The sequence below is a fragment of the Phocoena phocoena genome, chromosome 8, assembly GCF_963924675.1.
Source record: "Phocoena phocoena chromosome 8, mPhoPho1.1, whole genome shotgun sequence".
Classification (NCBI taxonomy): Eukaryota; Metazoa; Chordata; class Mammalia; order Artiodactyla; family Phocoenidae; genus Phocoena; species Phocoena phocoena.
The window spans coordinates 108725470-108792926 of record NC_089226.1 but is presented as its reverse complement, the minus strand read 5'-3'; the positions used below and the strand labels follow the sequence as shown (position 1 = coordinate 108792926).

The 67457-nt window shown below is 62.3% G+C and overlaps 3 protein-coding genes across 8 annotated transcripts; 2 read left to right on the top strand and 1 right to left on the bottom strand.

Annotated features, from left to right (window-relative positions):
- Nucleotides 1–27020: 27020 nt before the first annotated feature.
- LSP1 (lymphocyte specific protein 1) lies at nt 27021–34353 on the top strand. The gene is made up of 10 exons (XM_065882489.1): nt 27021–27061; nt 28633–28755; nt 29783–29950; nt 31652–31842; nt 32191–32285; nt 32534–32577; nt 32746–32827; nt 33563–33697; nt 34036–34113; nt 34264–34353. The coding sequence occupies exons 1-10, from the start codon at nt 27021–27023 to the stop codon at nt 34351–34353; spliced, it is 1047 nt and encodes a 348-aa protein (XP_065738561.1).
- Nucleotides 34354–35915: 1562 nt separating this feature from the next.
- Nucleotides 35916–37271, bottom strand: PRR33 (proline rich 33). Its single transcript, XM_065882280.1, has one exon. The coding sequence runs from the start codon at nt 37269–37271 to the stop codon at nt 35916–35918; it is 1356 nt and encodes a 451-aa protein (XP_065738352.1).
- Nucleotides 37272–43408: 6137 nt separating this feature from the next.
- TNNT3 (troponin T3, fast skeletal type) lies at nt 43409–59891 on the top strand. Of its 6 annotated transcripts, XM_065881293.1 has the most exons (15): nt 43409–43469; nt 46606–46638; nt 46753–46766; nt 47231–47247; nt 48494–48511; nt 49902–49916; nt 52606–52624; nt 55282–55327; nt 55585–55701; nt 55779–55856; nt 56093–56206; nt 56290–56399; nt 56490–56580; nt 58242–58282; nt 59693–59891. In XM_065881293.1, the coding sequence occupies exons 9-15, from the start codon at nt 55618–55620 to the stop codon at nt 59745–59747; spliced, it is 573 nt and encodes a 190-aa protein (XP_065737365.1). In that variant the 5' UTR covers nt 43409–43469; nt 46606–46638; nt 46753–46766; nt 47231–47247; nt 48494–48511; nt 49902–49916; nt 52606–52624; nt 55282–55327; nt 55585–55617; the 3' UTR covers nt 59748–59891. The 6 variants fall into 6 exon arrangements, with proteins under 6 accessions (XP_065737365.1, XP_065737364.1, XP_065737363.1 ...); XM_065881292.1 differs by lacking the exons at nt 43409–43469; nt 47231–47247; nt 49902–49916; nt 58242–58282 and adding exons at nt 48661–48702; nt 49662–49682; nt 57587–57627 and having other exon boundaries at nt 46622–46638; XM_065881291.1 differs by lacking the exons at nt 43409–43469; nt 47231–47247; nt 49902–49916 and adding exons at nt 48661–48702; nt 49662–49682 and having other exon boundaries at nt 46622–46638; nt 59693–59747.
- Nucleotides 59892–67457: the final 7566 nt, after the last annotated feature.

Genomic DNA, 67457 nt, shown 5'->3' with positions numbered 1-67457 from the left:
GGCGTGTAGACGGCCGGCTTCTCCCTGTGTCCCGTGTCTGTGTCCTGACCTCGTCTTCCTATAAGGACCCCAGTCCTATGGGACTAGGGCCCCACCCTGGTGACCTCGTGTAACCTGATCATCTGAAAAGACCTCATTTTGTAATAAGCCCACGGGTCCTGGGGGTCAGGACGGGAACATGTGAAATTTTAGGGGCCACAATTCAGCTCATAGACCTCCCAGGCCCCCTCTCTCTCCAGCCGCACCCCCCACCCTGTTGTCTTCAGCCCCAACATTTCTCTCCTGGATCAAGACGCCCTTCTCCTCATCCATCCTGCTTCTCCCACTGTCCCCCCTCCAACCCACGGAGCCCCCAGTGGGCTCCTAAACGGTGCTCCTGTGGTCTCTGCCACCCCTCGGCCCTGGAAGGCCGCCTTCCGACCCTCGGCGACATGCCCTCCTCCCACTGGCAGTCGGCCTCAGACCCGTGCTGGCGGACTTGTGCCCTCAGCACTCCAGATAGACCAGACTGACCACTTCTCCCATCCCCTCCCCAGCATCTAGTCACTCAGTGTCACTTTGTCACTTGAGCGTGTGGTCCTGACACTGGTCTCCCTGGGGACCCGTCCCACCTGGGCCTTGGAGGCCACCTGGTCCATGGACCCAGCCGCCCCTGGACGTTCCTCCTTGATGTCCCACAGGCAAGGCAGAGTCAGTGCGTCCCGTGTCTCTCTGCCCCCATCTGCCTCGCCCAGACCTCCTTGGGGTCTGGGCTCAGCATCTCCAGGGCCAGAAGCCTGCCTGGCGCCCACCCCACCCTCCTGCAGAGCCTGTTGCGTCCGGGCTTCGGACTAGCTCGTTGTTTGCCTCGGTCATTCACTGTGTCGCTGGACACTGCACCGGGCTTGGGAGTGAGAGGGGGGACTACAAGGGGTCTCTGCCCTCCCAACAACCCCTCTAGTTTGAGTGAACGATGCCAATGGAACAGATGATGGCGTGTCTGCTTCTTGGGTGGACTCTTAGTTCTTCCGAGGAAGTCCGGCTCTGCTTAATCTGCCAGCAGGGCACAAAGGCCCCCAAACCTGGACACTGGGTCCCCAGGAACGCCTCTTGTTGACCTTGGAGGGAGGAGTGAGAAGGGCGGGTCCAGGGCGCTTTTGTTTGAAGGTGAGAGAGCTTCTAGATACACACACAAAAATGGGATCAGTGGGGGCGCAGAGGCTGGAGGGATGGGAAGAGGCCCTGGGATCTGGAGAGGAGCTGAGTGCTGGGGAGAGCAGAGTCTCAGAGCAGGAGCTGGAGCTTGAGAGGGGAGGGGGACGGGGGCCAGATGGCAAGATGGGAGATGAGGGCAAGGGGGGGAGGCCTGGATGACCATGGAGGGCGCTGCATCTGGGGGCCCACAGCACCCTGTGGGCCCCCAGATCCCCAGAGCATCCTCGGGCACGGCCACCATGCACTCCCACCTCCCACGTGTGGAGAACGGGGTGTCTCCCACTCTTAGGCCCCAGGAAGTGTCGGATGGGGCGGTTCCAACGTCTCCCAGTCTTGGAGGTGCCACGGGAGCTCCTCCTGAGCTCTGAGGGAGAACCTGTTCTGGGCCCCTCCCCCAGCCTCTGGTGGTTTCCTGGGGACCTTTGGTTTGTAGACGCACCACCCCCATCTCGCTTTCGTCTTCACATGGCGTCTCCTGGTGGGCAAGTCTGCCTGCAAATTTCCCCTTTTTATAAGGACGCCAGTCATGTTGAATGAGGACCCACCCTAACGACCTCATCCTAACAGATTATATCTGCAATGACCCTATTTCCAAATAAAGTCCCATTCTGAGGTGCTGGCCATTAGGACTCGAACCTATGAATTTGGCGGACACAGTTCAGCCCTTAACAGGAGGGATCAGTTGTTTCTGGGCCTTCGAGGGTGGAGATGGACAGAGGGGAGAGAGGGCATGCTTTGGAGGGCCCCGGGGTCTGGTGAATTCTTGGCAGGTGAGGGCCAGTTCCGAGCCCCCTGAGCGCAGGAGGTGGCAGAGTCCAGGGGCAGCAGAGAGACTGGGGACCCCAACAGTTCAGGAAAGTAAAGAAAACGGCAAGAGAAGACGTGGGGCCTGCAGACAGGGCAGCTCATGCTGGGCCCCAGAAATCGCCTGGAGAGCACAGACAAGTGAGGGGTGAGCCAGGCGATGGCCCGAGGCTCTGGGGTAAGTGTCCGAGCCCTGGGCACATATCCAGAGCATCTCCCTCCAGAGAGGTCACCATGCCTAACGTGGAGGCTCGGGGACCAGGACGGCGCCCTGTGCTTGGGGCCACCAGCCACGCACAGGTGGGAGTCCCAGCCCCTGCACCCCTGCACCCACGTCTGCCTCCACCCGGTCCCTCTCTGCCCTCCAGGCCCCTGCAACTTGCTGAACGTTTCCTGATGGCTGTTTTTTTTTTTTCTCTCCTCTTGCAGCAACAGATTAAAAAACAACACCCCAACCCAAGCTCCGATATGCTCCAAACCTCAACCTGCCGCCAGAAGGGGGAAGTGAAACCCGGCTGGGGGTGAGGGGAGGCTCCGGGGCAGCCGCCCCAGGAAGCGCTGAGAGCTTCAGCACACACGCACAGCAGGGACCAGCAGGACCAGCCGGACGCCAGCCCCAGCCCATGGCCATGGCAAAAGCTCCCAGCCACCCTGGCTCCGAGGAGCTGCTGGTGGAGGAAGGCACAGGGTAAGGCCCGGGCCGGGCCGCGTGAGCGCTGTGGTCCCAAGAAACCTTGGCATGTACTCGTTGTTGGTGGGGGGGGGGGGGGAGGGGGGAGGGGGCGATGCTTAACTCGGAGGTCGATGGCACCCTTGGGGCTCAGGGGAGGCACACAGGCTGCAGGGGACCCCATCTCACCCAGGGCAGGTAGACGCCTCTTCTGTCTGCCTCTGCAGCTGGGCCTCACTGGGAGAGTCCGGGTTCCCCACCAGCCAGTGGGATGCTGACCCAGGACCAGGAAGCCCGGACGCCTGGTACAGGTCCAGGATGCGGCCTGGACACCTGGGGAAGAAACCAGGCCGTGGGCAGGCAGTGCCGAAGCTGTGTGGGCAGGAGGTGGGGAGGGCCCCAGGCCAGGAAGCCTGGCCGAGAGGGAGGCTCGGCCTCGGGATCCTCAAAGCCTGTGCTGGAGGCCTGGCCGGGCCCCCTCCCCCAGGCTGCCCCCTCCCGGTGCTGTTGGAGGCCGAGGTTGCCGCAGGTTCTGAGTGCCAGGCAGGCGCCGTTGGTCGGCGGTGGGATGTGAGGGGACACAAGCCGAGGCTGTGCGGCTTGCCAGCAAGAAGGCCCAGCCGTGTGGCCGCAGCCAGAGCTAGGCAGAGGAGCGATGTGACCCAGGCTCCCTCAGGAGGCAGCTGTGCTCCATGGAGCACTCCCCGCGGCCCCCACCCCCACCCGGGCCTGGGCAGGGGCAGAGGAGGAGGGTCCCTGGCTGGGGGAGGGCTGCTGAGGACAGGCATCCACGCTGAGCCACACCGTGGGGGTCCGACTGCCCCAGGGGGCAGGTGCCAGAGAGATGGGAGTGGTCAGGGCTTCGGGAGGGACACGTGTTCTGACAGTCAGGGGTGGGAGCTGTGTGGAGAGAGACCACCAGCCCAGGAGGAAGGGGGCAGGGGCTGCGGCTTCTGCCCCTGCGAGCCGAAGGGAAGGAGCAGGGGCTCCGGGGGGGGGACGTGAGACGCGTACAGCCACAGCACGGGGCTGGAGCCGCCCAGGGCCGGCCCCCACTTGCCCCAGAGCTGCTGCTGGCGGAGGGGGAGAAGGGAGCAGAAGGGAGGGGAGGGGGTCCCACTAGGACCCCCGCTGAGCCCCCGAAGGCAGGGCTCCCCACAGCCTCAGGGTTGACTTGCAAAGTGGATCCAAGCCCAGCTCTTCTGCCTGATTCTGCGATGCTGCTTCTGTTGACAATGAGAGGACAGAAATGTGTGCAGGGCGTGTGTGTGCGTGTGTGTGTGCAGGGCGTGTGTGTGTGCAGGGCGTGTGTGTGCGTGCGCGTGTGTGTGCGTGTGTGTGTGCAGGGCGTGTGTGTGCGTGCGCGCGTGTGTGTGCGTGTGTGTGCAGGGCGTGTGTGTGTGCGCGTGTGTGTGTGCAGGGCGTGTGCGTGTGTGTGTGCGTGTGTGTGCAGGGCGTGTGTGTGTGCGGGGCGTGTGTGTGTGCGTGTGTGTGCAGGGCGTGTGTGTGTGCGTGTGTGTGCAGGGCGTGTGTGTGTGTGCGCGCGTGTGTGTGCAGGGCGTGTGTGTGCGCAGGGCGTGTGTGCGTGTGCGTGCGTGTGCGTGTGTGTGTGCAGGGCGTGTGTGTGTGTGCGCGTGTGTGTGTGCAGGGCGTGTGTGTGCGCAGGGCGTGTGTGCGTGTGCGTGCGTGTGCGTGTGCAGGGCGTGTGTGCGTGTGTGCGTCGTGTGCGTGTGTGTGTGCAGGGCGTGTGTGTGTGCGTGTGTGTATGTGGAGGAAGATTGTCTTCTCCATGCTGAATACCACGGGGGCCTGGTGCGGGGGCTTCAGGGGGCCGAGCCCTGGGGGAGTGGAGAGGCTGGGCAGCTGGGATCCGGCGAGGGGCTGTTGTTGTGGGGGAAGGGCATGCTAGCAGGGACCCATTGCTCGCTTGCCACCAAGGAGGGGAGGGGGGCATGGCCCAGGCTCTGTGCCCTGAGGAGACAGCCCCGTTCTTCTAGGGAGGCAGGTCGCTCCACACACAGCAGGTGACTGGGGAACAGCTGTGTCCCCGCTCAGAAACGGCTCCGCACGTCAGCGCTGTCCGGCCCTGGGCGCCTCCGGCCACCTCATGCCCATAGAAGGGCACGGCTTGAGCGGCCTGGCAGGGCCTGCCCGCTCCTTGGCCCCCTCCTTGACCCCCTTCCCAGCTGTCGTGCATGCCGAGGAGAGGGAGGCGGCGGTGGAGGCCACGGCCGCCAGCCCAGGTCCCGGCGGCTCGCTGGTGCCTGTCCCAGGGCCTCGGGCCGCACCTGTGCGGGGTCCATCGGGGGCTCGGTTGGAGAATCGGCTGGATGCACCCCCCGGCCCCTGGAGCCTGGGCACCCCAGCGACATCACCCCCACGGGGGGGGTGTGACGCTGACATTTCAGAGTGAAACTGAGACCCAGGGTGGGTGGGGTTCTCGTTTCACAAGTTGACTAAGGGAAGCGGGGATTTTCCTGTCCAGGGTGAGGGAGAAAGTCCCCGACGCCTAGGCAGGGGACTGAGGCTGGGAAGCCCCACCCAGGGGCCCCCAGGACAGCCAGGGTCTGCTGGGGTCGGAGCCGAGCAGGTGAGACCTGCCCCCCTGCCCCCCTGCCCCCCATGTGCTGCCCATGGGGGCTTTCAGGTCTGTGGATCCAGGGCAGGCCGTGCCCCTCCAACTGGCCAACTTGGGTCATCCCCTCAGACTGCCCCAGACCCCTCGGGGACCCCATGTGCACCCCAATCCTCCCCAAGGCCAGACGGAACCACGCTGGGCCCTTCCCCTGTCTGCACCCAGGCAGGACTCCTGCTGCCGCCGGGAGATAGGCTTGTCAGCCCCCTGGGCCTCCCCCTGCCGCAGCCCAGCCCTTCCCTGGTTGGCCCGGATGACAGGGTGGTCTCCAGGCCCCTGCCCCTGCCATGTGCTCTTTCTCTGAAAAGCCATCAGGCCACGTCTTCCCATGTGTGGAACCACTCACCATGGAGCGGTGAAAATCCGTGCCCCAGGGCGGCCACTGCAGCCTGCCCTGGCCACCCTGACCTCACCTCTCCCGCCACCTGGCCTTCCCAGCTTGTCCCAGCTCTGGAAGGTGCCGGTTATCATCGCAGACTTTGCCCAGGCCCTTCCTCAACCTACCTGGCCGCCCCACCCCCTCTGCAGGCTTCCCTCCCCTCCCCCGGGGTGGTCGCTACCCCACGCTCCCTTCGCATCTGCCACTGCCCGCGGTGGGGGCCGGCATGGAGCATGGTCTGTCCTCTCCAGCACCCGCCCCGGGTAGGCTGGGCTGCTCTGGCCCTGGATGACCCTGACTGGGGCGGGATGGGGGGAGCAGGTGTCTCCCTGCCCCAGTCGCTGCCTGTCGCTGCCTCAGTCACTCCTCTGTGTGCTGAGCTAAGGGGGCAGGCAGGGTGGGGACAATTTGCAGGGCCACCCTGGGCAGGTCCCTTTCCCGGCCACCTGTCCCTGCAGACCCTCTCGGCCTTGCCCTCTGGGCTGCAGGGTCTTCAGGAGAGAGGCCACAGGTCCCCACGGGGCTGCGGGCAGCTGGCGGCTGGAGGGAGGGGCTGAGCCAGCTGGGAGGCCTTGCATGCCTCGGTCCCCCTGAGGGAGCTGGGGGTGGGAGGAGCCTGTGGCATGTGAGGGGCAGAAACCCACAGGTGGGAACCCCCCACTCAGCCAAGTACCTGGTGGCCCTCCCGCCCGCTTGCCCTCTCCGCAGGACCGGCACCACCTGGTACAGCCGGGCACACGGCCCTGGAGGAGCGGGCAGTGCCAAAGGCCACTCAGGAGGATGGTGGAGCTGGGCGGCATGAGGCCCCGGCCCCGGCAGCGGGCTGATGGGGTGGAGGGATTGGGGGCCGCACGCTGGGGCTCCTTCCCCAGACCTGCTCAGGGCCCAGACCCAGAGGCAGCAGTCAGAGCTGGGTCAGGCCTTGGGACCCCCGGGTGGACCTGGTCTCCTCTGCCCCACGTCAGGGGTCTCGGGCACCTGGAAATTTCCCAGGATGGGGGGAGGCCTAGCTCAGCCCAGATGATGGATGCCTTCCTCCTGCGCCCACCTCCCGCCTCCATCTGGACACTTCCCATTCCCTCCTTGGGTGGGGAAGAGGGAGAGGACCTTGACACACACTGGGGGAAGTCGCTGCACGGCCCACCCTGCTGATCTGGGAAGCCGGAAACCCTTCCCTGCATGCCCACCCCCTTCCTGGTCCCCAGTTCTCTCCTCATAAACAACCCCAGAGCCACCGGGGCAGAGCCAGGAGGGTCTCCGGGCCAGAACGGGCGGGCCCCCCAGGGTGGCACTGTGGGTTTGGGCATTGCTGCCCTCCCTCTGCGACCCCCCCTCCCCCGCCTGCCTCGGCCTCAGCGTCCCTCAGAGGCCAGAGCAATGGGCCAGGCCTCAGGGGGGAAGGTGAGGGCCCTGGCGGCTGGAGAACCCGCTGGTCCTGGAGTTGGCAGGGGTGGGCCCGTGGGTGTTGCCTTTGCTCTCCTGGGCTCTGAGTTCCAGGTGCAGGCGGTAGGAGGCGGATGGGCACAGAGCCCCAGGGCACACGGCACCGGCTGCTGCACCTGGCCTAGTACTTTCTGGGGCGACTCGCCCCTGAGGCCTCAGTTTCCCCGTGTACACGGTCAGAGTCGTAGTACTCAGCACTCACTCAGCCACGCCAGCCTCGCCAAGCTCCGCAAGCCAAGGTTCTCACTGTACAGCCAGTGAGGCAGGTGCTAGGGCCTCCCTTTCCAGGGGCAGAAGCTGAGGCTTAAGGACTGAACCTGCTGCTAGAATGTGTTTCCTAACGCGGCTTCCCTGCAGCAGCTCCTTGGGGAGCCCAGGCCCCCTGCGACCCGGCTAGGACTCAGGGTGACCCAGGGGTGTCTGGGCTGCCCCTCGTAGGTGCTCAATAACCCCACCACTGCTGGTCCCTGAGGTTTCCATGAAGACGAGGGCCACCCCGAATAGGGCACAGCTCAGAAGACTCCCCTAGGGACCTCCTCCAAAGCAGAAAGGGGACTTGGCTTGGCCATAATGAGCTGGTCCTCTCCAGAGCCACCTGGAAAGGAGCCCTCAGCTTCTCTCTCAGGCCCCAGCCCTGAGTCCTTTGCATCTGGGGATCCTCTTTCTAGGGGGGCCCTGGGCCATAAGACAGCCAGTGAGGGCAGTCCCCAAAACTCCCCAAACCCTGAGTGCAACCGAGGCAGACAGAGTCAGACCCTCCTGCTGCTGATGAATTGGGACTTAGAGGGGAAAGCACAGGCTGGGGGTGCAGGGCCAGGGGATGCTCGGCCAAACGGGAATCCAGGCCCAGGGTTGGGAAGCCAGCCCAGCCCCTGCCCCTTCCCCCATACCCATGAGCCTGAAGGGAGGGGGCTGGGGCCTGTGCTGGTGTGGAGTTTATAGGAGATAAGAGGATTGAGAAAATCAGGCCTCCTAACACTGCCCAGCCAGCACAGCCCTGCAGTGCCAGACACAGGCAGATAAGGGGGGTGGGGGTGGGGTGGGCGGTGTCGGTGGCAGGAGAGGAAAGCCCCGGCCCTTTCCTGGGGTCAGGCCAGTCTGTCCAAACCCTATCAGCTAACTGCCTCCAAGCCGGGAAGGTGGGAGTTGGTGGGTTAGCAGGGGGAGCACTGTCTGGTCTCACTGGCTGGCAGGGAGGGGCTGTCTGGGAACCTAGGAACTGAGTCCACCTCACCCCGTAGGAGTGGGAGGGCCTCGGGGCTCTGGCCTCAGAGCCTGGAGCAGGGCCAGCTCTGGGGGTGGGCGTTTGCAGAGGTCAGCAGGGACAGCCGGCAGAGGGTGGGGGTGACAGTAACTGGGAGGTAGTAGTGGTGGGTACAGCCTCGGCTTCCCCACTACCCCAGGAGCTGTTGGTGAGGACCAGAGGCTCACTGCCCTGCTCTATGTCTGGCAGGTGGCATCTCAGATGCTGCTCCTTCCTGCTCCCGGGGAAAAGCACAAGCCCCTCACTCTGAAGGTGTCTGTAGCCCCTCGTCCCTAGGGAGAGGAAACTGCTTTGTTGATGGTTTCCCTTCTGAGGTCCCAAGGCTGCCAGCTCACCCTCTCCTCCTCTCTCAGTTGCCTCCCTTCGAAAGATAAATGGGGCATGGGACAGATGCACCTAGCTAGTCGATTCTAGAGGAATCTGGAAAGAAGCCGTCAGCCTTTCTCCTCGTCCCATCCCTTCCCCAAATCCCAGCTTCATCTCTATACCCACCACTACACCACCCTGGCTCCTCTCCCTTTGCTGGACCTAGGCACATATAAGACAGATGAGTACTCAGAAACACCGCTCTACTTGGAGTCACCCAGGAGCCACTGAAACCACCAGCCCTGACCCCTCTTCTGCACCCCACCCCCCATGGGCTCTCACTGCTTAATGCACCTTTCGTTGGGATACAACTCTATAAGCGTGGACTCGTGTGTGTGTGTGTGTGTGTGTGTGTGTGTTTGTGTGTGTGTGTGTGTGTTGAGAACATCCGAACAAGAGGGCAGATTCCTCCCTCTCCAGTCTCTATTTAAGCTCTATTGTGGTACTCAGCCTACTGGGGAGAGGGTATGCTCTCTTATGTTCTTCAGCCACAAGCTTATGAGCCATGTCTTAGTCACAGAAGAAAGAAAAAAGGAAAACAAAAGGCTCGACAAGAGAGAAAAGTGTGAATGAAAGAAAAGGTAGATGAAGAAAGGTAGGAAGCAGGAACAACTGGATGATGGATGGATGAATGGATGGATAATAGGTGGATGGAGGGATGGATGGATGGGTGGATTGATGAGTGAGTAGATGGATGGATGATGGGTAGAGGGACAGATGGGTGGATGAATGGGTGGACGGATGGATGGTTGGATAGATGGGTGAATGGATGGGTGGATGGATGAATGGATGGTTGGACAGACTAATAATGGCTGAATTGATGAGTGATTGGGTAGATAAATTGTTAGTAGATGGATGGGTGGATGGATGAGTGGGTGGATGGATGAGTGAATGGATGGATAGATGGAAGAGGGAATAGATGCATGGAAGGATGAAGGGTAGAGGGATAGGTGGATGGATGGATGAATGGATGAGTGGATGGATGGAAGGATGAAGCGTGGATGGATAGGTAGATGGATGGATGGATGGATGGATTGATGGATGAGTAAATGGATGAATGAGTGAATGGATGGAGGGATGGATGGGTGAGTGAATGGGTGAGTGAATGGATGGGTAGATGGATGGATGAATGAATGGTGGGAAGATGGATGCATGGGTGGGTGGGTGGATGTGTGAACAGATGGGTGGATGGATGAGTAGATGGAGGGATGGATGGATGGATGCATGGTGGGCAAATGGATGAATAGGTGGGTGGATAGATGAGTGGATGGATGGATAGGTGGATGGATGAGTGAATGGATGGATGGATGGATGGATGGGTGATGGGACAGATGAGTGGTGGGTAGATGGATGGGTGGATGAATGGATATAGGCTGGTGGATGGGTGGATGGATGATGGACGGATGGATAGGTAGATGGGTAGATGGATGAGTGAATTAATGGATGGAAGGATGAAGGGTGGGTGAATAGATGGATGATGGGTAGATGGTTGGATGAATGAATGGATGGATGGAAGGATGGATGGACAGATGGATGGATGGATGGATGAGTGAATGAACGGGTGAATGGATGGGTGGGTGGATGAGTGTATAGATGAATGTTGGGTAGAATAATGGGGACAGAATGAAGGGATGGTTGGATGGATAGATGATGGGTGGATGGATGAGAAGATAGGTGAATGGATGGATGAATGAATGTGTGGATGGACGGGTGAATATATGGATGATGGATGGATGGATGGATGAGGGGTGGATGAGTGGATGGCTGAATGGGTGGATGAATGGATGAGTGAATGGTTGGATGGATGGATGGATGGATGGATGGGTGGATGGATGTTTGGGTGGATGGACCGGTGATTGGATAGATGAATTTTGGGTAAATGGATGGGTGGATGGATAGGTGAATGGATGGATGGATGTATAATGGGCAGATGGACGGATAGATGGATGGGTGATGTATGCATGGATGAGTAAATGAATGGATTGATAAATGTATGAATGGAGGGATGTTTGGATAGATAACGTGTGAATTGATTGGTGGATGGGTTGATGGGTGGATGGGTTGATGGACGGATGGATGGATTGGTGGTTGGATGGATGAGTGAATGGATGAGTGGATGGATGGGTGGATGGATGGATAATGGGTAGATAGATGGGTGGATGGATGGATGGATGGATGGGTAGATGGATGGATGGATGTGTAATGGGTGGATGGATGGATTGATGGATGGATGGGTGGATGAATGAAGGGATGGGTGGATGGAGAATTATGGGTGGATGGATGGGTAGATGAGTGGACAGATGGATGGACGAGTGAATGGTTGGATGGATGGATGGATGGATAGATGGATGGATTGGTGGTTGGATGGATGGATGGATGAGTGAATGGATGGATGGATGGATGGATAATGGGTGAATAGATGGGGGGATGGGTGGTTGGATAGGTGGATGGGTGGATGGATGGATGGATATGTAGTGGGTGGATGGATGGATGGGTGGATGGATGGATGAATGAATAGTTGGATAGATGGAGCTTGAGTGAATGAACAGATGGATGATGGGTGGATAAATGGGTGGATATATGGGTAGATGAGTGAATGGATGGATAGATGGATGGATAGATGAATGATGGGTGGATGAATGGGTGGATGGATGCGTGAATGAATGAACGGGTAGATGGATAGATGGATGGATGAATTGGTGTATGGACACACGGAGTGGAATTATGAATTGGTGGATGGGTAAATGAACGTAATGTTACAGATAAACGACTGGACAGATGAATAGAGATGTAATTGGATACTGGGTAGAGTTTTAGATGAACAGATAGGCAAATATAGAAAGAGACAGAAGAATAGGAAGACAGATACTGAGTAAATAGATGTAGGGCTTGGTGCTGGATGAACTATTGAAGAGATAAATTGGTGAAGAGTCAGACCTAAATCAGGGATTTTTCACTCACTGTTCTCTTTTCCTAGAACACTTTCTTCCATCCATGTATGGAGCTACTCTACTCAATTCTCTTTACAAGTAAGGAAAGGCTTATTCCTCCCCATGAGGCTTTCTTTGACTCTCATATATAAAATATCACCCCCCTCCATAACGCCCTATCCTCTTACCCTGAATTCCATCTTCTATAGCATTTACCACCATCCGATACATTGCAATATATATTTCCTTGTTTATTTATTTTTTATTCCCACTAAATGTCATTTTGTGAGAACAGGAACTTTGCTAATTCTAAACAACTCCAGCACCTAAAAAGTGAATACAGTCGGCATTCAATAAGTTTGTCGAAAAATATATGGATAAGTGGAAAAATCTATAAAGGTAAATTTAGAGATGAATGACCAGGTGGTTGTTTGGATGAGATGTGGATGAATGAAAATGGCAGTAACTAACATTTATTGGCAATTTACTGTGTTCCAACTACTGTTTTAGATATTAACTCATTTGGATGGCCTTATGGGCAAAATAATGGACAACCATGTATATGGCAGGACAAACATATACGTATTCATGTACAATTGGATGTCTGACTTGCTAGGTGGCAAGATGGTTAGACGTATGGATGGATGAATAGGCAGATATACGAATGGATCTATGAATGGGAAGGATAAATAGTAAAATATTTAGATAAATGTGAGGACAGTAGAATATTTGGAGAGATAGAAGAATGTATTAAAGAATGAACAAATTGTTCACCTGTTGCATATAGGGGCAGATAGATATACAAATTGATGAATACATAGATAATAGTAATTAACATATCGAGTAGATATTCAGGATAGGTGGATGACTAGCTAAATGCTTCTTTTAAGTGTTTTACATGTTTTACACGTATTAAGGCATTTAAATAAATGGATGGATGGATGGGTATGTACATGGATGGATGAATGGAGGGATAGATGAGTGGGCGGGTGGGTGGACACTTGCTCAATGAAGAAATGTAGAGAAATAGGGATGGACATGAGTATATACGCATTGAATGGATTGAATGAATTGATGGAAGTATATATTGCTTACGTGGACAATTGAATGGATAGATATATTGAGAAATTGATGGATTCATAGATGATACAAGGAAAAACAGATAGCTGTATAGAGAGGACAGATGGAGAGCATGGATGGATGGATGGATAGAGGATGGATGGACAGATGGAGGATGGACTGATGATGGATGGAGGATGGATGGATGGGTGGATGGATGGATGGATGGACTTACGGAGGATGGACGGATGGACGATGGATAGAGGATGGATCAATAGATGATGGGTGGAGGATGGATGGATGGAGGATGGATAGAGGATAGGTGGATGGTGGATAAATGGATGGATGGATGGATGGATGGACAAATAATGGTACAGTTGACATCAAATACTCTGCCCTATTGTTCGTGTTGGGACATGCCCTAATTGGGAAACTGAGTCCTGACCACTGCATTTAAAGATCTTTTCTTGCTACCTCCCACCCATCAGTCTGATAAATAACCGTGCAACGCTATTTAAGTTCTAGTGACAGGAAACTCCTGTCACCCCAAGGCAGCCCTCTACCCTGTGGAAATATTTTTCCTTCTTTTGAACCAAAATATACTTTGGCACATTTCACGCCTGGCTGTCTGTGACTGGGATTCCAGCAGTAAGAGCAGGAGGCAGGAGGAAACGGGCAGGTTGAGATGGAAGGGAAACACACGCTTACTTTCCCTGGGTGATCTGGCTCAGCTCGAGGCCTGGCTCCGTCGCCCTCCCTCCTCCCACCAGAGTCCTGAGGTCTCCGCCGCTCCGGCTAGAGGCTGGGGATGGGCAGTGGGCACAGCTGTTCTCTGCGGCACACCCCACATTCTCTTGCTTCTCTGGGTTGTGCGGGGGGAGGGGCAGGCTGTGGGCCACGGGACACTGGCCTGTTACGTGGGGGGGTGCGTCTGAGCCGGACGTCCCGACCCCCACAAAGTCTTCACCAGACAGCCACCACCTGAGCCACTGGGACTGATGGGCCACGTGGAATTCTTCTGACGCCGCTGCCCCCTCCAACACCCAGGGATTCACCCACGTGTCCACCTGCTTGCCGGTCTGAGCCTAACCTGACCCTTTGTCCACTCACACATCTGCAGGTGCTCTCTGGCCCTGACCGCCTGGCACAGCCAGAGGGCAGACTAGCTGGGGAAGCAAGAGGGCCATTGCTCTGCGTGCGGCCGTGGGGTGGAGGGAGGTGGCCGGCCCAGTGCTGTGGTGGCCAGCTGTCGGCAGATGGGCTTGGTCCCGGCTGTGCCGGGCCCCTGCTCTCTGACCTCGGGTACTAGTCTGAGCCTCGGTTTCCCCATCTGGGACACAGGTACGGTGGCGTCTGCCTGTCAGGGTGATCGTGGGCGTTGGCGAGCCTGGCGAGCTCCTGGATGTGAGACGGCTCGGCCCGGAGCTGGCCCTCGGCGAGTCCCGGCGAGTCCCAGCGAGCGAGCCCGAGTCTGGTCCCTCCCTGGTCCGGCCACTCGCCTCGCGTGCGCTCCAGTGAGTCACGACGACTCAGCCCAACCGGAGAAACAGTGGGCTGGGCTGCTCCTCCTGGGGCCTTGGCCAGAGCCCGGGGGCAAGGGGGGCCGCTGGCCAGGCCACCGCACCGACCTCGTGCCACTGGCCACTTCTGGGGAGCATGGCTCTCCCATCCCGACGGGAGAGGCTGTGTTGGCCTCTGCCTTGCGGGGTGTCGCTGCTCCGACCTTCCAGTGCCATCTGGCAGGGGACGGGGGAGGGCAGCAGCCTCCCCACTGGGGAGCAGACAGGATTCCTGGGGTGCCCCGGCCTCCCCCGTGAGGTGATAACAGGAGCAGAGGGCTGGAAAGAAACAAAGGGAAAATGGAGAACGGGAGGGAGGGGAGAGGAGGGAGGGGGAGGAGGGAGAAGAGGAAGGGAGGGGAGAGGAAGGGAGGGGGAGGGAAGGAGGGAGACAGAGATAGAGACAGAGAGACACCAGAGGGAAAAGAGAGGAGAGAGGGGCTGAGTGTGGGACCAGGGAGGCCGGGGGCAATGGAGGAAGGAGCACGGGCCCCGGGCTGGGCTGGGCAGGGCCGTGGAGAGGGCCAGAGGGCAGCTAGGCCAGGGCTGGGCAAGGGGAGAGGCGGGCAGGGATGGGGAAGCAGATGTGGGGGACCAGGCACCAGTGAGCGATGGAGATGGGATGCAGGAGGGAGGAGCCTGCAAGGCAGGGAGCGGCCGCCAAGGTGGCCAGGGCAGGGGAGGGGGGAGGCGGGAGAGGAGGAGGGAGGGAGGCTACCGCCTGCCCATCACAGGCCTCTGAGGTCCTGCTAAGCCCCCAGGCTGCTGGGCTGCGAGGGTTTTCTCTCTGACATTTTTACTAGTCTCAGAAGGAGGGGGAGGTGGAGGTGGAGAAGACCGAGGGGGGCGGGGGAGGGGGCTGGGGGGAACCAACGGGAAGCAGCTGCTAGGCGTCCTGGAGCGGGAGAGGGGCCGCAGAGACAGGGACAGAGGGGCACTCGGACAGCCCGGGGGCAGCCAGTGGGGAGCTGGCCCAGGGGACCCCCAGGGGCCAGAGGGGCCAGGACAGACAGGCGGAGGGTCACAGACCAACAGACACAGAGAGGAGGCAGGGGAGGGGGTGTCAGAGCCAGAGACCAGCCAGCCAGCCAGAGGGAGAGACAGAGCAAGAAGGAGGGAAAGGGGGAAGGAGAGAGAGAGGGGGGAGAGGGTCCCAGTGGCAGGGGGAGTGGAGGGGCCAGGGCAGCCGCAGAGGGCCGCAGGCAGGAGCCTTTGAAGAAGCAGCCGCAGCGTCCCGTCCCGTCCCCCAGGGCTGGGGTCAGGCCAGGTCGCCGGCCAGGCGGGCGGCCGCACCATGAGCAGCTCTGCGCTCCTGAGAAGGAATTCTAGCAAACAGGGCCTGGAGAGCCTCCTGAGGTAGGTCCCTCCGCCCAGGCTGGGGCGCGGAGGGCAGGGCAGGGTGCCCGCGCTGGTGCCACCCACGGAGGACTGGCACCGCGGAGCCTGGGCCGCCTGGGCGTGGGGCTCCCCAGCCTCCCCCAGGAGCCCGGCCCCAGCCCGGCAGCTCTGCGGCCCCTGTGCCGCGGGCAGGGTGTGCGGTGCACCAGGCTGTGGGCCTGGCGTACGCACGTGCGTGTGGGTGCGTTCACGCGGGCCCGTCCCTTCCTCTGCGCCCCCAACATCGCGTCCTCTTCTCCCAACTGCACCGCCGGGCCTCAGGCAGTGGCCACTCTCCGCTCGAAGACCCTTTCCCGGGCCCTGGGTCTCTGAGCAGGCTCTGCACTCCCCGGCTGAAGAGCGTGGCCCCAGCGTGGCTTCCGAGGCCTTCTCTGGTCCTGCAGGCCCTCGGGGACTGTCCAGTCACCCCTTACTTTACAGATGATGAAACTGGACTTAGTACCACGTTCACCACCCCGGCCCTTAGGGCACCAGCCCAGCGTGGAAGGGGCCACGGGCCACGTGAGTGCTTGGGCCTCAGAGCCGGATCTTCCCAAGCTGGAATCCTGGCTCCTGCATCCTTGGGCCATGGGCCAGTGCCCAGTCCTCTCTGGGCCTCAGTTTCCTCCTCTGTAAGGTCGGGGTGTGGTGGCACCTGCCTCGCAGAGTCCTGGAAAGAGAGCAGAAGCAAAGTGCCACAGGTGGGCTCAGAGCCGCTGCTCACTGTGGGCGGCTCCCTGCCTCCCTCTGAGCCGCCTGCAGTGCCCTTCCTCCTCCTCCACCCTTCCAGGCATCTAAGGCCCAGCGGAAACGCTGCCTCCTGCATGCAGCCCGCCTCGGCTTCTCCTGAGCTTGGAGGACTGCCCTCTTCCGCCAGGCCCGTGGGCCTGCTCCCTGCCCCCTTGGACGGCATGGCACAGGCTGGGCAGGCTGCTAGCTCCTGGAGGGGACCGGCGTCCCTCAGCATCCCCAGTCCACCCCAGCTCTGACTCTGGGAGGAGGGGGGGCAAGGTGTGCAGGTGGGCTTAGTAGCCTCTGAGGGAAGTTGAGAGCAGCCCCGGGCCCTGTCAGCAGGGTCTCTGCAGTCACGGAGGGATGGCTCTCTCCCTGCCCCACCCTGGCCTGGCCTTAGGGCTGCGACCCCAGGGTGGGGACCAGAGAGAGGGTTGGAGGGGGCCCTGCTGGGCGTGCTCCCTCGGGGCCCCGCTCTGCCCGTGGAGAAGGCAGGCCCCCCTGGGTCTCCTGGGCTTCACACCTGCCCAATCCACGTGTCTCAGGCGGGACCTCCCGTTCCTGTCAGTTGGGATGTGTCCTCCCAGGAGTCACTGCTGTCCCCCTGTCCCCAGCCTGTGGTCCAGGAACAGAGGAGTGCCTGCTGGGTCAGTCCCCGGGGCTCCCCAGCGCCACGTAACAAATGGGGAAACTGAAGCCACGGGGGCGCGTCGCCCAGCCCACTGTGGGGGGGGGGGTGGTGGTGCAGGGAGAGCCCCAGGGCCTGGCTGTGCACACAAGCATCCGTCCAGTTACGGCTCTGGCTCAGTTCCCAGACCTGGTGCCAGGCTGCTGACTTGGGTGAGCCGGGGGCGAGCTGGAGGCGCCAGCGGGGCTCAGAGGGTACAGCTGCACTGAGGGTGGGGGCAGGCTCGGCACGAGCCCCGAGGACCCAGACAGGGGCAGGTGGGCCTGCAGGTGGCCAGCCAGGGCAGGGACGGGAGGAAACCTCCCTCTGAGCTCCCCGGGGACTCCCGCTGTGGAGGGTGGGGCGGGGGGCGGGGAGCACGCGAGGGTCCCTCGTGAAGAGTCGTGGAGCGCGGCTGTCCGTCCAGCCACGCTGAGCAAGCCCCCTGCACGTGGTCATGCTCCCGACGACGCGCACAGACCCGCACACGCTCCAGGCCCCTGACCCAGCGGCCGGCGGGGCTACACGCTCACACACCACACACAGATGTGACTTCCTGCCGCCCTCTCTCCCGAATCTAATGGATCTGCCGAATCTAATGGGCCTGCCGGCCGACAGGCCCCTTGTCCCTGATTGGCAACAGAAAACAAGACTCAGAGAGGCTATGAGTCGCCCCAGGTCCCCTTGGGAGTGGGGAAGCCGTCCCCCTTGCCCCCTGCCTCACCCCAGTCCCTCACCTCGAACGCCTGGGCGCAGGGGAAGGGGGCCAGCAGAGGGGGCGCCGTCCCCTCCATGACAAGCGCCGCAAGGGTCTGCTGGCACCAGCAGTGGCTGGGGTGTAGACTGAATCCAGTTTAAGTGGATTAAAAGCGACCCTAGGGGCCAGTAGGGAAATCGCCCTCCCGCCCCGCCCGTACCCCTCACCTAAGTGGCTCACTCCGGGCTGCGGCGTGTGGCCACCCGGGTGCTGAGCGGGAGCCGGTAGGCGGGCAGGGCCGGAGCCCAGGGCTGACCCCCTCCCCAGCCCCCGTGCCCCCAAGCCCAGCTCTGGCTGGGAGTCACTCCCGGACCCCTCCAGCCACCCTGGGGGATCCAAGCCCCTCCCCAGGCCCCCCCGCCCCCCAGTGTTTGGGGCCGTTGGAGGGCAGCGAGGGGACCCTGGGTCCATCCACTCCCAGAGGATGCTGGACTCGGGGCCACCTGCCGGGTCACACAGTCCTCAAGGGCCTGGCTTCTTAAGGTAGGGGCTGAGCTGGCACAGTGCAAGGGGCTCCTGGTTCCCCAGGGGAAGCTCTGGGCGCCAGAGGAGCCCCCAGCCCCCGGCTCCCAGCACACATCCACCTCGGACACATTGGTGATCTCCATGCCTGGCTCTCCCACCCTGGCCAGCCTGTCCCAGGAGGCCTCTAGGGAGCCCAAAGTGGCAAGAAGGCAAGGGATGGGGCCGGCTGTGTTCTGGGCTGGCCCACGGGGACTGGGGGAAGCCAGGCCTGAAACTACGGTGTCAGAGGGGCGTGGCTGCTTTGGGCCCACCCAAGGGCCCGCATCCGGGGGTGGGGTGGCCCCTGCCCTGGTCAGGCCGGGCGCCTGGTGGGCGGTGCTGCCACGGGTCCGGGTGGTCTGTCGTTCAGAGCGGGTACTGCCCTGGGAGCCCGGGCGAGCCAGCAGCAGGGGGTACAGGGACCAAGTGGCCCAGCCCCTTGGGCAGGGTGTCAGGGCCGGAGCCCAGAGCGCTGAGGTTCAGGCCGGGCTCCAGCCCCGACCCGCAAACCAGAGTGGGACAGAGCGGCAAGTGAGCGGCGGCCAGTGCGCACCGGGCACCTGGGGGCTGGCGCTCCTGTCCCTGCCAGAGCCTCGAGACAGCGCCCCACGGCTCCTGGGCCCTGAGGGACGGCTGGACAGGGTGTGGGCCCCAGGAGCGGCTCAGCACAGGTGGGTGGCCAGGGGCTGACCCACTGCAGGTGGGCGCTGGGTGGCACCAGACCCCGGCCCACACCAGGAGGCGAGGGTGCCAGGGACGTGAGGGACGGCTGCTGCCCACGATGGGCGGGGAGGTCCTGAGGCTTGTGGAGGTGAGGCTGCGGCTGGGGTGTGCCCTGTGGACCCTGAGGCTCTCCCGTCGGGATGTGTCCTTCCCGGTGGTGGGTGGAAGAAGTGGGGGGAAGACAGAGTGGAGAGGGCAAGGGGCAGCGGGGCCCCTGTGAAGACAGAAAGGGGACGTGTGGGGACAGGACGGGATGAGGGCAGGGGACAGGACAGTGGTCAAAAGGAGGGAGAGGCAGCAAAGGAGGGGCTGGACAAGGCAGGAGATGGGGATGCTCGAGGGGTCCTGGGATGAAGGAAGGGGCCCCCGGGGGCCGGGCAGAGTGGGCACCGAGTACGGGGGGATGGGGAGGGCAGCAGTGACCACCGCCTGCGGTGACCCTCCCGGGAAGGTGGGTGAGGGCAGGCAGGTGAGAGAAGGGAAGGCGGGGAGAAAAGGGAAGAGAAGGAGAGGAAAACCCAGTGAGGAGAGGGAAGGAGGCAGGGGGGCCCGGAGGCGGCACCCCATTCCTGGGCTGGGCCCTCCTGGATGGTGACCCAGGGGCTGCGGGGTTGGGACCCTGCCTGTGCCTCCTTGGGGTGGGGGGCCCCCAGTGAGACGCTGCATCTCTGAGCCTCAGTTTCCTTGCCCGTGGAGGGTCACTTTGTCCCTTTAATGGGGTCGTTCCGGCTGAGCCCCTAGCTCTTGGCCAAGACTTTGGGGACAGAGGACCGGGGTCTGGTGGGACATCCAGAAGTGTGGCGCCCCACAGAACCGCTGAGGCTGAGCCCACGCCCCCACCTGTGCGGGCGGGGAGGCCGGGGTGTTGGCCCCGCCCTGGGGCACAGGCAACAGGGTCTGCAGAATCAGAAGACACACAGCCAGGGGTGGCATGACAGAGAGTGAATTAGGGCCGGTCCAATGGCAAAGCCCCTGCACCCCCAGAATGATCGATCCCAAGGGGTCAGGGATGAAGGAGCACCTCGAAGGAAGGGCTGGGGGCTGCGTGTTGGGGGCTCCGGTGGCACAAATGGTGTGGAGGCATCAGGGAGAGGGTCCCGCTGCTCCGTGCACGTGGGGACCCAGGGATCTCTGGGAGGGCGGAGCCAGGAGCAGACGGACAGGTGGTCAGATGCCAGGCTGCACCTCCAGCCCAGGTGGGCAGACAGGTTTGGACGACGTGCAGACCCCGGGACTCGGCTGAGGAAGAGAACCCCTTTGGTGCCGACCGCGGGGAGAGCCACGTGTGGGGCCTTGGGGAGTGGGAGGTGGACCCAGGGCTCCGCACAGGAGGAGGGGGAGGGGGTGGCAGAGGCTCCAGCCGGTGCCAGCCACCGGTCGCGTGTCCTGGAGCGTGCCAGGGCCTGGCCCCGTGAGCGCTCTGAGGGCTGTGCCAGGCAGTCCCAGCTGGGCTCGGCAGCGTCCGGCTCTCCTGGAGGGCCGTCCGGCGCCAGGAGGAGACTGGGCCGGGCCCGGGGATGCGGCTGGAGCTGGTGCTGTGCGGTCAGCCCCCGGGTCCCGTCCCCCGGAGGTCGGCCCGGGTGAGGCAGTGTGTAGGCGTAGGGGTGGGCAGGGCGACTCACTGATGTGAAGGATGGGGCGGGGGTGCCTAGGGAGGTCTCCTGGGCTGCCGCGGCATTTGGCCCAGGCCCCCGCGGCGCTGTGGTCAGTGACTCGGAGGGGAAAGGAAAGACCCGTGTGCGTGGGGCACAGGGCAGAGGGGGGAGCGGCGAGCGCAGGGCCAGTGCCGGCCACAGGCACGCCGGCCACCCCCAGCCCAGATGGGCAGGCTGGTCTGAGCAAATGGGGGCAGAGATGTAGAAGAGCCAATGCCAGGAGGCCGACCATGGAGCCCATCACAAGAGGTAGGCCATCCAGCCAGAGGGAGGTGACAGGCTGGGCAGCGGGACATCCAGCTCTGCTGTGGACCCCACTCTGGGGACCCAGCCTTGACGACCCAGGGGAAGCCTGAGGTAGAGGGGCTCAGGGGCCACGTGCCCACTTTCCAGGCTCGGCGGGGTCTTCGGGGCCCAAGGCGTGGGGCTCTGTAGGGCTGAGCTGTGAGAGGGGGTAAAGCCCCACGAGGAGGGTCACAGACTCCTTAGGCAGGGCCGTTTGCCAGTGCGTGGGCGCCTGGGTGGCAGTGAACTCCGGCCGGGCACCTTTCCCATCTGGCTGTTTGCGGGGGGGGGGGGGTGCTGGGGGGTCCACCCGACCAGCCTGGACGACTTTGGGGCCAGTGGTGTGACGGGCAGGCCTGCCCTGCTGTCGCCCCCACCAGCATCAGAGCCTGGTCCCCCGGGGGCCGCGTGGGTCCCGAGGCGGCCGCTGCGTCCCAGGTCCGGGGAGGAGGCAGCAAGAACCCAAGCGTCAGGCACTGCACAGTGGGCAGCAGTGACTGGAGCAGGGATGGGGTCCCAGCCAGAGGGCAGGGTGGGGTCTTGCAGGGGGCGTGCAGCGAGCGGGCAGCACCGGGGAACGGGGCTGGCACAGGTCTGGGACCGGGCAGGTCTGCGGCAGGATGTAGAGCCGGAATCCATGGGAACAGAGGCCCCTCCCACACCACCCTGTCCTGCAGGTGGGGAGGCAGGAGACGGGCGCACCGGTCTGGGAGGTACCGGGACCGTGGGTCACACAGTAGAGGGTGGGCTTCACCTCTGGACCCCGGGGGAGGATGGGAAGAGAGAGGCGGGGCTGCGGTGGGGGTCCCGGCTCTGTGTGCTGTGCCCCGTCCATGCCCGCCTCCCTTGGCCGCGATGCCCCTCGTCGTGTCTTCTAGCGGCCACCTTCCTCTCTCCGGGGGCCTCCTCCCACTGTGGCCCCTTGTCCCTCCAGGCTGGGTGCAGGCACAGGGGCCCCCTCACCTGAGAGGGCCTGTTGCCAGTGACTGCCCCCAAAATAAAGCTTGCTATAGGGGTCCTCTTCTGGGGCCCTCGAGCCACAGTGTGGGGTCAGCACTGGTTTGCCTGGCAGCCTCTAAGATCTGTAAGGGCAGAGGAAATGTCACCCATCTCTGGGTGCCCAGCACCTAGCAAAGCAAAGTGCTGGCAAAGAAAGGGAGGGGGAGGGAACGGGGTGGGGGGGAGAGGGAAGGGCATGGGGAGACGGAGGCCCTGGGGATGGAGGAACGCGAGAACACAGGTCATCCCAGGCAGGCTGAGGGGAGCTGTCTGCGCCGGCTGGGAGGCTGTGGAGCAGGTGTCAGGTGTCGGGGTGTCGTCCGGGGTAGCCCGGCCCAGGGAGGGAGGCTGGGGCGGTGACGGTGGGGGGCTGTGGTCCCCCCGTCTCCCCTTACCAGGGGAGACCTCAGGCCCTGCAGCATCATCTCCCGCCTTCTTGTCAGCTCTAAAGTGGGGTGCCGAGCCGGCCGAGAACCGGGCGGTGGAACTGCCCCAGCTGAGTGGGGTCTGGAGCCGGCAGACGTGGCCCCCAGGGGCCAGTGGGGTGAAGGCCCAGAGGAGACGGGGACGGGGACGGGGCTTGGCCCAAGGGTCCCTGGTGGCTGGAGGGCTGAGGCAGAGGCAGCCTCCCCAGTTTGCCCCGGGGCTGGCTGGAAAGTCGTGCAGGAGGGGGTCGTTGCCTTTGGGGGCTCTGGGCAGGGCAGCTAGGGGTTTCCCTGAATGAGACGCCCCCAAGAGCTGCCCCACTGGGAGAAGACGAAGGGGTGCTGGGCACGGAGGCCACACCGTGATGCGGAGATTCGGCCCCGTCTTCTGTGAGACGGGGGCGGTGCCCCCTAGGGGCAGGAGGCAGTGCCGGCGGCGGGGTGGGGTCTGGGCTGACGCACTGCTGATGGACAGGCCCCACCCACAGGCTGCTCTGGCCGCTGCCCCGGGGCCACTGGCCCAGGTCCCAGAGCCCTCCCCTCCCTCGGGACTGGGGAGCAGCTGCGGTCCTGGGGGGGCAGGACGCTCTGCCCTTCATCTCTGGGCCGCCCTAGGGTGCTGTAGCCTCGGGGCGCATGAACCCCTGCAGGGCTGGCCTCTCTCCTGCCAGCTTCGGGCTCCCAGAGGCCGTGGCTGTGCCACCTCCCCCAGGCTCCAGCCTGGTGCCCTGGAGACACAGCCGCCCTGGCCCGCGCCCTTTGGGGCGCCGTCCTCTCTGCGGTTGTGGGGAAAGCCAGCTTTGCAGGTAGATGTCCCCTCATCCAGGGAGGCTTCCCGCACGTGACCTGCTCACGTGGCCAAGAGGGACATGGGGCAGGGTGCGGGCCGGGCCTCCCCTGCTGGGACTGCAGCCTCCTTCTTGGGGACACAGGTCTGCCGGCAGTGCCAGCCGTGGGGAAGCGGGAGCTGGGCCCGCCTCAGGGGGTGGTCTCAGTTCTCTCCCTGCCCAGTGGGTCAGCACCCCTTTTAACGGCTGGGGAGCTTGAGGCTGGGCCTGAGGTCTCACCCTGCAGAGGAGGGTCAGGGAGACAGTACAGAGCCACAGCCTGGCACGCCCGGCCTCTCCTCCCTGGAGCGCCTGGACTGCTTCCCAGGCCCAGCAGCGGCCCCTCCCTGGGCAGCCTGGGCCCTCCCTCCTGCCGGGGTGACTGACAGCTATCCCTCCTGCCCCTCCACGCCCCTTCCCTGCGGGCCTCATCGGGTCACCCCGAGGATGGCAACGGGCTCCCCACCTCAGGTCCCCTCCAATCACCCTCCCCCCTGCTCGGAAACTTCGGTCTCCCCCAGACCCACAGCTTAGCCTCTGCACCCCATCTTCCCGGGTCCTTCTCTGCCCCTGAGTCCTGCCCTACAGGACTTTGGAAGAGCTGGCACTCCCGCACCCCCAGCAGAGGGGGACCCCGAGGCCCCCAGTGGAGGCTGACCGTGCAGGCTGGGCCTCAGCCATAAACCCTGTGACCGCCCCCCTGGACAGCAGGCCCTGGAGGTGCCCTGCAGGGCGGGGAGGGGCCGGAGGGAGGGAAACCAGAGGGAACCTCTGGCCTAGAGCCCCTAGGGGCTTGGTGCCCCCCAGCCTTTCCCTCTCGGGGGTCCCCATGGCTCCCTTAGAGGTTATTCATCCCCAGGTGAGCCGGGGCCCCTCCCCACCTGCCATTCCTTCCTACTGGCTATCTCCCCGAGGTCTCCACGCACCCCGCACGTCCAAGCTCAACTCAGTGACCCCCCCACAAGGCTGACCCCTCCCAGGTTCCTACCTCTCCCCTCCTGGGGAGTTCTGGAGGCCTGTCCCTTTGCCCCTGCAGCACCCAGGCTGCAGCTTCCCCCTCCTAACTGCCCCCCACCCCCAGCTGGCATCTCCCCCTTCTCCACATCCCAGCTGGGCCTCCTTCCCAAATGCTGATCTGACGGCACCTGTGCTGGCATGGGCTCGCCCGGGGACACCCCACGGGGGAGGCGGGGCACCACTCGGAGCTTTCCCTCCCGCTGCCCCTGCCTCTGCTCTTGCCCTCAGCCTCTGAGGCTCATCTTTCAGACTCAAGTTCAAGTTCGAATCCTGAGCTTCCCTGGACAGTGGGGTGGGGCTTGCCCTGTGGGGTGTCTCCCTGGCATAAGACACCCAGTGGGGTACAGACACGCCCAGGAAGGCACTGCTGAAGGGGGGTGGGCCGGGAGGGGGGCTGGACCAGTGCCAGGGCAGTCGGGAGGGCAGGGGGGCGGTGGCCAGGTTCCCAGCAGCCGCGGCTCCCGTGCCCACACCCTCTGCCACCCCGCCCACTGCCCACCTGCTCGCTCGGGGCCATCTCTGTGCCTGGCTCACCCCTCACAGCTGCCTCACTGCACGGATGAGTGACAGCCAGCATCCCGGTGCCCGCCGTGGACCCTGCCCCGGGCTGCCTGGGCGGGACCCACGCTGCCCACCAGTGAGGGGCACCCCTTGAGTTGTGGGGCGCGGGTGCTGCCCAGGCACCACTGCCCTCTCCTGAGCTCCTGGCGGGGCCCAGTCTCTGCGCTCGGGGGCTGCTCTAAGCCGAGGTGGTGGGGGGTGCGTGCTGTCCCCCAGCCCCGGAAGCCAGGCTGGGTGGCCTCTCTGGGGCTCGGGCCCCCCCACACCCCGTCCCTGCACGCGTGGGCTCTGTGGTCACTTGAGGCGCCGGTTGCTCTGCAGATGTCCACCTTGGCGTACAAGACCCCAGGGCGGGGGGCACGGGAGGGGACTGGACACCGTGATGGTCACAAGGAGACAGGGGCCCCCTGCTCCGGCTGGGTGACCAGCCCGGCTCCCCAGGCCTCCCAGCCAGCTCCTGCCCGTGGTGTCCAGGGGACAATGGCCAGGAGGGTGCCCTGCAGGTCTCAAGGGGGAAGCTCCCCACTTCTGGCCTGGCCCGCAGGCCGGTCCTCCCTTGGGCTCCGGCCCCCCAGCTGAGCCCCGAAGCTCTTTCCAGAAGGCTGAAAAGCTTTCAGCGCCGAGAAGCAGGTGGGGTGGCCGTGAGCTGCCTGCAGGGGGCAGAGTCGAGACGGGACCGAGGCCTGATGCCCCCTCTGGAGCCACCACAGGGCAGGGGAGGAAGGAGGTTGGGACGGCGGGGAGGGCCAGGCCAGGCCCGGGACTGGCACCGTCGAAGCCTTGGTGGAGACTGGGGGGCTGTGGAGGAAGGAGAGGAGGGGCCCGGTAGGCGGTAGACGTGTTCGGCAGGGGTGGCCCCTGAACTTGGGGAGCCCAACTGAGGACAGGGGGCCATAGCCGGCCCGTTGGGGTCTGTGCACACTCGTGTACCTGGCGGGGCAAGGCGCCACGCTGGAGCGTGACACAGGGAGGGGGGGCGGTGCAGAGCCCATTCAGCAGCCCCTGGGGCTGAACCCTGGGCGCGCCCGGAGCCAGAGCAGACGCAGGAAAGAGATAATTGCATTTGTGCAGGAACACCAAATCCCTCACAGCTGCGCACGGGCTGAGCCAGGGCCACGGGCGGGCCGGCCAGCCGACGCCAGCATCCTGACAGCTCCGCCGAGCGTGCCAAGGGGTCTGGGCCGCCGGCCGGGGGCGCCTTTCCCAGGCCAGAGGCCCCCACCCCACCCCAGGAGAGCCGCCCCCCTCTCAGTTCCCAGAACGAAACCCAGCTGTGGAACAGTGAGGGGGTGAGGTCATGGGAGGGGCCAGGAGGGGCGGCATTACTCACATCCTGGGGCCGGCGGGCGGGAAGGGAGGAGGCCCAGAGGAAAGGGGCTGCGCCGGCTCCGTCCTTGGGCCGCCGGGTCAGGGGCTGGGGGCCAGCGCAGCCTCTCCCAGTGTGGGGCTCTGGCGAGACCCCTACCCTGCTTCCCTGCTCTGGCCCCCCGAGCTCCCTGCCCCTGAGGGCCCGGGGGTCACGTGCGGACGGCAGGGAGCAGGGTGGCCCTTGCGCAGGGGCCAGCTCCTCAGGAGTTACGTTCTCAGAAAACATGCCTTGGCGTCTGGCCAGGCGCGTTGTCAGGACGACGGCAGGAAAACACTAAACAGAGTGCTGGGGCCCCCTGGACGGCCCGGGGCCCGGGCTGCCACCTTGCCCTCACCTTGCTCCCCTGCCCGACTCTGTCAGCACATGGACGTCCGTGTGCACAAGGGTGCCTGGTGGGGGGCGTTGGGACCCACGCGTGGAGTGTGGGTGTGTGCGCCCACGTGGGCCTGAGGGTTGGGCTCAGGAGAAAGTGTGTACGTACACGTGTGCATTCCTGCCGCGTGTGCGTGTGAGTGTGTGTGTGCCAGGGAGGCCCACTGTGCGTTGCACGGTTGAGTTTAGGCCTGCGTGGGGCTTCGCTGGCCGGGACACATCGCCCTACCGGCGGGCTGACCGGGCCGTGTGGCCTCTGAGCTCGGCTGTACCAGTGAAGGGTCCCCGGGGCTTGGGGGAGGGGCCTGGGGGGCAGGAGCTATCGTCCTGAGAGAGGCCCCACCTGGCCCAGCCACACATCCCACTGGGGCCCGTGTACACACCCCCACACGTTGGCCAAAAAAATCCCAAACGCCCAACGCAGCCATCGGCATGTGCAGCTTCGACATGGCAGCGAAAGGGATGCGGTGCCCGTCTCACCCCCTGGAGTGAGACCCCCGGGCGCCCCCAGGCTGCCCCAGGAGAGGCTGTGGGCACCTTCTTTCCCCCCACTGCCCTGCTAGGCTTCTGCCCTCCATCTGGAGGGGCTGTTGGTGCTCATGTGGGGAGGAGCCCCGGACCCTAGGTCCCCAACATCCCCGAGATCACCCCAGGCTCTTCCTCCCCAGACAGGACGTGGCCCCCAGCCCCCAGCCGAGGGCCTGGAGCAGGACGCTGATGGGAGCCAGGTGTGGGGGATTAAGTGGCTCCCTGGGGCCCAGGTGGGGAGGGGGTGGGAGTCAAAGTCGCTTCTGAGGAGCGGCACGGGGCGGGGGGCGGACTGGGGGTGCCGAGGGCTGAGCAGGCTGTTCGGTTTGCGTGGCTGGGGTCCCGTGTGGCTGCCGCGGGGGGAGTGGGCCTCGAGCTGGGGCTATGGAGGGGCCTGGCTTTTGTCTGGGAGGCTCCGAGGAGACCTAGGAGAGATTAGATCATGTGCTGGCACGGCTGCCGAGACCACAGAGCCGGCCCACCCTGGCCAGGGGACGGGGGCCCTGAAGGAGCGGGCTGCGGGGTCAGGCGGGGGACACGGCAGGAAGGGGCTGAGACCCCAGCTCGGGGCAGTGAGCGCTGTAGAACGGAGACCCAGGACCCCTCTCCCGGGCTCTGGGGGAGCTGGGGCGGGCAGGCCGTGCCAGCTGGCCGAGGCCTGCGGTGCCCACCAGATGCCAACAGCCTGAGATCTGCTGGTCCAGGGCCAGGGTCGTCTGGCCCCGGACCCCCGGTCTCAGGCCGACCTTGTGTAGACCCGAGGGAGGAACCCCAGGAAGTGTGGGAGTGAGGTCCCTTGCGCCTGACTCTGCGTGGGCCTCCGTTTCCCCATTGGCGGCACAGCCCGGAGAGACTCTGCACAGGGGCCGGGGGCGGGGGTGGTGTTGGGTGAGCTGAGAGGTCAGGTCCCGGCTGAAGGCAAGCCCTTTTCGGGTCCTCCAACAGGGCCGCCGTCTCCCACAGCGCTGTGCTCCTGCGGGGCAGGAAGGATCGCCCCTGCTGGGATGGTCGCGTTAGGGGCATGGCTGCCTAGCTGGGCCGCCTCTGGCCTGACCTCAGCCCAGGCCACCAGCGCCCAAGTGGCCGAGGCTACAGTCACTTGACTCAGGTAGAATGAACGAGTGACCCCAGCTGTCCGGCAGCCACAGCCAGCTCTCCGCACCTCAGCCGGCTCTTCCCGTACCCTCCGGGCCCTGCCTGGGGCCAAAGCTACACTAGCCAGTGTCCTGGCTCTCATGAGGTCCAGGGATCCAGCCTGCTGGAACGGGATGGAGGGTCTGGTCCCATCCTTGGGGTTTCCCCAGGCCTGTCTGACCCAGGGGCCCCCACATCACCAGGAGGCACGTGGACGCCCAGAGACCAACAGCACCCTGGGACCTCCCCCAACCCGAGCACCCCTTCCCGACCACCCCTCAAGATCTCTGTTCTAAAGATGGGGAAACTGAGGCCTAGAGAGGCCTTGCTGGGGCCTGCTCGGACGGGGGAAGTGGGGTACGGGCCCCGGTGTTGACTCTTTCTCCGTGTCCCTCAGGCTCGCCACTCAGTGGAGCGTGGAAGGAGAGGAGGGTGCCGCCTTGGGGCAGCGCCAGCAGGAGAGGGCCCAGGATGAGGGCGAAGGAGGCCAGTCCCTGGAGCAGCTAGAGCCGGAGAAGCTGTAAGCCGACACTGCCAGCTCACTTGTCCTGCGCCCCTGGGCAGAGGGCTCCCCCGGGGGTCAGGCCCTGGGCTGGAGGCCCCAGAGCAGCTGAGACGAGGAGGGAGGGGCCCAGCCCTGGAACCCGGGCCGGGGGGTGGGGGTGTCCTTAGGGTGTGGGTCGTCACAGCCCCAGGTGCCAGCGGAGTCTACCGGACACCTGGCCGGAGATGTGTGGAGCCACCCGCTACCGGCCAGCCTCCCGGGGTCCTGACTCCGGCCCTGGTCACCCTGCATGGTCCCCCTTGCTTGGACTGACTCTGAGCGCAGCTGTGGGGCCCTGGCCCCCGAGCCCCTTGCCCTAGTCCTTGCCATCTGTGACTCACTGAGGCCACATCCAACTTGGCGGGCCGAGGGCCGGCTTGTTCCCTCCCGGGGCCCGGGAGGCCTCTGTAGCTGGGCTGGGCTGTTTTTCCAATAACGCTCCCCCTCCCCCAGGCCCTGTTTTGTTCCATTTTCTCCGAGTCAGCAGCTCTGGGTGGAGTGGGGTGCTGTAGCGGTCAAGGCCCCTCGGGCCAGGTCCCTAGCCTAGCAGGCAGGGGCTGGGGGCAGGCAGGGACCACTGGACCACAGGCCCGCCGTGGGGGACAGGGCGCAGGGCTCAGGCGGGAGAGCAGAGGGAAACTCGGCACTGACCTGCGGGGACCGTAGGTAGCAGGGGAGAGACACAGCCCAGCATTTGGGGAGTCCCAGGCTGAGCGGGGAGACGTAGCCCTCTTCCTGGGGAGCCCTGGCTTAATAGCGTGTGGCCCAGTCTTGGCCTCAGGTAGCTCCAGTCTGTGGGGGAGGCACAGTCCTGCCCTCAGGGATTCTCTGACAATGGGGGGGGCCTCGGCCCGGCCGTGGGGTGCTGCCCCTGGGGCAGGTGGGGCCTCCCGCACTTGGAGCCCAGGGTGTGTGAGAGAGGGAGGCGCTGTGGACGGGGTGGGGGTGAGGGGTCAGCCCCCTGCCCCGCATCTGGCCCAGCCCTGAGGACCTGCTCTTTCAGCCTCAGCCCGAAGCCCTCGGAGGGCCCTGAACTGGACGAGGACGAGGGTTTCGGCGACTGGTCCCAGAAGCCGGAGCAGCGGCGGCAGCACTGCGGGGCTGGGGAGACCGCGGACGGTGGGGCCCCCCCTCGGGGCGAGAGTCCGGACGGGGGGCAGGAGGAGGACAGGCAAGTGGGGGTCAGAGCGTGGAGGAGGGGTGCTCTGTCCAAGCCCCCTAACCTGTGTCCGAGCGACTCCCTCCGCTCCCGCCACCCCAGCGGCCCCCCAAAATGCCCCCGTGGCCGTAGGGGGGGAAGGAGGAAGAGAACGAGACAGGAGGACGGCGGCGGGGGTGCTGGTGCCGCGGGTGGGACGGGAGGAATCTCGTTGCTGGGCTCCCCAGGGCCCCGGCCCGTCCAGACCAGCTGCGGCCGCCGGGCGGTTACTCCATCAGCACATCTGCAGCCCACTGACGTCAGGGAGGCCCTGCGCCCCCGCCGCCGCCCCTTCCTCCCCCGGGGCAGCGAGCTCCATTCCCACGGAGGGGAGCAGGTATTTCCAGATGTGCGGCCGCCAGTCGGCCTGGGGGGACAAGCTTTCCAGATGTGCAGGCGCTCTGAACCAGGGCAGGCAGGGGGAGGGGCCCTGGGCTGGGGTCTGCTCTGGAGCCTCACCCACCCCCACCCCGGGGGTCTGAGCCGCTCTCAGCACCCCACAGGCCGGGGTCAGGGGCCCAGCTCCGCTCGGGAGCTCCAGGCTCGGGGCCCTGTAGCCTCGAGGGTCGCCGGAGCCCCTCTTGGCCACCTCCCGTCCCCTCCTAGGTCCCTGAAGCAGCCCCGAGCTCTCTCTAAGACCCCTCCCGTCACTCCACCACCCCTTCCCATCCACGCTCAGAGCCAGCTGCCTGGCCAGGGCCCTGCTCCCGGCGTGGCCCTCTACCCACGGCCGCCCTCCAGGCCTCAGTTTCCCCCATCTGTCTCTGCGTTTCTGAGCTGGGGGCGGGGGGCAGGGGCAGCAGGGTGGCCCGTCCACTGGCGCTGGGATGGCTGCAGCCCTGCCGGTCCTGTTTCCTTTGTCCCCAACTGGCCGTCCAACAGCAGGGGGCACTATAGCTCTTCTGTGGACCCTCCTGCTCTCGCCAGGCCTCCCTGCCCCCCGCACCTGCCTGGCCTCCTGTAGCCCAGCTGAATGGGCCCTCTGTGAGCCTGCCGCTGGCTCGGACCCCGGCCCACCTTGGGTGGTGGTCTGGGTCTTGGCTGGCACGAACACCGAGGGGCCTGAAATCATGGAAAATGCGAGAATTTCCCATCTTCTTCTCCAGGGTCAGTCCCGCTCCAATGCAGAGTCGCGCAGGCTGCCAGCGGCTGGCCTCCCCCGCCCCCCACAGCCAGCCTGGTCAGCCCTGCTCCTCGCGGCTGCGGCCCTCACTGTGACCCCAGCCCTTGCCTTGTCCCTCAGTTGACCAGCCCCCAGACAAGCCTCAGACCCCACCTAGCTCCCACCTGCCGCCCGGGCCCGCTCGCCCCAACACGGAGCAGGCCAGGAGTAGGGGGCCCAGGCGGCCCCGGCCCCAGGAGGCCAGCTGGCAGGGACACCAACAAGCGAGACACGGGCCGGGGATGGTCCTGAGGGCCTGGAGCCCGGGCCTAGCCTCAGTGTGCGGGGATGGGGCGGTGGGCACTGGTCACATGGCCCTGGGGACAGGGGGCAGGCTCTGAGGTCCTTGGGCTCACTTCCCCAAAGAGGCCGGGGTCTTGAGATTCCTGGGCGCTTAACTGGTCTGACCACCCATCTTACAGATGGGGAAACTGAGGCTTGGAAACGGGAGGGCACTCGAAGTGATCAAATGACCTTCGATCTCTTGGATTGCCTCCCCCTCCCCGCCACAGGCCCCGCCAGCACACCTTTGGGAGCCAGGGTGGCGACGAGCTGACCCCAGCCGGGGTCTGTCTGGAGGAGCTGCGTCTGAGCCCCGACTCAGAGCCCCAGGAGGGGCCGGGAACAGAGGACACAGAGCCCAAAGGCCCCGAGGGAGCCGTCCAGGGAAGCCCAGGGCTGGCGGAGACCAAGGAGGCAGAGGATGAGCAGCTACCGGTGGCTCCCCTAAGGGTCTGGGCACACCCTGGCCCCCGGGCTCCTCTGTCTCTGCTTCCTGCATGCCCTGCGGGCCTCGTGGGATGGGCCCGGAGGGAGCCAGCAGCCCCGCAGTCTCAGAGGGTGGTGGGGTTGGTGACCCTGCCAGATGGAACAACGCTTTCCCGGACTCACCAGTTCCTGCCGCCAAGAGTTCCAGAACCAGAGAATGGCAGGGCGGGAAAGGACCTGAGGCCCAGGGAGGGGAAGGTGTTTCCTTCAACCAGTCCCGGGTGGGGCAGGAGGGGTGCAAAGGGGGCGATCATTCAGACCCCGTAACCGCAGACGTTCTGTTCCCAGCACCAGAGATGCCAGCGGCGCGGGACGCCCAGCCCCTTGGTCTTGGAGGGGACGGACCCGGGCTCGCCTCCCCTGAGCCCCAGCACCAAAGTAGGTTAAGCCCCAAAGCCTAGTCCTCTGTCCCGGACTCATGACCAATGACGGTCCCAGAGAGGCAGCCACAGGGCAGCTCCAGGACAGGAGCACGGCCTCCTCCTTCTCTGCCAGGATGGCTCTCATCAGAGCCTTGTGAAACGCATAAACTGGGCAATGGGACTGGTGGGTGGGAGCAGCTGGGAGGGGTGGGCTGGGGGCCTTCCTCTGGCTTCGGAGGCTCAGTCTCCGCCCGCCCTCCACAGCTCAGCGACAGAACTGAGTCCCTGCACCGCTCCATTCAGAAGAGGTATGTCTGGTTGCTTCCCAGGCAGGACTCGGGGATCTCCAAGGGAGGGTTGAAGAGGGGACCCTACTGGAGTGGAGATCTGGGGGCCCGAGAAAGCTCCGGTAGGAGCTCAGGGTGGGCACAGACGCTGAGTGAGGGGGCCTGGGCCATGACCCTTCTCTCCTCCAGTAACAGCATGAAGAAGTCCCAGCCAGCCCTGCCCATCTCCACGATTGAAGACAGGCTGGAGCAGTACACGCAGGCCATCGAGGTGCGCACAGGCCCCTCCGCTTCTGCAGGGCCTCCTCCATACCTGCACCCAGTGTCTCTCCAGCCAACCAACTCCTGTCCTTTCACCTGTACTCTTCCATCCAGCCAACGCCCTTTATCCAACCAACCCACTCCATCCAACCAGGGTCCTTCCATTGATCCTACACGCCCCCACGTCCAACTAACTAACACCCTTTTATTCAACTAACACTCTTCCATCCAATCTACACCCCTCCATCCAACCAACACCCCTCCATCCTATCAAGGTCTTTCCATTCAGTCAATGTCCTTTCGTCCAACCACTATTTTTTGTCTGACCGGTGTTCCTCTACACAGCCAACGCCACTCCCTCCAACCAACACCCCTCCATCCACTTTCATCCAATTAGCTCCCCTCCATCCAACCATCATTCCATCCAACCAACACCCTTCCGTTCAACCCCTGCTCCTCCGACCCTGTGCCAGGGGCAGCACGAGGACAGCCCCACATTTGTCTCGTATCTCCCCCATCACCTGGGCTCTGCAGAACAAGGGGGGTGTCTCACAAGTACACCGAGGGGAGGAAGACACGTTTTTCCAGAGCGCCTTCCTCCAGCCCTGCGTTGGATAAGCAGTCCTGGGGGAATGCAACCATGCAGAGGACATCATCTGTGTGCCGAAGCGGCTCACACAGGCCTCTCTGATGGGTTCCATGTGGCTGTCCAGTAAAGTGGTCCTGGGCTCTGTCTCCTCTGCAGACCTCTGGCCGGACCCCAAAGCTAGCCCGCCAGCCGTCCATCGAGCTGCCCAGCATGGCCGTGGCGAGCACCAAGAGTCGCTGGGAGACGGGAGAGGTGCAGGCTCAGTCCTCCGCCAAGTCCCCCGCCTGCAAGGTAGGCTCCCATCCCGGGGCACGGCTGGGCTCCCTCTGGAAGGCTAGCGTGAGACTGTCCAGGCTGAAGTATGGGCAGAGGGCACTGTGGTGCATGGGGGATGGGGTCTCCGCCAGGCTGGCTCCTGTGGAGGGCTGCGTGGGAAGGCTGCTGGGCCAGGTGAAGATGGACCATGTCACCTTCCCTTCCCGGCCTCTTCCCCTGGACTGTCACCCAAGGAGGCAGGTGTGCGGGCCCCAGGGCCTTGGCCCTGCGAGGCCAGGCAGGAGAAGTGACCAGGGCTCCAAGCCCCCAAGTCAGGGCTCTGCCCCTGTGACGTGGCCGCCTTCTGCCCCCAGGATATTGTAGCTGGCGACCTGAGCAAGAGGAACCTCTGGGAGCAGAAAGGAAGCCCCAAGGCTTCGCCGATGCTTAAGGTAGAGTCGGAATGTGACTGATGCGGGAGGGCGGGTCCAGCGGGTGAGGGGAAGGAGAGCTGCCCTCAGCGCACCTTGGGGGGCTTCCAAGAGGCAGCGCCATCTCCCTCTGCGCCTCTCACCTTTGCTCTCCACCTCCTTCCCCGACAGAGCACCCCGTCTGCGAAGAGGTACAAGTTTGTGGCCACTGGACACGGGAAGTACGAAAAGGTGCTCGTGGACGAGGGCTCGGCGCCCTAGGCCATCCTTCTCGGTGAGTCGGGGGCGGCGGCCAGAGCACGACGTGTCGTGGGCAGAATTCGCCGCTCTGGGTGCGTGGTGGCAGGGACCGCGAGGTGACACGTGAGGGCTGAATGCCCGGCCTCAGAGCTGGCCACAGCCCGTCTCTGCTGGTCCTCCAGTCCACAGACTCGTGCCCCCTCCCACCCCACCATCCCCTGGCTCCTGCCCTGCTCCCGTAGCCCACAGGGAAGCGCAGACTCCCTGCTGGGAGGAGGCCCCCATCTCCCAGCCCGGCTCCTCGGGCAGGTGAGCCCGGCCCGGCCACCACAGGGTGAGCGTGGCAGGAGGGGGTTGACAGGGAGCCCCGGGAGCTCAGGTTCCCACCTGGCAGTGGGCCGTGAGGGTTTCAAAGGAGCCAGAACCTTGTCCTCGCCCTCCTGCCCCAGTGAGGAGCCGCTCCCGTCTCCACCGCCCACCCTGGCACCTGGTGAAGAGTCAGAAAGGTGACCCGCTGCCATGGTTACGGTTACGCACACTTTTATTAGTGGCCTGGGTCCCAGGATCTGTTTACAGCATCCATCATGTCCCCTCCTGACGGCTTCCTCCCCTTCTGAGTCCTGCTCCGGGGGCTGCGGCTGGAGCTTCCCCCCAGCACCTCCGTGTCCCCCTTGTATCACGGCTGCCCTGTCTGGGCCCCAGCGCTTGTCCTGAGTCAGACCCCAGCTGAGTGCAGACTGGGGGTCCCCATCGCTGCCCCCTCTGGGCCACAGCCCCCCCTCCCCCCCCGCCCCACTTGGCCAGGCTGACTTCGGACCTCCCTCCCCATCCAGCATCTAGGCTGAGACCCCACCACTCTGTCTCCCATCAGCGAGTCCCCCTCAAGCTCTGCACCCAGGCGGGGGGAGCAGAGGTGACAGTGAAGGGGCAGGGGTGTGGGGCCAGCCCCCACCCGGGCCTGGACCTGGCTCCCCGCACCTGTCAGGCCTCCGTCCTCGGGAGGCACGGCTGTCAAGCCGCCGATGCAGCTAACGGAGCCCACGGTGCCTGCGACTGAGTCACCCCAACCACTCCCACTCCGCACGACAGCGTAACTCGTCCCCCCAACCTTTCTCGGCAGAAGGGCGGGGGCCCCAGAATCCTGCTCATCTTGTCAATCGTCAGGGCTCATCACCCAGAGCATGTGGGGCGCAGCTGGGCCCTGATCCCCGCCTGCAGCTTCCCTGGACCCAGGCAGGCCCTCCCAGCTCTCGCTGGTGACCACCTCCTGCACTCCTGCCACAAGCCCCGTGCGGACACTCAGGCCGGCCCTGCCCTGCAGGGTCACGCATGCAGCCCCAGCCTCAGAGCAGACTCGTGTACGGTCTGTCTCCCCAGAAGTTCACCCCAGTAGTCCCCACCCGCCACCCCAACGCAGAGCCCTCCCTGCCCCTCCATGCCATCCAAACCCGCCGCCTCCTTAATCCCAGCTGCTCCCGGCCGCGTCCCACCTCCCACCACGGTCCTTTGTGGCTGCGGCTTCCCAGCTGGACCCTCAGCCCCTCTTCTGTCCACCCCACGGTCCTGGGGTCCCCCCCGGCCATTCACTGGAGCCTCCAGCCAACTGCTGAACGATTGAAGTTCTTGGGCTGGGGGCTCAGGGCCGGGATGGGGTCGCGCATGGGAGGGGGCTGGGCGGCCACCTCCTGCAGTTTCCGGGCGTTGAAGCGAGGCCAGCAAAGGAAGGGCAGGCGGCTGAGGCCAGGCGGGGCGCGCACCCCATCCCGGGGCCCCACCTGGCCGCCACGGGACTCTGCCACTGACACGCGGCACAGCACTGCGTCCCACATCCTGGAGGACCGTGAGGCGGGGGCCGGCCGGGGCGCCGAGTCAGTGGGGGCTGCCCCTCCCAGCCCCGTGTGCCCCGGGCTCGGCTCTGGCCCCGGGAAGGGGGCCTCTTCCAGCAGCTGCTTCTTGAGGCGTGTCCAGCCGCTGAGCTGGGGCTTGGCCGCGACTTTGGGGACAGGGCACGGGTGGGGGCCTGACGGTGGGGCAGGGGATGAGGCCTCTCGGGGGCTGGAGACCTGCTCAGCCTCAGCGGCAGGGCCGGCCGGGGCGGGGTCCTCCCGGTGCCCAGCCTCGGGGGCCACAGAGGCCGGCCTGTAAGGTGAGGGTCCCGGTGAGCGGTAGGTGGGGGCAATGGACACCACCGCCCGGCTGCTGGCCTCTCTGGGCCCCGAGGCCTGGAAGCCGGGGGCCGGCCTGGGCACAGAGGGCTCGCCGTGCCGAGGGCTGGCAGCCTGGGCCCTGGCGGGCAGTGAGTGGATGCGGACCACAGGCAGCAGGGGCTGAGCCCCGGGAGGGCGGATGGCTGTGCCCTGGGCCCGGTCGCCAGGCCCACCATCCGGGGCCATTGGGAAGGGCTCAGGGGTCCCGGCCTGCGGGGACGGTGCCCGGCGGAAGTGCACCTGGCTGATGTGGGTGCCCCTCACGGTGGGGCCTGAGACCCGGGCAGAGCCGCAGGGGGACTGGGCGGGTTCTGGCACCGGGGCTGCGAGCCGGGGCCCCGTGGGCTTGGAGTGTGAAGCCAGGCTCCTGAGCGGGGTGAGGCTGATGGAGAACGTGGACCTCTGCAGGGGGGACGCCACGTGGTGGATGACGCGGGTGTGGGGGGAGCAGGGCAGGGTGGCCACCGCCCGTGGCGCCTCCGCGAGCCGCGGGGCCGGGGTCTCCTGGTCATGGCCGGCCTCGCTCACGGGGGATAAGGACGTGCGGAGAGGCCCGGGCGGGGCAGGCGGCCCGGCCCTGCTCGTCCTCTTCCGGGCTGCCTTCCTCAGGAGCTTCTGCAGACGCAGGTTGTCCTTCCCGGGCTTGGGCAGCAGCGGTGGGGGGGGTCCCGGGGGCCCCGGGGGGCACCGGCCAGCCATCTCAGGGGCCACGGAGGCAGCCGAGGTGAGCATCGCTGCACCCTAGGGCGGGCGGGAGGGACAGCCGTGGGCCCAACCCTCCTCCCCACAGGCCGCCTCCCCGCGGGAGGGCACACGGCCCCTAGTCACGCAGAGGCCCCGGGCCCAGAGGGCCTGCAGCCTGACCGTCAGAAGCTCTGCTCCCTCAGCATGTGGCCCCTGCCACGCGCGCTCCAGGCATGAGCGTTTGCACGCCCATGGGGCGGCCCCACCATCATTCCGCTTTAGAAACGAGCCCACGGAGGCCCGAGGTGCTCCGTGGGTGACGGAGGAGGGCTGGGACCTGGCTCCGGGTGCCGCCCGTGTGCACAGTGGGGGCCGGGAGACGCACAGGCGGGCGCCAAGCGGGGGGCACGTGCTGGGCCGGCCGCCGGCGAGGGCAGGAGGAGTGCCCGCCCGCAAGCGTGAGGGCCGCCTTGCTGTCGCCGGCCTGACCACAGGCGCGTCCGCTGCGAGCCAGCGGAGAGGTGGCGGCCAGGGGCTCGGGAAGGCTGCGGCTGCGTCATCCGAGGTAGACGGGGTGGGCGGTGGGAGCGGTTTTCCGCTGAGCTACGCTAAGCGGGATGTCCCCGCAGGCGTCCCGGCGGGGTGGCCCCGGCCAAGCCGCCCGCCCTGGTTTCTGGGCGCTACGTGCTCCCGAGGACGTTGACAAATGGCGGCTGGGCCGAGCCAGGGCCGCCGGCCGGGGGAGGAGGGAGGCCTGGGGGCTGCTGCCATGAGGCCGGCTCTGCCAGGCAGGAGCGCGTCGTCTGCTCGGGGAGGGGCCCGAGGGGTCTGCTGGGGCTCGCTCTGGGCTGCTGCCCGCCTCGGTGAGGGGGGGCCGGGACCCCAGGGTTAGCCTGGGGGCTGTCAGGCCAGCTGGCAAACAGGCAGTAGGCAGCGTCCCTCCACCCTGAATCCCGAGCAGGGCCCAGGGCACCAGAGCGCGGTATCAGGAAGCAGGCTTCCAGGCCGGAGGTGGACACAGGGTTTCGGGGGCTGTCGCATGGAGGCTGCTCCTCCTGGGCTGGGGGGAGCGGGGGGGGGGGATGGGCAGGCCAGGGACCCCCAGAGAGAGGCTGCAGGCCCGGACAGGCAGAGCCACGGCCCCTCCTCGGACTGCAGCCTGATGCCCCCCGACCTGTGTTTCAGCTCTCCCAAGACCGCAGCACCGCCGGCGGCACCTCCCGGCTCCCGACCCACGTGCCCAGGGCAGAGGCCGGCCAGATGAACGCCCCCCCGCCCCCCACCGGCCCCGCCGAAGAAGCTGCTTCTCATGGTCTGCCTGGCCCGTGCGCACCCCCGACATCCGTCACCTCTTGCTCCTGGACCCTCCAACCTTTCCCTCTGACCCCCAGCTCTGCCCCTCACAGTTCCGGGAGGAAAGGAACTCTGGCTGTTGGTTGGCAAAAGGACCACCTCCAGAGAAGCTGCAAGCTCCCAGGGAAGGCGCAGCCGGTGCAGAGAGAGGCCACGTGCTGGGGCCTCCGTGTCCAAAGCCACCAGCACCCGCAACACCACCGGGCCCCCCGCCCCGCCCCGCTTGCAGCCCTCCACTTTGTGCAGTAAACTCCCTTTGGCGTCTCCCGTGCTGGCTCTCTGGGGCTCACTGACGGGGGAGGGGCAGGGAGCAGGGCCCATCGGAAGGGCCATCCGCCCTGCACAGTGGTAGGGCCCAGGCCTCTGGCCTTCAGATTTGGACACTGTCCTGTCCAGTAGCCTTCTGTGTGCTAGGCTCTGGGGTCTCTGAGGGTAGTCAGGGTGAATGTGATGGGTGGGGGCTCGGCCGTCCTCTTCCACTGTGGTACTTGCCCCTTGACTGGCCCCTTATAAACTCTACAGCCCCTGAAACACTGTGCACTTCTGGTCTGTGCCCCTAGACTGTGCACCCTTTGAGTACAAGACCCATCTTGGGGTCACCCCTTCCCAGCACCCAGGAGGTGCTCAGTGAAGATTTGGTGGATGGATGGATGAGTGGATGATGGATGATGGCTGGATGCAGGGATGGAGGAAAGGATGGATAGGTATGTGATTGTATGGCTGGCTGGATGGGTGGATGGTCAGGTGGTTGGATAGATGGATGGAAAGATGGATGGATGACTGGATGGAGGCATGGATGGATGGATGGATGGATGGATGACTGGATGGAGGCATGGATGGATGGAAAGATGGATGGATGACTGGATGGAGGCATGGATGGATGGAAAGATGGATGGATGACTGGATGGAGGCATGGATGGATGGATGGATGGATGGATGACTGGATGGAGGCATGGATGGATGGATGGATGGATGGGTGGAAGGATGGATTGGTGTATAAATAGAAAGAGAGGTGTTGAATCCTTGGGTGTTGGGTGGATAGTTAAAGAACAGGTGAATGGGTGGGTCTGCAGAAGGGATGAGAGGTCAATGGGCAGAAAAGAGTAGACAGGAGAAGAGATGGAGAGGCAGTCAGATCAACGTCTGCCTCACAGAACGGTGGGTGGATGGCTGGTGGGCGGGTGGACACTTGGTGGGGGTGGATGGATGGGCGATGGACGGGGGGAAGGCAGGAGGGAAGGAGGGAGGGAGGGAAACAGACAGTGACGGCGAGGATGTACCTGTGAAAATGGAGGTGCAGTGGGTGGATGGACACGCGTGTGAAGGCGGGGACAGGGTGGGGCTGTCCTCCCGAGCCCACCCCCCACGCCCGGCCTGTGCACAGGTCGAACATGAGGCCCTGCTGCCCTCGGAGTCAGGGGAGCCCCTTCGAAGAGCAGGCCCTCTAGACCTTTGGCATTCGAGGCCTGGGTCTGCTCAGAACCTGTTTTCCAAAGTCTTCGTGGTCAAACTCTTGCTGCCTCCCAAGGGGAGCGTGAACATGGACAGCTCGGAGGTGTTAGAAATCAGCTATGTCACACCTTTGTCGCCCGTGGCCCACTTCTGGGGGTGCATCAGGGCTGTGCTCTGCCAGCTGGGGAGCTTCTCCCAGGGGACGCGCCCCTCCTGTCCACCTGGCTGGGTGGGACGTTAGCCGAGGGCAGCAGGCAGAGGCAGCCACATGGCCCACTGGACGGCCAGAGGGGACCAGAGTGGATGGCACTGAGGGGCGAGTGGCGGGTAGGGTGGGCAGTGCCAGGAGAGCAGCCAGCCACTCAGCCCTGATCCAGCACAGCCCCTCTCGGGCTCCTTGGCGCTCGGCCCGGCCTCGGGGACAAGGACAAAGGGTCTGTCTCCTCTGCGGTGGTGACAACCGGCCCCTGCCTTGCAGAACCTGGGGGTCAGGGCCTGCCCACCACAGAGGTGGAGAGGCTCAGGGGAGCCATTGCCCGGGTGCTGGCCCTCTGCCCTCCGTTCTGACTGCCTGAGAGGCCCCGCCAGGCACCCTTCTGCTCCCCTGCTGCAGGCACTGGATGCCAGCCCCGCACAGAGCAAAGCTATTACAACTCCCGCAGAAGCCCCCAGGGCGTGTGGGGCAGCAGCAGTGCAGGCGGGGAAAGGCTCATCCCCGAAGCGCTGTGTCAGCAGCTTCTATCTGGGGCCTGGCAGAGCCCGAGCCCGTGGGCCGGGCTGACCGGGAGCTTGGCTGGCACTGGCGCGGGCACCCAGGTCAGCTCAGGGCTACCAGGCGAGGTTCGAGGTTCAAGGTCCCTGGGCCTCGCCACCCTCAACCGTGCACACTGCGGGCCGGGACCAAGATTGAGGGACCCCTGCCCTTCCCCACCACCCTGAGGGTCGCGCCTGCAGAAGCCTAGAGCCAAATCTTTGGGGGGACCGGGCCCCCACGGCCTCCCCACCACCCTGAGGGTCGCCCCTGCAGAAACCTACAGCCAAATCTTTGGGGGGACCGGGCCCCCACGGCCTCCCCACGGCTCCCCGGCTCAGCTCAGCTTTGCGGACTTGAGAAGCCCACCCCACTCCTACTGTCCCCGGGTGGAGGCCCTGCCCCAGCAGCCCTCAAATCCTTCCTGGGGTTGAGACCAGTCCCGTGCCTCCACCCCAGGTCTCCAGCCCCCTCCAGCCCCTCAGGGCGGCCCTGCCCTGCCCCCCTCTCCTCCCACCCCAGCCTGGCCTGGCCAGGTGGACCGGGGTGTGGATTACCTGTCGCAGGCCCTCGGCGGCCAGCAGCCCGTCCAGCAGTGCCTGCTCGAGGCTGTCCTGTGGCACCACGGGCCTGGCACCCCGAGGGGTAGGTTGCCGATACCCAAAATAAAATCTGCTCCATCCCTCTGACCTCAGCGCCCTCTCTCTGGCTCAGCTGGCTCACGGGACACTGAGCAGACAGCCACCTTCCTCTGCTGGCCGAGCAGGGCCACTGCAGGGCCACGGAGCGCCCACCTGTGGGTGCAGCCCCCAAGAGCACCCCAGGCCCGTGGGAGGTGTGGCCGGCAGCTCCCAGGAGCGAGACACCCACAGTCGGCGGGGCTGGGTGCACACGGGGCTTCCCAGACTCAGCGCTGCCTGCTGCGCCCTCCCCAGGCGTGCACCTTCCACCGCGGGGGCGGGGGTGGTGTGTGACTCTAGCAGAGTGAGGGGACCCAGCCCGGGAAGGGCTGTCAGCTCCCACCGTGAGGACGAGCTGGGCCAGGGCGGCCCCAGCATCCGCTTGGGGGCCTTTTGCAGAAGTGGCTCTACAGCTGACCCCACGGGACAGAAAGTTGGTCAGAGTCAGCCGAGGGTCGGGCATGCGTGTGGCCCGTCAAACGCTCTCCCATCCGAGGACCTGGACAGGAGGAGGAACTCAGGGTTCGGACAAGGGAGGCGGGAACGGCCCCAGCAGCTCTGGCCTTCGGGGGCTTCCCGCCCCCAGGAGCTCTGGGGAGGGGCTCTGTCCTGCCCACTGGGGGCCCAGGGCTCTGGCTCCCCTTGCTGTGGACGGTGGGCCCACCCTGCCTATCTCGGGTCCCCGTAGCCTTGTCTCCAATGTGTAGAAATCGGATGAGGTGCTGAGAGAAACCTTCCAGAAGGCTCTGGGGACCCAGAGTGGGGCGCAGAGCCAGGGGAAGCCCGGGCTGGGGTGTGAGAGCCAGTCGTCCTGACGGCCCTAAGCCTCCAGAAGGCAGGCGCTTCATCTGGGTCTCCTTGGGGCCAAGCCCTGTCCCGCGCTCCAGCCCACCAGCCGTTGCTCTGGATCAGGTCAGCATCCATGGCCCCCGCCATCCGTGACCGACCAGCCCCTCGCCTGGAGCCTTCCACGTCTGGAAGGAGGCTTGGGGCTTCTCTTTCCTACTCTGTGTCTCGGTTTCCCTGATTCGAGGCGGGGGGCGTAGGAGCTCGTGGCCTCACTGGCCAGCGTGGGGACCATGGAAAGCCCCGGGTGAGGTGTCTGCCGGTTGGATGGTGCCACCTGGAGTCCCGAGCAAAGAAAGACTGGGCTCCACGGGCGAACGGTGGAGCCCGCTGTGGGCAGCACCCTGAGCCTGGCCCGTGGCGAGAGAGGGGCCTGCAGGGTCAGGACCCCCACACAGCGAGCTCCCGGGCAGACCTCAGAGGTGTGGCCCCTAGCGTTGGGAGGCACCAGCCACTGGGGAGATGCCAGACCCCCCAGTCAGACTTGAGTTAGTATTTCTGTTGCCCATTTATGCTGTATGTCCTAACGCCATCACGCAGAGACCCACTCAGTGGGGCTCGGACCTGCTGAGGGCCTGGCCGAAGACTCACAGGGTCTTCCACTCCTTGGGGGTCTCAGGGACCTCCTGCCGCTGCCTCTCATGGGGAGGCGGAGGGGGCCTGGGGCCTGCGTAATGCAAACTGGCCGGGCAGACGCCTTTCCTGGGCAGACACCTCGGAGGGAGGGGCAGCTCCCCCGGGGAAGAAGGGGCCCCAGCTCTGGGGACCCCACACCAGCCTGGCCCAAGGAGAGCCCTCAGCTTCCTCCCTAGGGCCACCCAATGCCCTCCTTCACCCGCCTCCGCCCGTGAAGAATGTGCCCACTGTCAGAGAGTAAAAATAGAAGCTGACACTTCCTGGGGGAGGAGGGCGGCCCTCGTCTCCTTCCCCCCCATCCTCGCCTCCTTGGGCCCCCTCCTCTGTTCTTGCTATACTTGGTAAGGGGCCTCAAGGCACAGCCCCTTCCCGCCCGTCCCACGCAGCCGGGCCACACAGCCCCTGGCCAATGGGCTGCCGGGAAAGATCGAATGTCACTATAACATGAGAGCGTGCGGCGAACAGGCAGTGCCTGAGCCGGTCCTGTCCGCAGGGAGCTCCTGCCCATCTCTCCAGACCCAGCCGCAGGTCAGTACGTCTGAGAGCAGCCCCGGGACCGGGCCGGCCTGCTGTGTGCCAGTGGGCCTGGGTGCGTCCTGGGGTCCCGGGTGCAGGACGCTGTGCCTCCCTAGCCTTTAAGCACAGCGTCCTGGAGACCCAGGAAGCCACCGCAGGGTCCCGACGGTCTGGGGTGCTAGCATCGCGGGGTGACGTTCTCTGAACATCAGAGGCAGAGGAAGCCCTTCCAGACCAGAGTACAGGGGCAGGGGAGGCCCAAGAAGGAGGAAGGAGGGGGTTCCCTGGAAGGCCCGGGGGTGAGCGGGTGGTCCCAAGGCAGACGGCTAGACAACGGTGACGATTCGAGGTGAAGAAGCCGGGAAGGGGTGCTGCCCAGGGCTTCGAGGCCACCTGCTGCGGTGCGGCCGCCCTCCCCGCCCCGGCCTTTCCACGGGGCTCTGCTAAGCTGAGGGGCGCCTCGGCCAGCTTCTCCCAGGAGGCTGGAGCCCTCAGCCCAGCGGCCACCGCCTCTAACGTCGCCGTCTGTAAAGACGACAGCTACGACGGTGGCTGGCGGGGTTCACCACAGGAGTGGGTCTGCGGGGAGGGGTGGCGGGGACCCCAGCAGCCCAGGGGGCAGTGTCCGGAGGCCAAGGCCTGGAGTGGACGGGGCCTGGGCTGGGGGGTGCAGAGGGAGGAGTGGGGAGCTGGGCGTCTGTCCTGTCTGCCCAAGGAAGACGTGTCCCACCTCAGCCTGGACGTGAGGAGCACGAACTCCCAGGAGGCCCCTCCTGTCCTTCCTGTGCCCCCTCGAACCAGGGCTCAGCTGGCCCTCCTGACGTCACAGGACGGGGCGCCTTCACCGGGCAGCAGCCTCTCTGGTGCCCTCAATCATTCTGGGAGGAGATGGGATGTCGGTGGGGGGGCGAGGGTCAGGGAACAGGGTCAGGGCCCACAGCAAGCGAGCAGCAGGGCCTCCTGCCTCCCCGCCCCCATCTTGTCACTTGGGAAGGAAGGAAGGAGAGGGTGTCCCCAAGGAGCGGTGACCTCAGAGGCTGTTTTCACAATGGCCCCTCTGGGGGCAGGACATTAAATGGACAACTGGTTTCCTTCTCAGCTGTCGAAATGCCACCCTGCCCCCAAGCACACCGCACCCTGGGCCCCTCTCAGGGGGAGGGCGGGTGGGACAGAGCAGCCCGTGGTGTCAGCCCCAGGGCTTTGCTGGGAAGAAAAGGAGCCCAGAGCGGCCTCAGTTTCCCTCTTTAGAGGGTATGGCACCCTGCCTGGGTATGCGGGAGCCCGCCTGCACACCCCCTGGGACTCTGGCCCAGAAGACAAGAGGGCCAGCCCCGGGGACCGGCGGGGGGTGGGCGGGGGCAGGGACGCAGGCCGAGACCTGAGCGGGGGCTGCCTTCCCAGTCCCCCCTCCCATCGTCTTGGGTTTCTGGGCCGAGGTGTCTTGGCTAATTTGGGTGCCTATTTCTGGACGTCTCAGCTGCCACTGGCTCCTTAAAAATAACCCACCCCTGGACTCAGGCCACGACCACCCCTTTTCAAGGCGGCTGACAGGTGTCGGGCCCTGCCAGGGGGAGAGGTGGGCACAGTAGGGCGAGGACGGGGGGCTGGGCGGGGCGGGGGCCCGACACCCAGGGGCAGGGCCCACCAGGAGGGTTTGGGCCAAGGGACCGTGAGACCCCAGCTGTAGACCGAGCGAGAGGCTATAACCTGAGGGGGCAGCAGGGCCCCGGGAAGGGACCTCAGGATGTGAGAAAGCTGCTCGGCTTCCTGGAGGGCTTAGCAGAGACCCATCCGTTGGTTAATTTTGCATGGAGCTTAAATTGCTCTGGGAAAATTAACATTCTTGACAGAGGCTTTGGAAAACTGTTCCCACCTTAGCAATGCGATGTAAACGCATTTTTAGATGATGAACTTGTGTTTTTCTTATACAAACCTCCCGGGGCGGGGGGCCATAACTATTGTCTTCAAGTAAGCTGTAGCGAGTTGTCATGAACTCTGTTTTTCGAAACCCGGGGCCAACATTCTGATGCAGCTGCTCCGAGCGTTCCCAGGCCCGGCTGCCTCAGGTCTGTGCGGTGGCCAGCTCACGGATAGACGGTCCCCGAGAGCGCTGGCCCGGTGCCGGCCACACCTGGACACATGCAGCCAGGCTCGGGTACAGGCTTCCCCGCAGACGTTGACACGTTCAAGGGCATCCACAGGGCCTGGGAAAGCAGGCTGAGGGAGGGATGGGGCCGTCCACTCAGTCCTTGGAGGCCATGTGCACCTGGCACGGGCACCAGGCTGAGGGGCCCCCACAGAGAAACAGCCCAGACCCCGTCCTCACGAGCCGGGGCTCGGTCTGCTGTCTGCTGGGGCAAGGGGGAGACGGGGGTGCGTGTGGGGGAACAGAATGTCTCGTGCACGCTTGTGATTCTGGAAGAGGGCTCTGCAGAGGGCCATGGGAGACCCCAGGGGATCCCTGGGCACCCCCAAAGAGGACACGGGGTCCTCACGGGAAACCGTCAGTCAGAGTAGGGGGCCTGGGCTCACACCTGAGGAGGGGGCCTTGTGGGGATGGCGGGCGGAAAGGCCAGGGAAGCTCCAAGGTTCCCACTCGGAGGTGCCAAGCTCTGTAATTTGGGGGCTCCCTGGGAGCCCCCCCCATCTAGGACCGAGAGCAGAGACCACCAAGAGGGAGGTTTTGAGGCCATAGCAGCAGCACGGCTCCGCGGTGCAGAGCAGCCCGCGGGCCCCCGCCCCCGCCCCCCGCCCCCCGCCGGCCTGGACGAGCTGCGTGCATCCTGGATGACCCTCCTCGGGGAATGCTATAGAGAGGATGTCTGCCCTGCCACGACCTTCCAGCATCCCGTCCAGCTCCGGGAGTCCAAGCTCCAGGCTGGAGCCAGGGCAGGAAGGGGGGCGGAATGGGATCAGATCAGGGGCGAAGAGGGCTGGGGGGCCTGGAGCCCTGGAGGAAGCCAGGCGGCCTGCTGGGGAGGCCCCGAGCACAGGAGCCGCCCGCCCAAGGCCGGAGAGTTGGCCCAAGACCCCTGTTGACGGGCGTCCCCTTGCAGCCCCACTCCAAGGGCCCATCCCCCACCCATTCCAGCCCCTCTAGGTCAAGGCAATTCGTAATCCTCGCCCCGGTCTCCCTCCACCCCTGCAGAAACCACCCACCCACCATGTCTGACGAGGAAGTGTGAGTACCCGCCCTGCCTCGGGACCCCTGGACCTTGGCTGTCCTCAGAGGTCAGAGGACCCCCCGCCGAGAGCTCCCACCCCCCTCACCCCCCTCCCCCTCTCTCCCCCACAGTGAACACGTCGAGGGTAAGTGTGGAAGCCAGACTGTCTCTGCATCGGCCTCTAGACAGAAAGTCCAGGTGGGGAGGGCCTTGCCAGCCGCTGCTGGCGCCTCTCCCGGGGAGCCCCCTTTGGAAGCCGCGTCCGACCGCCCCCTCTGTGAATGGGTTCCCACTCCTGCCCTGCACCTCTTCTCAAAGGCCAGGGCCCTGGGCCCAGTCCCTGAGCCACCCGGCCTGTACTGCAGGCTCGTCTGGGCAGCGGGGCCGCCCTCCCAGGATAGGACCTGGGCCTCCGCAGCCCAGACCCCTCCCCGGGAGCCACAGTCACCGCCAGAGCCTCTTCCTCCTCCCGGGCCCCTCTCTGGCCAGCCGGAGTGGCGTGGCAGTGGGCGACGGGGCAGGCGGGCGCCACCCTCCTCGCCTCCCAGGCTGGCCCGCAGCGCGCCCTCTAGCGGGCCCCCCTCCTTTGTTCTACCCCTGGCAGAGCAGAGGAGTAGAGAGGGAAGGTAACCGAGGCAGCCCCGGAAGTGCCCTCGCCCCACCCCCCGGCGTCCCCCCGCCCCACATGTCCACTGTCGTCCCCAGGGGGCCTCCAGTCCCCCCCCACAGACTCAACAAGTAACTGTCCACCTTCCTCATCCTTAATCCCCACTTGCCATCACCCCTAACTGCCCACCTCGTTACTCGATTAATAGGAAGCACTCATTGATCCCTCATTAATACTTTTTGCATTGTTATGTATTATTTATACATAATAACCTCGTCCACGGTGTCCATGGTGTGTGGAGCTACCTGGGATTTGGTTGTGAAGACACTCACCTCATTAATAGCAAGTCTGGGTGTGTGGGCCCTGTCTGCCTCTCCACAGCTCTGCCTCTCTCTGTCTCTGCCTGTGTCTCTGTCTCTCTGTCTCTCTCTGTTTCTCCCAGCATCCTCCCCCTCCCCCCTCCCTCTGGGAGCAGGAACCTCCAGGCAGATCTGGAGACCCCTCCCTAGCCCAAGTCTGTGGGAGCCTCCTGGTGGGTCGTGCCCAGGCAGGCGTGGGAGCGGAGCCACGGCCCCTGGGAAGGGTGCGCACGGGTGGTTCTCAGGCCCGACGGGCGCTCGTGCGCGGCCGCTGGCACCCGCTCAACCGCGGGAAGGCTTTCCCGAACTCCACCAGGCAGGCTTCTCCTGTGGGGCGTTCTGGGCGCTAGGTTTTGAAAATATTTTGAAAACACTTGGCTGCCCTAACAACGTGAGCAAAACATTTCTTTTTCTGCTGAAAAGGTAGAAAGACTCCTTTCTGAGAGGGAGCCATGGTCCCGGGAGCCACCCTTCGCCAGGGAAGGCGATGGGGCCGGGGGGGGGACAGGTCCCCCGAGCTGGGTCCTCTAAGACCTGCCTTGGCCGCCCGCTTTCAGGCCCACATCTCCTGGGCTTGTCCCATAACACCTTCAGAGTCAAACTTAGCGAGACCCGCTGGTGCATAGGCACCGCAGCCCAGAGCAGGCTCCCCGCGGATGGGGAAGGGGCTCGGAGACCCCCAGGGCCGGAAGGAGGTCACACTGCAGAGGCGAGGCCGAGGCCTGAGCTCTCTGAGGTCCTGCAGGCCCTCGAAGCAGGGCCAGCCTCCCCCCGTCCCTGGAGCGCCTGCTGCCCACCACCCTCCCCCGCACCTGGGACTGCCTCCCTTCCCTGCCCCCACCACGTGGCCCCTAACAGCTGTCCTGTTCCCTCTCTCCCTCCTGCACCCTCTGGCTCCCTCCTCAGAAGAGGCCCAGGAGGAAGGTAAGTGGGGTCCAGGACCCCAGCCCCCCGCCCGCCCTCCAGCCCTCTGCCCCCCGACCTCAGTGACCCTGCGTGCCCCCACCGCCTAAGGACGTGCAGTGTGCTCCTGGCCTAACCTCTCCTCTCTCCTCCTGTCACCGCACACCCAGCGCCCCCCTCGCCCGCAGAAGCCCATGAGGTCCACGAGGAAGGTACGAGGACACAGGGCTTCTGGCCACATGGGGCGCCCGGGGCTGGCTGGGGCGCGCAGCGGGGGGCGGAGGGGAACGGTCAGGCGCCAGCCAGCCAAGGGGCCCCCACATGTGGCCCCAGCGTAACCCATTAACCACGGCCAGTGCTTGACCAGATAGGGGGCCCCGAGGGCCCGTACCCCCAAACGTGGGCAGGGTGGCAGACGGGGTCCTCCACCCCCCGGCCCAGGGAGGGCTGGTCAGTGGGGGGACTGCTGGACCAGATGTAGACCTAGCTGCCCCAGAGACAGCCCTGAAGCCAGGCTTCCTCCCCAGGGTGGGTACCTCAGAGCCCCGCAGCGCCTGACCCCTCGGCAGGGCCAGGGACCCGGGCTGGATCTCGGTGAGCACAGGGCAATGGCGGAGCAGGCCCCGCGGTCAGCGCCCTGAGCCGGGCCCGTCAGCCCCTCGCTGGAGCCCTTGTCACTCCCCAGCCGTGCTTGGGTCCTTGGTCAGAGCAGCTGAGGGCTGGCACCTGTTGCCCAAGCACCCTGGCAGGCGTGTCCCCCACTCTCGGGCTGGTAGGAAGCTTCCTGGGCTACAGGCCCCCAGCCCCTGGTGCCATCCCGCCAGGTCACAGCCCTGCCCCTGCATGGAAGTCCTTCTGGGGGGCCTGAAGAAGGCGGGAAGAGGGGAGGCGGCAGAGGCAGGCAGGGCCCCGACAGCCCCGTGCCCAGCAGCGAAGTCCTGACAGGAGCAGAGAGGGGGGCTGGAAACTCCGAGGACAGGCAGGGACGGGACCTGGGGGGACGCTGCCCCGAGCCAGCACTGCCCTTGTCTCGCTCACTCCCCGCACCCTCCCCACCCCTCGGCCTCGGCCACTGACCCTCCCATGGCCACCGGCTGTCTCCATTAACCTTGGATCCTTTCTCCTTTGACCTCTGACCCACGCATGGCCTCTTGTTCCATGGCCTCCTTAGTCCATGAAGTTCATGAACCAGGTATGTGCCATGACTTCAGTCTCGTGTGGGTGCGTGTGCACACGTGCCCGTGTGTGGGTGTGAGCTGCCTCCCGGCCGCGGAGGAACGAGAGGGGCCGCGTAACCTACTCACCGTGTGTTCTGCTCGCCCGCTGCTCCCCTCCCCTCAGCCTCTGCCCCAAGGTTCACAGCTGGTTCTCTCTCTTCCCCCCCTTTCCCCCCACGGTGCCGCTTTTGCAGAGGAAGTCCAGGAAGGTAGGTTCGCCCCCGACCCCAGTCCCCGTACCGGGGCCTGAGCCCCCACCACTTCTTCCTCCTTCCCTGCATGACTCTCGCTGCCATTCCTGCTGGGGACAGGGTGGGGACAGTCAGGCCTGCGGCGCTGGCTCAGGTGGGACTGGCTGCCGGGAGGCAGGCAGAGGGCCTTCAGGGCTGGGGGGACGAGGCCGTTCCCGGGTCACCGGCAGGCAGATGGAGGCGGTCAGCCTCGAGGTCAAGAGCAGAGCCGAGTGTAGGGCCTGAGAGGGGTGTGGGCCTCGGGAGGTTGTGCTGGGGTCCACTGGGACCCTCGGGATCCACCAGGGTTTGGTGGGGAAGAGCAGAGGAGGAGAGGCAGGGCAGGTGGCCTCCGCCCTGCCCCAGATAGCAGGGCAGAGAGGGGAAGTAAGGCGGGGGCTAAAGGAAGGGTGGAGAGGCAAGTGGGGTGAAGCAGAAAGTCAGGCTGAGGCTGAGGTGGGGATGTCGGGGACCCGGAGCAGCTGGGGGCCTTGCGTGCAAACGAGCAATCAGTCAGGTCCCGGCATCCCACCCATCGCCTGGGCCGGAGCCAGACACACCCAGGCGCGAGGAGGCCCCCTGGGTGGGCCTGCCCTACCCGCAGCGGGGCTGGCCGTACCCCGGGGTGGAGGTGACGGCGGTGCGGGCTCAAGTCAGCGCCCTAGTCGGGCAGCCCCTGCCTTCACACAATGTCTCAGGGGGCCACAGGGGGCCTCCCGGCTGGGCCAGAACCCGGAGCACAGCCCCCGAAGCGAGGCCACCTGTAAGAGAAAGGGGCGTGCCGGCCCTGAGGGTCGGGCAGTGAATGGTGAGCCTTGCAGGAGCCAGGGAGCAGGCAAGGGCTGTGGTGGTCACAAGGTCACCAGGTCACCCTGGAACCAGCCCTGAGGCCAACAGACAGACAGACAGGGCTGGGGATGCCTGGCCGCTGCCCGCTTGCCTGCTGCCTGGGGAGCTTTGCTGCATGGCACCTGGCCTCCCCCCATACCCTCCCCTGGCGTCTGCTCCCAAAGCGCCGTCTCCCTCAGTCTCCCCAAGCTCATAGCCTCCCACCAGGTGCGGTGGGGGGAAGTGAGGTCAGGCCCACCTGAAAACTGAGCAGTGCCAGGGAGCTGGGGGCGCTCTTTGTGGGCGTGGGGTTGGGTGCTAAGGAACCGCGCGATCTGTGAGCTGAGGGGGATGTGAGGGGAGACCCTGCCAAAGGCCCTCCCACCCCCAACAGGCCTGGGGCCAGACCAAGTGCAGGGGGGTGTTGGCGGTTCAGACAGGCTGATGGCCAGGCGTCATTGCCACCAAAGGGCCCAGGGCAGGGACTGAAGGATGGGGCTAGGGTGCTGCCAGCCCCCCTGCAGATCCCGGGCTGCATCCAGGCCGGCCAGGACCTCCCCAGGGCCCGGGAAGGCAGGGAGGGTCAAATGAAGCAGCCCGCCACGTGAGGGCGGCTGGGTTAGCCCAGCCAGGTGGGGGTCTCAGGTCTGAAGGCTGCAGCCCGGACAGGCCACCTGTCATAAGGCCAGTCCTGTGAGATGGCCCAGCCAAGCTCTGGAAGAGAAGCCTCTTAAGGGGCTGGGACAGGCTCCCTTGGGAGTCAGGAGCCCCCACTTTGGGGCCGAGCTGACCCAAGGCCCTTCGGGGCTCTGTGTGAGCACCCTCGTGGCCTTGGGCTGGGACTGGAACTAGCCAGGCTTCTGCAGGTCTGAGGCCCCAAGAAGCTTTGTTAACCGAGTTGTTCCAGACCCCCTCAGGCTTCAGCCCAACCAAACCCAGGCGTTCGGTCCCCAGAACCGCTCACCCCCAGTGGAAAGACTCAAAGAAGCCAGCAGCCAGCACCCACAGGCCGTCAGTGGCCTCTCCAGCCACGGCCAGCCTCCTGGGGTGGGGCCGGGTCTCTCCTGGGGCATCCTGGCCGCACAGCTCCTCCAGCCCCTACCCGGATGCAAGTTCTCTGGCCTTCAGCTGGGGTCACAAACAGGGTCCAGGCCAACGCACACCCAGGGGAAGAGGGGTCGGGGTGTGCCCCCTGGCTGGTGCCTGCCCTGGGCCCTCACCCCCGCAGCCCTGCCGCTTCCTCTTGCGTGTGCGCTTTCCTGAAGATGCCGAGGAAGGGTGGGAGGGTGAGGCAGGTAAGGCCCCTGGCCGCACGCAGCTCGTCCACACAGACCCGCAGACGCGCCTGCCCGCCCGTCTGTCCTCTTCTCCCAGCACCGGGGCCTCCAAAGGCCAGGCCATGCTGCTTCGCTCTGCGTCTGCCTCGGGACTTAGCACTGCCTGACACCATGATGGGGCGGTCAGTGGGGAACGGCCAGCAGACCGGAGCCTGGGCAGGGGAATGCTCCCCCCACCCCCGGTCTTTGCCCCCCCTCCGCCCCCCCCCCCCACCGCCATCTCTGGTCTTTCTCTCCTGCCTCTGCCCCCTGAGGATGCTCTATGTCTGAGCTCCGTTTTCCCTTCTCCCACCAGTGTCCTGGGCCCCTCACCCGAGCTCCCCTCCTCAGACCCCACAGGGACCTCCGTGGGTCCAGAGTGGGGGCAAGACCCCCTTTGCCCCTGGTGGGGTCTTTGCCCCCAGCCTGAGGCCCCCAGGGACCCGTTGGCCGGAGTGCGCTGTCCATCTCACTTGGTCTCTCTCCCCTCTCCCCTCTCCCCACGCCGGTGCCCTGCTGACCAGAGGAGAAGCCAAGACTCAAGTGAGTGTGGGGTGGGCAGAGATGGACGTCGGGCGGGGTGGGCGGGCAGGGTGAGGCCTGGAGCCCATGCTTGGAGGAGAAGCCCGGGCGGGCAGGCTGGACGGGGCCCGAGGCCACCTGTGGAACCAGGTGCCCCAGGGCTGGGCTCCGGGCCCCCCCGAGGAAGGCAGCAAAGTGCATTAGGCTCTGGAGACCCAACCCCCTGAGAGCAGCAGCCGCTTCTTTGCTCCTTGGTTTGGTGTTGAAGGCTCCAGATTTCTGCTGAGACATCATGGGAATGGGGTCACTGGGGACAGCCCCCCACACACACACACAGGTGGGGGTCAGACCTCCCAGAGACGGGCGGAGACAGACTCTGGAAGTCCAGTCGGGCGTGGTTCTGCCCCGGATCATCCAGTGTTGGCAAGGAGACCTTCCTGCAGGAGGAGACGATGGACGGAGGGAGGAAGGGGTGCAGGAAGTTGGGGAAGACAGGGCAGAGAGAGGGAGGCCCCACGCAGCTCCCTGTGCCCTCTCCGGCACCCCCGTACCGGCCTGCTGCCCTCCATCTCCCAGGGCCCTAGATGTGAAATAGGCGTGAAAGTGGGGAGGTGGGAAGGAGGGTCTCACCCCTGAAATCCACTTGGGAACAAAACCTTGACCGCAGCCACGATCCCTCCCGTCACGGGGGCCTCGACCCTCTCTGGGGAGCCATCTTCCTTGCTCAAAGGGACTTTCTTTCCCTCGTTTTGCCCACATGTCAGTGAGTGGTTCAGAGATGTTTTGTTTTAATCCGACTTTCCTGACTTTTCTGTTTCTGATAAGTACGTACGAACCCACGGCACTTTGCACATGCTTCATCCCCCTTATCCTTCAGAGGATTCATGCCTGCCTTTGCTCTGCACGGGATGGAATGTCAGCGCGTGTGAGCACATGCCAAGTGTTCGCTCCCACTTAGGGGAGCCTTACGGACTCTCCAGAGAAGACTGGAAATATGTGAACGGATAGCCAGCACATTTCCGTCCGTTACACTTTATTTTTCAGCAGTTTTAAAGAAAGCTGCCGGGTCACAAGATATTTTCTAGTTTTAAAAAAATGTTTGTGCTTTCGTTATGAAAATAAAACACCTCATTAAAGAAAATTTGGAAAATACGTAAAAGTCCAATGAAAAAAAAAATCATCTATAACTCTCCCACCCCGCCTGCCAGACTGCGGAAAAGAGTAGAAAGGCATAAAAAGGCCTTATTTCTTCCTACTTTTTTTCCATGCATAGGGCTCGGAAAAAGAGACTGAAACTGAGCTGTTTTTCAAACATCGTCCTGTCTATACAGCCTTGAATTCTGCTTCTTTTTAAAATGCAGCGCTGTCTCTAAGTATTTTTCCGTGTTTTTCCATAGTCTTCTTAAATATTTTGAATGGTCACATAATATTCCATCAATTGAACAAACCATAATTTTCCTAACCATTCCTCTATTGCAGGATATTAAGGCTTTCCCCAATATTTTACTATCATAAATAACGCTGGGTGGAAAGCATTTTCTGTCTTTCGGGTTATTTCCCTAGGCCTCATTCCCAGAATGGAATTACTGGGTCAAAGAGTAGGAACGTTCTTAAGGCTTTTGATATCGTCTGCCAAACGGCGTCCACGAGGGCCGCCAGCGCGGTCTCCACACCGCATGCCCGGGGACCGCGACGTGCCTGCACACGGAGCCTCTGACGGATGGATGAGAAACGGCCTCTCTGGGTTGTTTTCCTTCGCATTCCTTTGATGGCCTTTCCCTCGTGTGTTGACTGGTGGTCTTTCTTCTTGGGGAGCTGCTAGCTTACGCTCTCTGCCCATTTATCTAACGGCGGGGGTGTCTCTGTGTTTTCTTAATCATCGGTTTGCATAAGGATATAAGTCTTCTCTGTATTTGCTGAAAAGATTTTTCTAGTCTGGTTTTTCTTTCCCCCCTTTTGCGTTGTGTCTTTTTCCATGTCCATAAGTTTTTCATTTGCATGGAGTTCCCGAGCAGGACCTTCCGAGCTTAGAAAATCCTTTCCTGCGCCAGCATCCCGGTCCATATTCAGTTCCACTTTCCTCTTTTTTGGAGAAATTGCTGTTGTTCTTGTTGACTTAACTCTTTGCTCCATCTGAAATGTATTCAGGGGAGGGTGGAGACCATGGCTGTTACAGCCGGCCGGATTCAGGGAGAGGTCTCATTTCTTCTTCGCACTGCTTTCTGCCCAGCCCCCCTTCCTCTGGGTCCCCAGAAAGAAAGATCAAAGAGAGGCCAGAGAAACGCAAAGGGTCATCCGAGACAGCCGTTCCTGACCACAGAGGCCAAAGGCCCTGGGAGGGTGTGCGGTGACCACCCTGCCCTCTGGTCTGACCTCGCCACATTTGTTTGTTTGTTTGAGAAAGAAAGCTAGGCTACCCTTCCTGGACAGAGCGGGGTGAGACAGCTCTTGCGAGGTCCAGAAGTTGGCAAAACAGAGGGATGCTTGAAACGTCCTCGAAGGATCAAGCCATTCTGGGGACAGTGGGTTATATGTGTGATAAGAGCAAAGGTCAGGCAGTGTGTCCCCAGCCAGGTGCCAGGCTGAAAGGCGGGAGGGCCAGGCCAGGTTGGGTCAGGCCAGCTGTCCTGGTGGGGTCCCCACTCGTCTCCACTCATGAGCCTCTCTCTCTTCTTCAGACTCACTGCTCCTAAGATCCCGGAAGGGGAGAAAGTAGACTTCGATGTAAGTTTCCGGGACCCAGATCAACACACCCTCCCCGCAGCCCCCAGCTTTCAGGCTGCAGGCTAGGCCTGAGGAGGTCACCTCCTCCAGAGCAGCCAGAGCTAAGGCTCCCTGGTTCCAGAGAACCTGGACTCACCACGGGGAGGGCACCGCTCCTACCCTGTGGCTAAGGGAGCAGGCAGCCGCCGGCCCCCAGGAGGGCCAGGGAGCCCGGAGTTCCGGAGAAGGGCTGGGGGTGAAGGGCCTGTTCCACACAGGACATCCAGAAGAAGCGGCAGAACAAAGACCTCATGGAGTTGCAGGCTCTCATCGACAGCCACTTCGAGGCCCGGAAGAAGGAGGAAGAGGAGCTGGTCGCGCTCAAGGAGAGAATCGTGAGTGCCGGCAGCCGTGGGCGGGCGCGGGCCCGGGGTGGCCAGGCCGCAGTGACCCGGCCCTCGTCTGGCTGCAGGAGAAGCGCCGTGCGGAGAGAGCTGAACAGCAGAGGATCCGGGCCGAGAAGGAGAGGGAGCGCCAGAACAGGCTGGCGGTGAGGCACCCCCCGCCTCCAGCCCCCGGCCCCAGAAACGCAGGGCTCCCAGACCCCCCTTCTCCCGACGTTCCCCTTGACACTGGCCAAGGACCCGGGCCGGTGGCTAAGGTCCCCACGCCCCGCAGGACCCCCGCGAGAGGGCTGACCCGACCAGGACCTGGACCTTCCAGAAGGTTCCAAGCCCAGGCAGTCCTCGATGCCTGCCCTGAAGTCTCGGGGTGGGGTCTCCGCAGGAGGAGAAAGCCCGGCGGGAGGAAGAGGACGCCAAGAGGAAGGCCGAGGACGACCTGAAGAAGAAGAAGGCCCTGTCCTCCATGGGCGTCAACTACAGCAGCTACCTGGCCAAGGTGAGCACGGGGCCTGTGGCCCGGGGGTCCCCGCCACGCCCTCAGGCCGGCCGTGCCACGTCCCCACTGTCGTGTCCCCTCAGGCTGACCAGAAGAGAGGCAAGAAGCAGACGGCCCGGGAGATGAAGAAGAAAGTCCTGGCCGAGCGGCGGAAGCCCCTCAACATCGACCACCTCAGCGAGGAGAAGCTCACGTGAGGATGCCCCTCGGGGTGTGGGGGGGCCCGGCCCCAGCCTCCCGGGGCTGACCTGCCAACCCTCCCTCTCTGCCGCTCCCTCCCCAGGGACAAGGCCAAGGAGCTCTGGGAAACCCTGTACCAGCTGGAGACCAACAAGTTTGAGTACGCGGAGAAGCTGAAGCGCCAGAAATACGAAGTGAGTGAAGCACCTCTGCCCTCATCTGCCAGCGGGCACCCCTGGACACCCCTGAGTCCCCTCGGACCCCGACGAGGCCCCTGTCCTGCGGGGGACCCTGCCTGGGTGTCCTCCAGGCCAGTCTCCCCACATCATTCTGGCTCCCAGGGCTGGCGAGAGGGAGCATTGGGGCAGAGTGCCCTCGGGGGGCTGGGGGGAGACCGTGGAAAGCCAGCAGTGTCCCAAGCCCACCAGGTTGGCACCGAGCTCCTTTGTGGTGGGGGTCCTCCCCAGTCCCCTCCCAGGCCCCCAAGCTCAGAGCTGGGGAGGGGGCTGGGACAGTGCCCCTCCCCCAGGGGTTGGGCGCCAGGAGTTGCCTGAGAGGGGCTCACGACTCAGGACGGCAGCCCTGGGTGGACACCGTCCCTCGGAGTCTGGGCCTGGGGGTGGGGCTGGGGGCACCAGTCCTGGGGAAGGACCCGCTGCGTGAAGCACAGACCCTTCTGGCCTCCAGGGTCCCGGGGAGAGGACCTTCCGCTCTCAGGGCACCTCTCCCAGCTTCCTCTACTGGCCCCTGAGATGGAGGGTGTGGGAGACCAGTACTGACAGACAGGCAAGTCCTGCCTCCTTCTCAGGATCCCGGTGCCCTTGGGCGAGTTGCCTGGTCTTCCTGAGCCTCGATTTCCCCACCTCTAACTGGAGCGGGACCACGCCCATCCCTGGCCACCCCCAGGGGCATGTGTATCGCTGCCGGCCCGCAGGCAGGACCAGGCGTGGGGGCATCACGGCTCTCTGCTGATACTCCCCTGGGAGGGCCGGCCTCGGAAATGGGCTTCAGAGAGAGCCCAGAGCGGCCCTACTCCTGTCCAGGAGGCTGAGCCGGGGCCCGACAGACTGTGCATGGCCCACGATGGGTCCCCGGGCGCTAAAAGAACCACACGAGCCCTGGCCCAGAATAGCCCAGCGCACGGTGGGTGCCGAAGCCTCAACTACCCACCCAGCCCCCTAACCGTCTCGGTCTTTCTAGATCATGAACGTCCGGGCCAGAGTGGAGATGCTGGCCAAGTTGTAAGTAGCCGGAGTCCGCCCTGGGCCAGGCTCTGAGTGTTCATGCACGGTGGGCCTCTCGCATGGCGAAAACCTGGGTCGTTGCAGGTGTCGGCGGCAGGGGGCACGGAGACCCCGGAGGCCTTCCTCTTCTCCTCCCGCCTTCCTCCTCCCCCCTGCCTGCCACCTGGGGGCTGCTGAGGCTGACCTGCCGTCTTGGCTGGCAGCGGGGGCCGGGCCTTGCCTTCCCCCAGCCTCCCCGCCCCGGGCAGTCGGCAGGAGAGAGCAGCTGGGCGGAGGACTGAGAGGCCGCAGGGCTCTGAGCTCGGGCCCACCAGGTAGGGGCTCTGTTTGCAAGCCTCACCTCCGCCCCGTGGCCCCTGCCCCACATCCCGCAGAGTCTGGAAGGTAAGTGGCAGCTCCTGGGCTGTTGTGTGTCATAGCCCAGGTCTCCAGCTCGGGCCATCAAGAGTAGGTCGGAGGCACAAGCCCAAGGGTCCTCCAACCAAAGGAGCCGGGACGCAGTAAGAGTGCCAAGACCTGCCAGGGCCGCCAAGGGGCCCACGGGGCAGGAGGCCACTCCCCGGCCTGGCCCTGCTTGGACGCGGCAGGTAAGTCGCCTGTGTTGTTTGCAGATTACCAACCTCAGGAGCCGCATCGACCAGGCCCAGAAGCAGTGAGTAGCTCTGCCTGTCCCTTGCTCTGCACGGGACACACGGCCGCACGGGTCAGCTGCCACGGGCGCGCCAGGGCCCTGGCTATTTCAGCCTGTGTCGGTGGCAGCCGGCCTTCAGCAGGGTAGTAACAGGACTAGCCAGACGGCCACCTGGGCCAGCATGTCGGGACCCTGCACCCCTGGACCCAGAGCCTCCTCTCAGCCCTAACCCCAGAGCCCAGAAGGATGGCAGCTTGGGGGAGGGCTGGCAGGAGCCCCCTGGGCAGCCTTCAGAGTGGCCTGGTGAAGCCAGACTGGGCTCCCGGACGTGCCAGCAGCGTGTCACTTCAAAGGTGACCTGGGACCAGGAATCAGGGGGCCTGGGCTTTGTCACCAGCTCCTCCGTGGCCCTGGGTGAAATCACTGGTTCCTCAGGACGGTGAACCCTCGGGGTCCATGGGACCCTTTACAATAACTGCTGGGTAAGGCCCGGAGAGGGATCTTGTCCCGGAGCCTGGTGGCCGAGATGGGGCACGCCCCAAGGTGGGCAGTGGGGCTGGTGAAGGAGACGCTCCCTCCTCCCTGCGTCTGTGCAGGGCAGGGGTGTTTGCGGGTCCCTTCGAGAGGGGGCCGTTTGGCCAGGTATGTGCATGGGCACATGTGTGTGCGTGCGTGTGCATGGCTGGGAGGGTTCTCAGGCTGTGGGCACAGCGCCAGCACCCGGCCTTCTCCTGAAGCCTTGGGAGCTGCAGGGCCCATTCCAGCCCGAAGCTGTCCAGAAAAGAGCTCTGATCACCAGCCCATCCTGATGCGGCCCCCAGCTCGCTCCTGGCTCACTGGCGTGCAGAGGGCTCAGCCAGATGGAGCCGGCTCCTGAGGACCACCGTCCCTTGGGGGGGGACCTCCCGACCCCAGGGTCCAGTTCTAACCAGTGGCTGATTCTGGAACAAGACCCTTCCTGCTGCCGAGTCCATCAGGCTGGGACTGCTGGCCTGGAGTGTAGGACCAGAATAGCCCACTGCCCCAGGAGGCTGTGACTCAGGGGGCAGAGACTCTTTTCAGGACAGAGTAACTGGGAAGGTGGCAGCTTCCCACGCGGGCTTGGGTCTGCTTGACGTAGGGCCCCAGAGTCTTCCTGCCGCCTGTGTCTCGAGCCCCTCGGGTGGGGAAGGGAGGGAGGGGGCGGGGGACCAGGCTCTCGCCAGCCCCCACTTAGCCTCACTGACTCCCTCTGCGCAAAGCCGCCCAAGCCTGGCTGGGCAGGTACAGGTGAGTCACTGCTGCTGGATTGGAGCTGGGGGATGCGCTGGGGCTTCCGGAGTCGGACCGGACAGAGCTGCCAGGGTCTGGGGTCTGCCAGGGGCCAGGGGAGGGGTTGGCCAGGGTCCCGGATACCCTCATGCTCAAGACCACCTTGCTTCCCATTTGTAGCAGCAAGAAGGCCGGGACCACGGCCAAGGGCAAAGTCGGCGGGCGCTGGAAGTAAAGCAGCCGAAGAAGTTCCCAGAGGCAGAGACCCTCAGCCTGTGGGGCCCACATGGAGGCATCCAGCTCCCGGGCACCTCCTGTGTCTCTGTCCTCGCTGCTGCCAACCTCTGGGGTCTGTAAATAAAGCTAGCAGACTCCCCTCGGACAGGTGTGCCCTGGCTCATGCATGGGGCCCTGGGGGGGCGGTGGCCATTCTGCAGCTAGGGGGCCCGCAGGACCCTGGGCACTCATCTTAGGGGTCAGCTCAGGAGACCGCGGGGCCATGGCTCTACTGTGCCCTGAGCGCTATGCCCCGGACGCCCACCGGCTCTGCCAGTGGCTCCCACTTCTGTCAACGGGTTTTCACCCCTAGAACCTTCTGTCTCCACTCCGAGAGCCCACACACCGCTCAGTTCTGCACCCCAGCGCCCAGCCCCCCAGGTCGGCTCTGAAGCTGGTTTGGGGCATAGAGCTTGGCTTTTGCAGGGGGTCTGGGAGGCAGGCCCAGGGCACAGTGGGACACTTCACAAACGTCCCCCAGAGATGGGGCAGAAGGAGAGTCCAGAGCACGAGAGGTGCACACAGCCCCAGGAAAGGAGTGGAAAAGCACATTTCAGGGAGCAGACACAGCAAACACAGACCGTTCTTTCTGTATTATCTGAGAATACAGTACTCGCTGTGTAATAAGTCTGAAAGTCCTGACCAAATAGAATTACGGAAAATATAAATCACAAAAATTGGATCAAGACATAGGAGCTTGCACAGCCAAGTATCCACAGAGGAAGCTTCCGGAGTCTGGAACCGCCCCCTGGGAAGGCTCTGCAGAGTGGTGGAAAGTAGGGAGCATCTCCGATCAGCCTGCCATGGGGGCCGGGATCCCGACAACGAGGTCGCCCGCCCAGATGGCACATGCACGCACATGGCACGCAACCCAACGCACACATCCATGCCCCCTCATGTACCCTCCCCCGCATATACGTCCATAAATATGCGTGGACTGCGCCCCTCCCCACCCCCGTGACAGGGCTCTTTGCAGTCGGGGCAAATGCTCTGAGCACAGCCACTGTGCTTTCCTGCAGTGATTCGAAGATGAACACCTTCATGTAGTAAATGGTGGGGTCCATTGACCCCCTAGCACTGTCCCTCCACTCGCACAGAACTAACGGGACTAAAGCTGCCCTGGGGAGAGGTGGTCAGCACATGCGAGAAGCAGATTCAGCTCACCGAGATTGTACAGATTCAGAGCAATGCGCACTGAGTCACACATGGCGGAAACCCAGGGAATGAAAAAGTCCGGGATCGGAGTGGGAGATTTTCAAGCACATCTCATAGTCACAGAGAGGGCAGGAGGCTCTAAGTTGAGGGGGCAGGCACGTGAGGTTCAAAGAGAACAGTTAGGCTCGACTGATGGAGGTTGATGGACCACGGTTCCTCCAATCTAGAGCGGCGTGTGAAACATTTCAGAAGCAGATTATAGAGGAGGATTCAGAGCAAGTCTCAGGCTCTAATGGGAATGTCCCAGCCAACGATCTGCAGCCCAGTCAGAACCAAGGGCAGGCAGCTTATTGGCGGACGTTTAGAAATGCAGAAACACACTGAATAGATGGGGAATCACAGAGGAAATTGGGGTGGGACTTGGGAAGCACCTTGGAGCTGAGCAATAATGCGGGACCAGAGCAGGACTTGGTGCTGCTGACCCCAGACCTACAGGGAAATGTCAGGGCCTGAAGGTTGGGGTTGGGGGAGACCCATATTTTTAATAAGTTACACATCACATTCAAGAAGTTAGAAAAGGAACAAAAAACTAAAACAGTAAGAGAAGCATGGAAATGGGTAAGGAGAAGAGAAGGAGACAGTAAAATAAAGGAACAAGATTGGCAGGGAAGGTCAACAGAGAAAAAAATTGGCTCTTCGAAAGGACTGACAAAACAGTCCAACATCTGGCATGAAAATCAGGTAGGAAGGGGAGAAGACATAAAGCACATTGAAATGAAGAGAGAGCCTGTGACAAAGGTGGCAGAGACTAAATCAGCAGTAAGAGCGGAGCATAGACAACCCTATGGCCGTATATATGAAACCTAGATAAGATGGCCAGTTTCCGGGGGAGACAGACTTTACCGCATTGAAGCATGAAACTCGAATACACTGACTTCGTCTTAAAGATGCTGAACCGACAATTAAACAACTCCCCACCAAAAGATACTAAGATTTTGAAAATTACATCATGACCGAGGGGGTCCTCTCTAGTGCAAAAAGAGTTTTATATTAGAAAACTGAGTGATATGACGATTTACGACACATAAAGAGTTTAAAGGCTGGGGGAAAAAATCGGATGACAGAGAACACAGTTTACGAATTCTTAGTCAATTAGGAATAAAAGGCAGTTTCCACAACCTGAGGAAGACATCTTCCACAATCCTACAGCAAGTCATCTTAATAGTAAAAGGTTTTAGAAGGTTTTCTTGCCTACTAGTCCCTTAAAAGAAACTACCATTATTCACAATCAAATAACTGTCTATAAGGGAACCCAGGAAAATCTGCAATTCTAAGTTTTCAGAATTAAGAAGAGTGAGGATGTGTGCATGTGAGCACAGGAGAGAAAAATGGAAAGGTAGGAGGCGAGGTTCAAAGATGCCATTTACAAGAGAAACGTAAAAAAACAGGATAAGAACAAATCTAACAAAAGACGTGAAAGATAATTAGAGTGATAATAAAATCCCTTTATTGAAAAGTATTACAGAAGAGCTACATCACTGGACGTGTCACCATGTTCCACAAGATCTTTAAAAATGTTTGCTCTCCCTAAATTAATCTGTGAATTCAGGGCAACTCACCCACATTCCAATATGGATTCCCATGTAAATTGACACTGATTCTAAAATTCCTGTGGAAGGAAATGGGGTCTGAGTATCAGAAGACTGGGGTTGGGGAATCTGACCTACCAGCCACCCTCCCATGTGAAGCTGGGCTCCCTAAGCCGCTGGAATGTCTGCTCCCAGATGGACACAGAAAAGAGAGTGAAGCCTCCCACACAGGGGAACTTGATGGGGAGGGGGGCAGACATGGTGCCAGGAATAATGGGGGAAAGGATGGGATATGTTGACTGAAATAAAAACCTACAATGGGAGAGCTGTGAGTTTCAGTTTCATTTGGGGTCTTACTAAAGACTATAGCCTGGGAAACAGCATCGCAGTAGCTCTGAGGAACTGTTCCAAAGATGTAGGAGAGGGCAATCAGTATACCTGTGATTTTGGTAAAGGGGTACGTACCATTAAGAGCACATCTTGGTAGAAGGTTGCTGCTGGTCACAAGGAACAGGTATCTCAGTTAATGATTTTAGTGTTTTTCTAAGTATGAGAAGATGCAAGAATCTGGGTTCATAAATTTTCTCCTGAAAATATCAAACGACCTGAGGGCCTGTTCTGCCTGTTTTCCCAGAGCACAGAGTGTCTCATTCCTGATCTTTGCCTTGAATTCCTTTCAGGGTGTGTTGTAGGTGGAACTGGGTGGTGGGCAACATTCTTTTACAGCTGAAACAGCTGCATATCCACTGAGAACAAAATAAAATAAGTGCTGTCCTCCTTCATACCATCCACCAAAAATCCATTCCTGGTCATTGAAAGACCTAAGTCTGAAAAAGAAAACATTCAAAATTTTAAGAAAAAACTATAGGAGAGTAATCAGAAAGCTCTCCTACCAGGGAAAATTTCTTAAATAAGGCATAAACCCCCCAAATCATAAAACAAAAGATTGATAAATTCAACAAGAATAAAGTTTAAAAAACAAACTTCTCTGCATCGGAAGACACCGTGAGTGAAAATGCAAGGCATCTCTTGGGAGGAGATATTTGTAACACACGTCAGTGATGAAGAATTAGTATTCAATGTATACTGTAGGCCCTATGCATCCATGGATTCAACCAACCTCGGACTGAAAGTGCTCAGAAAGGAAAATTCCAGGAGGTTCTCAAAAGCAAAACTAGCATCTGTCGCATGCCAGCAACTATTTATGTCGTATTTACAACTAGTTACACAGCATTTATATTGTATTAGATATTATAGATAATGTAGAGACGGTTTGAAGTACACAGGAGGATGTGCTTAGGTTGCAAGACATCACTGTTTTATATAAGGGACTTAACCATCCCTGGATTTTGGTATCTGTGGAGTCCTGGGACCAATCCCCCTCAGACCCGGAGGATGGACGTATGAGGAACTTTAGGATACCATTAGAAAGGCAAGCAATTGTGTAGAAAAACGGGCCAAGTTGGGAGTAATCAGCTCACAGAAAAGAGAACGTGAGAGATCGCAGCAAATGAGAAATCAAATGTAAACTACCACTGTTGCCAGTTCAGACCAACTAGGTGAACAGGACACAGATGTCAGTGAGGGGAAGGAAAGAATGCAGCTAATAAATGCAGAAGGAGGGATAGAACGAGAAAATCTTCATTAATGTGATGCTTGACTGAGGCAAGGGTCATCACTGACATGACTGGATGAAGAATTAGTGGAGTACAGAATTATTCAGTCTCCAAGTAACACCCCTCTGATGACTTATGTTGACAGAAATACTCAAACAGTCTACAATAGGAATAGAAAAGAATTTTATGTGAGCCAGACTGAGGACTATAGCCCAGAAGATAGCCTCTCAGATAACGCTGAGGGACTGCTCCCAAGAAGCACGGGTTTTCAGCACGGTTTTATGTCTTTTTGGAACAAAGAACATCAAACAAGTCAGGGGTACATTCCTTCAAGTTTTCGAGAAAAAACAGATCAGCACGTACACAGTGAGTCAGCATGGCCTGGGCGCCTGGGAAGGGAGTCTTATCATCAAAGGAGGGCTAGCATTGGCATCCCAGGGAGGGAGGCATTTATCTTTATTTTGAACGTGGACATTCTTCACTTCTGGTCTATACGCTCTTTCCTTTAATGATTAAAGCAGACGTACGATGCATGTGTGCTAGGCTGTTTTTCTTAGCATAAAATCCAAGTTAAATCATGTATAAGCCAGAATGATTTCCCCAAACCTGGATATGTGAAAATTTCTTTCATCATTTCTCCCCTTTGATCATAAAGTCTCAATAGAAAGCATTGACGATCAACATATCTGTCCCTTGATGCCAGGGTGGTTGCTATCCGCCCTGGGTCCATCATGCCCTTTGGTGTTAGGCCTCCTCTGTTTGTTTATATGTGTGTAGAGATTTAGTTATCCACGTTGGGGGGAAACTAATCAGACAAGGTAAACAAGCACAGAAGTACGCTAATGGGGAGACGATTTATACGCTATACATTTGATCAGTTATGCTGGATGGTCACACAAACATTGTACATGTGCTTTTAGCAGTAGACTTAAAGCAGGCAGTCATACATATCACAAGTAGGTTGATAGTTAGGAAAAGAGCGATAAATACATGTTGTGAAAATAATAACCATCTGTAAAGCAGAGTGAAAAATGGCTAATGCCTGAAGAGAGCAACTAAACAGCTCACTTAAAGCGTCAGTTCTTCTTACATCTTGTAACCAACTTGGCTTTTGGGAAATTCTTTCTAGACAAGTCTCAGCTTCTCCGGAGGTAAACACAACAAGTAGTGTGAGCAATAGTGCAAATACCTCCTTGTTTAGCCAGCGGAACATCTAAGGCAGCCCTGTTATCTAATACGACTTGGACTAAGGAGTTTAGGGACGCGTGTTGTGCTTCAGTGATTTTTGCAGTCTCCTCAGCTCTTTGACCAAGAGTGGCTGATAGATTTCTGATCATCTCTCTGTTTACATACATTCCTGCATTAGGAATTAGGTTTTCTAAGAGAATATGCCACCAGGTTTCTTGGTATCCTGCTAACATGGATCTGTTGACTCTGTAATGGGGAGAGAAAGGAGGCTCATTTATTTCCTTGTGTATTGACAGTGGGGTAACCTAATGACACAATAAACATAAATCTATGTGCCAGCTGTTAAGTCATTTATGTGCCCATCCTTGGGAAGGTGGATCAGTTCCAATATCACACATGAAGACAAAACCTGGGGGAGTGAAAGTGATCCTCCCAGAGAGCTCTCATTGATAGCCTCATTAATTGGACGTTTTGTTAACATGGTATTAAACCATGGGTCATTTCTCTTGCACTCTTTCCAAAAGCCATCTGTACGGTATTTGACATAAGGGAGTTGCTGGCATAACTCACTTGTGTTTTCCTCTTTACGACATTTGTTAATTAAGTAAGGGACAGAGTGGGGGTGGGGGTGTCCGCATAAGCTGTGCTTGGTCTCTAAGGACAGAGGGTAGTACCAGACAAGAGACGGACACATTCGTATGTTGAAGAATTTGAACCTGAAAGGTTAGGTTTGGTGTAGGTGAGTGGTTACATTAGGAACGTCTGAGAAGTCAGTGACAGGTATTCTGAGGAGCCTATATCAGTCTTGTATTGACTGAGGAATTTGATGACAGATCTAACAATGGGTTAGTTTGCTGCTGGTAGCTACACCTTTTGTGACAACTTGACCAAAGGATTTTTTTCCCCATCCTAAACAATGGGGAAAAAGTATAGTCAAAACAGTAACTTTCTATTTTGATAGGGAGACAAACATTTGAATAACAGTTCAATTGAACTAGTAGGATGGGTCGTACAGGCCTGGCCTGGATTCTTGGGTCAGCTGTGTCCCCACTGTTGTAATCGCCTTCCTGTTCTGTCTTGATGGTTGTTTGAAGGTGACTTTGAGGTCAGCGGTCCTCTCTATAGACGAGTCTGATGCAGAGGCCTTTTTAAAGTGGAAATATGAATTCCAGCGCCAATTCCCTTCAGTTTCACTGTGCATGAGCTAGTTAAGAGCACCGGATAAGGGTCCTTCCATCTAGGTTGGGGATGGTCCTTTAAACGATGTCTTTTCCGGTCTGCACAGTCTCCTGGGTGCAGGACATGGAGCATCTGATCTTCACCCAAAGATAATTTACTATGATCAGCTTCAGAAACAAGCTTAGAATATCTTCTTAATAATTCAATTAGTGTAATCGAATGTACAGGCTCTTTTATTGAGGTATAGTTGATTTACACTATTACATTAGTTTCAGGTATATAACGGTGATTCCGCATTTTTATAGATTATACTCCACTGACAGTTATTACAAAACAGGGGCTGTATTTCCCTGTGCTGAGCAGTATACCCTCGCCGCTCGTCTACTTTATACGTAGTATTTTGTACTCCTTAATCCCACGCCCCTATCTTGCCCCTCGCCCTCCTCTCTCCCCACTGGTAACCACTAGTTTGTTCTCTAGCTCCCTAAGTCTGTTTTTGCTTTGTTATATACAGTCATTTGTTTTATTGTTTACCTTCCACATTATAAATGATAACCTACAATATTTGTCTTTCTCTCCCTGACTTATTTCGCTAACCGTAATGTTCTCTAGGTTCATCCACGTGTTGCAAATGGCAGAATTTCATTTCTTTATGGCTGTAATATAACGGAGTAATAGTCCATTGTATATATATGCACCACATCTTCTTTATCCATTCATCCATCGGTGAGCACTTGGGTTGTTCCCATGTTGTGGCTTTTGTAAATAATGCTGCTATGAACGTTGGGGTGCATGTATCTTTTCAAATTAGTGTTTTTGTTTTCTCTGGATATATGCCCAGAAGTGGAATTGCTGGATCATATGGTGGTTCTATTTTTAGTTTTTTGAGGAGCCTCCATACTGATCTCCATAGCGGCTGCACCAATTTACATTCCCACCAAC

Excerpts from the sequence above, each read along its gene's own strand:
- LSP1 (XM_065882489.1), top strand. The coding sequence starts at position 27,021 with ATGGCAGCGAAAGGGATGCGGTGCCCGTCTCACCCCCTGGA. Across the intron at positions 27,062-28,632 it reads TGCCCGTCTCACCCCCTGGA|GCTCGCCACTCAGTGGAGCG; the intron begins GTGAGACCCCCG and ends CGTGTCCCTCAG. Across the intron at positions 32,828-33,562 it reads AGTACACGCAGGCCATCGAG|ACCTCTGGCCGGACCCCAAA; the intron begins GTGCGCACAGGC and ends TCTCCTCTGCAG.
- TNNT3 (XM_065881292.1), top strand. Across the intron at positions 48,703-49,661 it reads CCATGAGGTCCACGAGGAAG|TCCATGAAGTTCATGAACCA; the intron begins GTACGAGGACAC and ends TGGCCTCCTTAG. Across the intron at positions 57,628-59,692 it reads GTGGAGATGCTGGCCAAGTT|CAGCAAGAAGGCCGGGACCA; the intron begins GTAAGTAGCCGG and ends TCCCATTTGTAG.
- PRR33 (XM_065882280.1), bottom strand. The coding sequence starts at position 37,271 with ATGCTCACCTCGGCTGCCTCCGTGGCCCCTGAGATGGCTGGCCGGTGC.